Below are 60,659 nucleotides of genomic sequence, written 5' to 3'. Positions count from 1 at the left end.
TTTTCTCCCTCCCTCTCTCTCTCCTTTCTCCCTCCCCGCCCTCCCTCTCTCTTTCTCCTTTCTCCCTCCCCTCCCTCCCTCCCTCTTTCTCCTTTCTCCCTCCCTCTCTCTCTCCTTTCTCCCTCCCCTCCCTCCCTCTCTCTCTCCTTTCTCCCTCCCCTCCCTCCCTCTCTCTCTCCTTTCTCCCTCCCCTCCCTCTCTCTCTCTTTCTCCTTTCTCCCTCCCTCCCTCTCTCTCTCTTTCTCCTTTCTCCCTCCCCTTCCTCCCTCCCTCTCTCTCCTTTCTCCCTCCCCTCCCTCCCTCCCTCTCCTTTCTCCCTCCCCTCCCTCCCTCCCTCTCTCTCTCCTTTCTCCCTCCCCTCCCTCCCTCCCTCTCTCTCTCCTTTCTCCCTCCCCTCCTCCCTCCCTCTCTCTCCCCTTTCTCCCTCCCCTCCCTCCCTCCCTCTCTCCTTTCTCCCTCCCCTCCCTCCCTCTCTCTCTCCTTTCTCCCTCCCCTCCCTCCCTCTCTCTCTCCTTTCTCCCTCCCCTCCCTCCCTCTCTCTCTCCTTTCTCCCTCCCCTCCCTCCCTCTCTCTCTCCTTTCTCCCTCCCTCCCTCCCTCTCTCTCTCCTTTCTCCCTCCCCTCCCTCCCTCTCTCTCTCCTTTCTCCCTCCCCTCCCTCCCTCTCTCTCTCCTTTCTGCACCCCCCCCACCACAGGAACAAGCCTACGAGAACAGCCAGAAATACAAGGAGGGCAAGTTCATTATTGAAGTTTCACACATGATCAAGGATAACGGATGGGATTGAAGTCGGTAACTGCACCTCCCACTCCCCGGAGGATCCGCTGAGGGAGAGCCGAGGAGCCTGGGCGAGGGGAGGAGAGTGTCGGAGGTGGGACGACCCACTGCACCCATCCCCATGACCTCTCCCTCCCTCCCTCGGTTGTTCCTTCGAGGACATCGCCTCCAATCCATATTGACTGTTTCTGTGCTTTATTTTTTCGGGGGAATGCCCGGTGGCTCCCTACCTGTGAGTATGTTCGAGTGGAGAATTTCCACTTGCCTCCGTTGCCTCCTCCTTCCTTGCCTTGGGCAGTGTCGCGGGGGGGGGGGGGGGGTGGGGCGAAATCCCTCGCACACGGGTAGCTCGGATTTGTGGGGGGGGGTCGGGGCAACGTTCCGGGCTGATTTTTCCCCCAGTGTTTTTGTGTGGAGGGAAGGTGGAGGGGGTGCGGATTTAAGCCTGCCCGTGTTTTAACGGGCGCGTGGGAGCGTCCTCGAACCTCGCCCACACTCGCTGGCGAGTGACTGCCTCCCGCCCACTGCCCCCCTCCATTTCTCCGTGCCAAAGATTTTAAGCTTGCGTGTTTTTTGACACGGGTTTTCGCCAACGCAAGCCCTCTCTCAGACCCTCACTCCCTCAGGTTTGCTGAACCGATAAAACGCCAGCCCCCATCACCCCTCGGGTCGAAGGTCGCTCCCAGGCAGCTCCCTCGGCCTCCCTCCCTCCCTCCCTCCCTCCCCTCCTGCACTCTCTTGTACTTTGTTGGTGGTGTAAATATTGCTGTATATTTGTGTACTTCCTGTTGTCGGAGATTCCTTATCTTTATGCACTTTGGACTGTTTGATGTCTCCAGCCCAATGTCTGTTCCAGTGTGGGTTTTTTGTGTGTGTGTTTTTTTCAAGAAACACTTGTTGGGTTTCATCAACTCCTGGGGGAAGGGACCTCTCCCCCCCCTCTTCCTCTCCCCCCCCTCTTCCTCTCCCCCCCCTCTTCCTCTCCCCCCCCCCTCTTCCTCTCCCCCCCCCTCTCCTCTCCCCCCCCCTCTTCCTCTCCCCCCCCCTCTTCCTCTCCCCCCCCCTCTTCCTCTTCCCCCCCCCTCTTCCTCTTCCCCCCCCCTCTTCCTCTCCCCCCCCCCTCTCCCTCTCCCTCTCCCTCTCCCTCTCCCTCTCCCTCTCCCTCTCCCTCTCCCTCTCCCTCTCCCCCTCCCTCTCCCCCCCCCTCTCCCCCCCCTCCCTCTTCCCCCCCCTCTCCCCCCCCCTCCTCTTCCTCTTCCTCTTCCTCTTCCCCCTCCCCCTCCCCCTCCCCCTCCCCCTCCCCCTCCCCCTCCCCCTCCCCCTCCCCCTCCCCCTCCCCCTCCCCCTCCCCCTCCCCCTCCCCCTCCCCCCCCTCCCCCTCCCCCTCCCCCTCCCCCTCCCCCTCCCTCTCCCCCCCCCCCTCTCCACCCCCTCTCCCCCCCCCTCCCCCCTCCCCCTCCCTCCCTCTTCCTCTTCCCCCCCCTCCCTCTTCCTCTCCCCCCCCTCCCTCTTCCTCTCCCCCCCCTCCCTCTTCCTCTCCCCCCCCCCTCTTCCTCTCCCCCCCCCTCCCTCTTCCTCTCCCCCCCCCCTCCCTCTTCCTCTCCCCCCCCCTCCCTCTTCCTCTCCCCCCCCTCCCTCTTCCTCTCCCCCCCTCCCTCTTCCTCTCCCCCCCCTCCCTCTTCCTCTCCCCCCCCTCCCTCTTCCTCTCCCCCCCCCCTCCCTCTTCCTCTCCCCCCCCTCCCTCTTCCTCTCCCCCCCCCTCCCTCTTCCTCTCCCCCCCCCTCCCTCTTCCTCTCCCCCCCCCTCCCTCTTCCTCTCCCCCCCTCCCTCTTCCTCTCCCCCCCCCCTCTTCCTCTCCCCCCCCCTCCCTCTTCCTCTCCCCCCCCCTCCCTCTTCCTCTCCCCCCCCCTCCCTCTTCCTCTCCCCCCCCTCCCTCTTCCTCTCCCCCCCCCTCCCTCTTCCTCTCCCCCCCCCTCCCTCTTCCTCTCCCCCCCCCTCCCTCTTCCTCTTCCCCCCCCCTCCCTCTTCCTCTTCCCCCCCCCTCCCTCTTCCTCTTCCCCCCCCCCTCCCTCTTCCTCTCCCCCCCCCCTCCCTCTTCCCCCCCCTCCCCCTCCCTCTTCCTCTCCCCCCCCTCCCTCTTCCTCTCCCCCCCCCTCCCTCTTCCTCTCCCCCCCTCCCTCTTCTTCTCCCCCCCCTCCCTCTTCTTCTCCCCCCCCTCCCTCTTCCTCTCCCCCCCCTCCCTCTTCCTCTCCCACCCCCCTCCCTCTTCCTCTCCCCCCCCCTCTTCCTCTCCCCCCCCCTCTTCCTCTCCCCCCCCTCTTCCTCTCCCCCCCCCCCCCTCTTCCTTTCCCCCCCCCCCCCCCCCGCGGTGAGTCTGTGTTATGGACTGACCCTCTCTGTGTTTGAGGTCGGTCTCTCTCTATCTCTGTATATTTGGGATATTGTATAATAAAGTTCTTGTGCAGATACCCGTCTGATTCTCGTGTTTCGTCGCTCTCGAGTTCCGGTTTAGACACCGGCCTCCGACCCTCCACCCCTCCAGTCATGGCTGTGGGATCTTTCACCTCGGCCTGCCAGGGCTGTTGGATGTTCCTGTTCATCGGGGTTATTCCAAGACGAAGACCCATTATTGGGGTCTCGGGGAGTGGGCGGGAGAGCGGAGTTGAAGTTGGGGGATTGCCCATGGAGCAGGCTGGAAGGGGGTTGAGTGGCCTCTTCCTGTGATTCTGATTTTTTTTTTGCTGTCTCTCCTGCCAAAATTCTTCCTGTTTTATTTTGGTTCGAGTTAAATGGAGCCCAACCCAGCTGTTTGGACTGGCTCGGAGCAGAGGTTCAGCTGTCTTGTGTCTTTCTAGGTCCTGGTTAAATATTAATGCAACAAAACAGCAGCTCAAACGCCTGCTACAAACATCCCTATCGGAGAGGGAATCATTGGCAGTGACGGGGAGCGGGGAAACACGGGCTGACTCGCCCCGTCCCCGTCCTCGTCCCCAACCGCAGGAGACCCAGCCCAATCCAAGGCCCCCCCACCCCCGGGGGCTCGGGACTCTCCTGACAACTCGCCGCCCGCCCTAATCTCAGCACCAGCGGGGTGAGCCTGGGATCTCCCTGTGCTCTGTGGGGGCTCACTACCCACGCCGGCTGAGAGCAGCCAACACGGGCCGGGCCTGGAGCCTGGGATCTTCCTGTGCTCTGTGGGGCTCAGTATCCACGCCGGCTGAGAGCGGCCAACACGGGCCGGGCCTGGAGCCTGGGATCTTCCTGTACTCTGCGCGTTGGGGGGGCTCAGTACCGCGCCACACGCACCGCTTGCGCCATCGGCCAACGCAGCACTTGGGTCGCAGGGCGCGTATGAACCCGGGCCCTGGGTGTGGGAAGGAGAAGAAACCTTTATTTACTGATTTTTTTTTGTGTGTGTGGAGAATTCGAGGCCTTTTTTCTGTGCCTTTAATTGGCCCTTTGCCCCTCACAAAGATGGTGCCCACAGCATGCCCCCAACCAAGATGGCGCCACCCGCATCAAAGATGGCGGTCCACCACTGGCCACGATCAAAGATGGCGGTCCGTAACCGCGCATGCGCACGTCCCACCACCTGCCACGCAGCCCCTGCTTGACGGCCATTTTGTGCTGCGGGGCAAAAAAATGTCTCCGGCTAGAAAATGGGGGAATCCACCCAAAAACAGGGAAAAACACCTAGAAAAGGGGAATTCACCCCAAAACAGGGAAAAACACCTAGAAAAGGGCAGATTTACCCCAAAACAGGGGGAAACACCTGGAAAAGGGGAGGATTTACCCCCGAAACAGGGAAAAACACCTCGAAAAGGGAAGATTTACCCCCAAAACAGGGGGAAACACCTGGAAAAGGGGAGGATTTACCCCCAAAACAGGGAAAAACACCTGGAAAAGGGGAGGATTTACCCCCAAAACAGGGAAAACACCTCGAAAAGGGAAGATTTACCCCCAAAACAGGGGGAAACACCTGGAAAAGGGGAGGATTTACCCCCAAAACAGGGAAAAACACCTCGAAAAGGGAAGATTTACCCCCAAAACAGGGGGAAACACCTGGAAAAGGGGAGGATTTACCCCCAAAACAGGGAAAAACACCTGGAAAAGGGGAGGATTTACCCCCAAAACAGGGAAAACACCTCGAAAAGGGAAGATTTACCCCCAAAACAGGGGGAAACACCTGGAAAAGGGGAGGATTTACCCCCAAAACAGGGAAAAACACCTCGAAAAGGGAAGATTTACCCCCAAAACAGGGGGAAACACCTGGAAAAGGGGAGGATTTACCCCCAAAACAGGGAAAAACACCTCGAAAAGGGAAGATTTACCCCCAAAACAGGGGGAAACACCTGGAAAAGGGGAATTCACCCCAAAACAGGGAAAAACACCTAGAAAAGGGAAGATTTACCCCCAAAACAGGGGAAAACACCTGGAAATGGGAGGATTTACCCCCAAAACAGGGAAAAACACCTGGAAAAGGGAAATTCACCCCAAAACAGGGGAAAACACCTGGAAAAGGGGAATTCACCCCAAAACAGGGAAAAACACCTACACGTGTAGTGTCTCCCACCCACCCTCCTCCTCTAACCAAAAAAAAAGGACTCTAGGGTGTTGATAAGGTAAGCTTTTTATTTAAAACTTCAGTCCGTCGGATTGCTAACCTAACAAGTTTTGACTTTTTTTTTTTGGTTTTTCAGTAGATTTATTGGGAATCTAGAATAGTGGGAATGGAGGTTAAGGCAGTTGTATGTTCCTCCTGCAGAATGTGGGAGGTAAGGGTCGCCAAGAGTGTCCCTGCTGACTGCATCTGCGGGAAGTGCACCCAACTCCAGCTCCTCGAGAACCGCATTAGGGAACTGGAGCTGGAGCTGGATGAACTTCGGATCATTCGGGAGGCGGAGGAGGTTATTGAGAGGAGTTATGGGGAGGTAGTCACACCTCAGGTAAAAGAAGTAGGTAGATGTGTTACCGTCAGGGGAAGGAGAGGGAACCAGCAGGCAGTGCAGGGATCCCCTGTGACCGTTTCCCTCAACAACAGGTATACCGTTTTGGATACTGTTGCGGGGGGACGACTTACCAGGGGTAAGCAATGGGGTACAGGTATCTGGCACAGAGTCTGTCCCTGTTGCTCAGAAGGGAAAGGGGAAGAGGAGCAGAGCATTAGTCATTGGGGACTCCATAGTTAGGGGAACAGATAGGAGGTTCTGTGGGAACGAGAGAGACTCACGGTTGGTATGTTGCCTCCCTGGTGCCAGGGTACGTGATGTCTCCGATCGTGTTTTTGGGATCCTTAAGGGGGAGGGGGAGCAGCCCCAAGTCGTGGTCCACATAGGCACCAACGACATAGGTAGGAAGAGAGATGGGGATTTAAGGCAGAAATTCAGGGAGCTAGGGTGGAAGCTTAGAGCGAGAACAAACAGAGTTGTTATCTCTGGGTTGTTGCCCGTGCCACGTGATAGCGAAGCGAGGAATAGGGAGAGAGAGGAGTTGAACACGTGGCTGCAGGGATGGTGCAGGAGGGAGGGTTTTGGTTTCCTGGATAATTCGGGCTCTTTCTGGGGTAGGTGGGACCTCTACAAACAGGATGGTCTTCACCTGAACCAGAGGGGTACCAATATCCTGGGGGGGAGATTTGTTAGTGCTCTTCGGGGGGGTTTAAACTAAATCAGCAGGGGAATGGGAACCTAAATTGCAGTGCCAGTGTACAGGCTGTTGAGAGTAGTGAGGTAGGGGATAAGGTTACAGGGACGCAAGAGGGCACTGGCAAGCAAGAACTTGGTTTAAAGTGTGTCTACTTCAACGCCAGGAGCATCCGGAATAAGGTGGGTGAGCTTGCAGCATGGGTTGGTACCTGGGATCCTGATGTTGTGGCCATTTCGGAGACATGGGTAGAGCAGGGGCAGGAATGGATGTTGCAGGTTCCGGGATTTAGATGTTTCAGAAAGAACAGAGAAGAGGGTAAAAGAGGGGGGGGTGTGGCATTGTTAATCAAGGAAAGTATTACAGCGGCAGAAAGGACGTTTGAGGACTCGTCTACTGAGGTAGTCTGGGCCGAGGTTAGAAACAGGAGAGGAGAGGTCACCCTGTTGGGAGTTTTCTATAGACCTCCGAATAGTTCCAGAGATGTAGAGGAAAGGATAGCGAAGATGATTCTCGACAGGAGCGAGAGTAACAGGGTAGTTGTTATGGGGGACTTTAACTTTCCAAATATTGACTGGAAATACTATAGTTCGAGTACTTTAGATGGGTCAGTTTTTGTCCAGTGTGTGCAGGAGGGTTTTCTGACACAGTATGTGGACAGGCCAACCAGGGGCGATGCCACATTGGATTTGGTACTGGGAAATGAACCCGGCCCGGTGTTAGATTTAGATGTAGGTGAGCACTTTGGTGATAGTGATCACAATTCGGTTAGGTTTACCTTAGCGATGGGCAGGGACAGGTATATACCGCAGGGCAAGAATTATAGCTGGGGGAAAGGAAATTATGACGCGATTAGGCAAGATTTAGGATGTGTAGGATGGGGAAGGAAACTGCAGGGGATGGGCACAAACGAAATGTGGAGCTTATTCAAGGAGCAGCTAATGCGTGTCCTTGATAAGTATGTACCTGTCAGGCAGGGAGGAAGTTGTCGAGCAAGGGAGCCGTGGTTTACTCAAGAAGTTGAAGCGCTTGTCAAGAGGAAGAGGGCGGCTTATGTTAGGATGAGACGTGAAGGCTCAGTTAGGGCGCTTGAGAGTTACAAGCTAGCCAGGAAGGATCTAAAGGGAGGGCTAAGAAGAGCAAGGAGAGGACACGAGAAGTCATTGGCGGATAGGATCAAAGAAAACCCTAAGGCTTTCTATAGGTATATCAGGAATAAACGAATGATAAGAGTTAGAACAGGGCCAATCAAGGATAGTAGTGGGAAGTTGTGTGCGGAATCAGAGGAGATAGGGGAAGCGTTAAATGAATATTTTGCGTCAGTATTTACAGTAGAGAAAGAAAATGTTGTCGAGGAGAATACTGAGATTCAGACTACTAGGCTAGATGGGATTGAGATTCACAAGGAGGAGGTGTTAGCAATTTTGGAAAGAGTGAAAATAGATAAGTCCCCTGGGCCAGATGGGATTTATCCTAGGATTCTCTGGGAAGCCAGGGAGGAGATTGCAGAGCCGTTGTTGTTGATCTTCAAGTCGTCATTGTCGACAGGAATAGTGCCGGAAGACTGGAGGATTGCAAATGTTGTCCCCTTGTTCAAGAAGGGGAGTAGAGACAGCCCTGGTAATTATAGACCTGTGAGCCTTACTTCGGTTGTGGGTAAAATGTTGGAAAAGGTTATAAGAGACAGGATTTATAATCATCTTGAAAAGAATAAGTTCATTTGCGATAGTCAGTATGGTTTTGTGAAAGGTAGGTCGTGCCTCACAAACCTTATTGAGTTTTTCGAGAAGGTGACCAAACAGGTGGATGAGGGTAAAGCAGTGGATGTGGTGTATATGGATTTCAGTAAGGCGTTTGATAAGGTTCCCCACGGTAGGCTATTGCAGAAAATACGGAAGTATGGGGTTGAAGGTGATTTAGTGCTTTGGATCAGAAATTGGCTAGCTGAAAGAAGACAGAGGGTGGTGGTTGATGGCAAATGTTCATCCTGGAGTTTAGTTACTAGTGGTGTACCGCAAGGTTCTGTTTTGGGGCCACTGCTGTTTGTCATTTTTATAAACAACCTGGATGAGGGTGTAGAAGGGTGGGTTAGTAAATTTGCGGATGACACGAAGGTCGGTGGAGTTGTAGATAGTGTCGAAGGGTGTTGTAGGGTACAGAGGGACATAGATAGGCTGCAGAGCTGGGCTGAGAGATGGCAAATGGAGTTTAATGCGGAGAAGTGTGAGGTGATTCACTTTGGAAGGAGTAACAGGAATGCAGAGTACTGGGCTAATGGGAAGATTCTTGGTAGTGTAGATGAGCAGAGAGATCTTGGTGTCCAGGTACATAAATCCCTGAAAGTTGCTACCCAGGTTAATAGGGCTGTTAAGAAGGCATATGGTGTGTTAGCCTTTATTAGTAGGGGGATCGAGTTTCAGAGCCACGGGGTCATGATGCAGCTGTACAAAACTCTGGTGAGGCCGCACCTGGAGTATTGCGTGCAGTTCTGGTCACCGCATTATAGGAAGGATGTCGAAGCTTTGGAAAGGGTGCAGAGGAGATTTACTAGGATGTTGCCTGGTATGGAAGGAAGGTCTTACGAGGAAAGGCTGAGGGACTTGGGGTTGTTTTCGTTAGAGAGAAGGAGGAGGAGAGGTGACTTAATAGAGACATACAAGATAATCAGAGGGTTAGATAGGGTGGATAGTGAGAGTCTTTTTCCTCGGATGAGGATGGCAAACACGAGGGGACATAGCTTTAAGTTGAGGGGTGAAAGATATAGGACAGATGTCAGAGGTAGTTTCTTTACACAGAGAGTAGTAGGGGCGTGGAACGCCCTGCCTGCAACAGTAGTAGACTCGCCAACTTTAAGGGCATTTAAGTGGTCATTGGATAGACATATGGATGTAAATGGAATAGTGTAGGTCAGATGATCGGCGCAACATCGAGGGCCGAAGGGCCTGTACTGCGCTGTAATGTTCTAATTCTAATTCTAAAAAAAAATAAAAAAAAAAGGGAAGATTTACCCCCAAAACAGGGAAAACACCTGGAAAGGTGTGGATTTACCCCCAAAACAGGGGAAAACACCTGGAAATGGGAGGATTTACCCCCAAAACAGGGAAAAACACCTGGAAAAGGGAAATTCACCCCAAAACAGGGGAAACACCTGGAAAAGGGAAATTCACCCCAAAACAGGGGAAACACCTGGAAAAGGGGAATTCACCCCAAAACAGGGAAAAACACCTAGAAAAGGGAAGAGTTACCCCCAAAACAGGGAAAACACCTGGAAATGGGAGGATTTACCCCCAAAACAGGGGGAAACACCTAGAAAAGGGAAGATTTACCCCCAAAACAGGGAAAAACACCTGGAAAAGGGAAATTCACCCCAAAACAGAGGAAAACACCTGGAAAAGGGGAATTCACCCCAAAACAGGGAAAAACACCTAGAAAAGGGAAGATTTACCCCCAAAACAGGGAAAACACCTGGAAAGGTGTGGATTTACCCCCAAAACAGGGGAAAACACCTGGAAATGGGAGGATTTACCCCCAAAACAGGGAAAAACACCTGGAAAAGGGAAATTCACCCCAAAACAGGGGAAAACACCTGGAAAAGGGGAATTCACCCCAAAACAGGGGAAAACACCTGGAAAAGGGAAATTCACCCCAAAACAGGGGAAAACACCTGGAAATGGGGAATTCACCCCAAAACAGGGGAAAACACCTGGAAAAGGGGAATTCACCCCAAAAACAGGGAAAAATACCTGGAAAGGGGGAATCCACCCAAAAACAGGGAAAAACACCTGGAAAAGGAAGGATTCACCCCAAAACAGGGAAAAACACCTGGAAAGGGGAGGATTTACCCCAAAAACAGGGAAAATCACCTGGAAAAGGGAATTCACCCCAAAAACAGGGAAAATCACCTTGAAAAGGGGAATTCACCCCAAAACAGGGGAAAACACCTTGAAAAGGGGAATTCACCCCAAAACAGGGGAAAACACCTGGAAAAGGGGAATTCACCCCAAAAACAGGGGAAAACACCTGGAAAAGGGGAATTCACCCCAAAAACAGGGGAAAACACCTGGAGAAGGGGAATCCTCCCAAAACAGGGAAAAACACCTGGAAAGGGGAGGGTTTACCTCCAAAACAGGGAAATACACCTGGAAAAGGGAGGATTTACCCCCAAAACAAGGGGAAACACCTGGAAAAGTGGGAATTCACCCCAAAACTGTGGAAAACACCTGGAAAAGGGGGGATTCACCCCAAAACAGTGGGAAAAACCTGGAAAAGGGGGGATTCACCCAAAAACTGGGGAAATATCTAGAAAAGGGGGAATTCACCACAAAACAAGGGAAAATTATCTGGAAAAAGGGGAACCTTTGAATAAAATAGGAAGTCACTTGGAAATGGGGAAATGAGGAAATGTCAGAGCTCAGGTTAGGTTTTGACCCCTCACTTAAATTACATTAATGTTTATTATCCCTTGGCAGAGTCACTGGGTCCCGTGGGAGACCCTTACCCCGGGGAGAGTCAGTGCCCGGAGAGGGACCCGTACCCCGGGGAGAGTCGGTGCCCGGAGAGGGACCCGTACCCCGGGGAGAGTCAGTGCCCGGAGAGGGACCCGTACCCCGGGGAGAGTCAGTGCCCGGAGAGGGACCCGTACCCCGGGGAGAGTCAGTGCCCGGAGAGGGACCCGTACCCCGGGGAGAGTCAGTGCCCATGGAGGACCCGTACCCCGGGGAGAGTCGGTGCCCGTGGAGGACCTGTAACCCGGGGGAGAGTCGGTGCCCGGAGGGGGACCCGTACCCCGGGGAGAGTCGGTGCCCGTGGGGGACCCGTACCCCGGGGGAGAGTCGGTGCCTGTGGGGGACCCGTACCCCGGGGAGAGTCGGTGCCCGGAGAGGGACCCGTACCCCGGGGAGAGTCGGTGCCCGGAGAGGGACCCGTACCCCGGGGAGAGTCAGTGCCCAGAGAGGGACCCGTACCCCGGGGAGAGTCAGTGCCCATGGAGGACCCGTACCCCGGGGAGAGTCGGTGCCCGTGGAGGACCTGTAACCCGGGGGAGAGTCGGTGCCCGGAGGGGGACCCGTACCCCGGGGGAGAGTCGGTGCCCGTGGGGGACCCGTACCCCGGGGGAGAGTCGGTGCCCGTGGTGGACCCGTACCCCGGGGGAGAGTCGGTGCCCGTGGAGGACCCGTACTCTGTGGAGAGTCGGTGCCCGCGGGGGACCCGTACCCCGGGGGAGAGTCGGTGCCCGTGGGGGACCCGTGCCCCGGGGGAGAGTCGGTGCCCGTGGGGGACCCGTACCCCGGGGGAGAGTCGGTGCCCGTGGAGGACCCGTACCCCGGGGGAGAGTCGGTGCGTGTGGGGGACCCGTACCCCGGGGGAGAATCAGTGCCCGGGGGAGAGTCGGTGCCCGTGGGGGACCCGTACCCCGGGGGAGAGTCAGTGCCCGTGGGGGACCCGTACCCCGGAGAGAGATGGTGTCCGTGGGGGACCCGTACCCCGGGGGAGAGTCGGTGTCCGTGGGTGAGGTGTGGTTCTTTACCACAGAGTGAGTCGGGTATAACCACCCCCCCCCCCCCACCCCTGTGAGAGTGGGTGCAGGGGCCTGGAGGGGTGGGAGCTGCGAGTTCCAGGAGTACGTGTTTCACAGTGGGGGGAATATTTGAGTGCTGCTGGGTTCAGATCTTTGAGGTTCTGCCATCGTGCATTTGGGAGAAAGATTCCAGAGGCTGTCATTAATGAGAGAATGCCTCAGCTCTTTGCCAAATATAATTGATGGGAGAAAGCCAGCAGGGGTTTCTTGGAGGCTGCAGCTCGATGTGAGAGTTTAGTGAATATTTGCAAGAGGTCAACCTATTCACCAACAACAACTACAATGTGTATTTAACAGCGCCTTCGACAACATGAAACAGCCCAGGGAACTGTACAGAAACATTATCAAACAACATTTAACACCAAGACACGTGAGGGGGTATCAGGGAGAGGCGACCGTAAGTTCGGTCAGGGAGGTCGGGATTTCTGAGTGTCTATAAAAGGAGGAGAGAGAGAGAGAGAGAGAGTGTGTTGTAGAGGCTGGAGGAGGTTACAGAGATAGGGAGGGTTGTAGGGGCTGGAGGAGGTTACAGAGATAGGGAGGGGTGTAGGGGACTGGAGGAGGTTACAGAGATAGGGAGGGTTGTAGGGGCTGGAGGAGGTTACAGAGATAGGGAGGGTTGTAGGGGCTGGAGGAGGTTACAGAGATAGGGAGGGTTGTAGGGACTGGAGGAGGTTACAGAGATAGGGAGGGTTGTAGAGGCTGGAGGAGGTTACAGAGATAGGGAGGGGTGTAGGGGACTGGAGGAGGTTACAGAGATAGGGAGGGTTGTAAGGGCTGGAGGAGGTTACAGAGATAGGGAGGGGTGTAGGGGACTGGAGGAGGTTACAGAGATAGGGAGGGTTGTAGGGGCTGGAGGAGGTTACAGAGATAGGGAGGGTTGTAGGGACTGGAGGAGGTTACAGAGATAGGGAGGGTTGTAGGTGCTGGAGGAGGTTACAGAGATAGGGAGGGTTGTAGGGACTGAAGGAGGTTACAGAGATAGGGAGGGTTGTAGGGGACTGGAGGAGGTTACAGAGATAGGGAGGGTTGTAGGGATTGGATGAGGTTACAGAGATAGGGAGGAGGGAGCGAGGGGCCATGGAGGGATTTGAAAACAAGGATGAGAAGTTTAAAATCGAGGTGTTACCGGACCGGGAGCCGGTGGAGGTCAGCGAGCACAGGGGGTGAAGGGTGAACGGGACTCGGTGCGAGTTCGGACACGGGGGAGGGGGATCAGCAGGAGTTTCGGGATGAGCTGAAGTTTCCGGAGGGTGAAATGTGGGAGAGCAGCCGGGAGAGCCTCGGGAATGGTCGAGTCTGGAGGAGAACGAAGGCACGGGTGAGGGTTTCAGCAGCCGATGAGCCGAGACTGGGGCGGAGTCGGGGCGACGTTCCGGAGGTGGAAATAGGCGGTGTCAGTGACGGTGAGGATATGTGGTCGGAATCTCATCGCGGGGGGTTAAATCTGACACCGAGGTTGTGAACAGTCTGGGTTCAGACTGAGACAGTCACCAGGGAGAGGGACGGAGTTGGTAGCTGGGGAACGGAGTTTGCAGGCGGGGGGGCGGGCGGGGGGCAGCACTGAGGGGGGGTCAAAACATTGCAAAGAAAGGTGGGTGGATTAAATGCCTGGGCCGAGCTGTAATCTGATGCAGTTTAAACAGAGATTGTCCCGTTTCACACCGAGGTAGATCAGTGCGAACAGGTTTAAATAAAATGAAGATTCAGCAGAATGTGCCTCGGGGGCGAAAAAGGGTTAAATTAGGAGGGCAGGTCGTATCGACTTGGGCCTCGAGGACAGGAGATTAAGGGGTGATCTATTTTAATGCTTTAAGATGATTTAAATGTCACGAACAGGGTACGGAAAATAATCGGCCAGGCTAACGGAACGCTGGCCTTTATATCTCGAGGAGTAGAACAAAAGGGCGGGTTGGAAGTCCTGCTTCAGCTGTAAAAAGCCCTGGTTAGACACACCCGGAGTTACTGGGAACAGTTCTGGTCTGGTTAGACACACCCGGAGTTACTGGGAACAGTTCTGGTCTGGTTAGACACACCCGGAGTTACTGGGAACAGTTCTGGTCTGGTTAGACACACCCGCAGTTACTGGGAACAGTTCTGGTCTGGTTCGACACACCCGCAGTTACTGGGAACAGTTCTGGTCTGGTTAGACACACCCGGAGTTACTGGGAACAGTTCTGGTCTGGTTAGACACACCCGCAGTTACTGGGAACAGTTCTGGTCTGGTTAGACACACCCGGAGTTACTGGGAACAGTTCTGGTCTGGTTAGACACACCCGGAGTTACTGGGAACAGTTCTGGTCTGGTTAGACACACCCGCAGTTACTGGGAACAGTTCTGGTCTGGTTAGACACACCCGCAGTTACTGGGAACAGTTCTGGTCTGGTTAGACACACCCGCAGTTACTGGGAACAGTTCTGGTCTGGTTAGACACACCCGCAGTTACTGGGAACAGTTCTGGTCTGGTTAGACACACCCGGAGTTACTGGGAACAGTTCTGGTCTGGTTAGACACACCCGGAGTTACTGGGAACAGTTCTGGTCTGGTTAGACACACCCGCAGTTACTGGGAACAGTTCTGGTCTGGTTAGACACACCCGCAGTTACTGGGAACAGTTCTGGTCTGGTTAGACACACCCGCAGTTACTGGGAACAGTTCTGGTCTGGTTAGACACACCCGGAGTTACTGGGAACAGTTCTGGTCTGGTTAGACACACCCGGAGTTACTGGGAACAGTTCTGGTCTGGTTCGACACACCCGGAGTTACTGGGAACAGTTCTGGTCTGGTTCGACACACCCGGAGTTACTGGGAACAGTTCTGGTCTGGTTAGACACACCCGGAGTTACTGGGAACAGTTCTGGTCTGGTTAGACACACCCGGAGTTACTGGGAACAGTTCTGGTCTGGTTAGACACACCCGCAGTTACTGGGAACAGTTCTGGTCTGGTTAGACACACCCGCAGTTACTGGGAACAGTTCTGGTCTGGTTAGACACACCCGGAGTTACTGGGAACAGTTCTGGTCTGGTTAGACACACCCGCAGTTACTGGGAACAGTTCTGGTCTGGTTCGACACACCCGCAGTTACTGGGAACAGTTCTGGTCTGGTTAGACACACCCGGAGTTACTGGGAACAGTTCTGGTCTGGTTGGACACACCCGCAGTTACTGGGAACAGTTCTGGTCTGGTTAGACACACCCGCAGTTACTGGGAACAGTTCTGGTCTGGTTAGACACACCCGGAGTTACTGGGAACAGTTCTGGTCTGGTTCGACACACCCGGAGTTACTGGGAACAGTTCTGGTCTGGTTCGACACACCCGGAGTTACTGGGAACAGTTCTGGTCTGGTTGGACACACCCGCAGTTACTGGGAACAGTTCTGGTCTGGTTGGACACACCCGCAGTTACTGGGAACAGTTCTGGTCTGGTTGGACACACCCGCAGTTACTGGGAACAGTTCTGGTCTGGTTGGACACACCCGCAGTTACTGGGAACAGTTCTGGTCTGGTTGGACACACCCGCAGTTACTGGGAACAGTTCTGGTCTGGTTGGACACACCCGCAGTTACTGGGAACAGTTCTGGTCTGGTTCGACACACCCGCAGTTACTGGGAACAGTTCTGGTCTGGTTGGACACACCCGCAGTTACTGGGAACAGTTCTGGTCTGGTTGGACACACCCGCAGTTACTGGGAACAGTTCTGGTCTGGTTGGACACACCCGCAGTTACTGGGAACAGTTCTGGTCTGGTTGGACACACCCGCAGTTACTGGGAACAGTTCTGGTCTGGTTAGACACACCCGCAGTTACTGGGAACAGTTCTGGTCTGGTTAGACACACCCGCAGTTACTGGGAACAGTTCTGGTCTGGTTAGACACACCCGCAGTTACTGGGAACAGTTCTGGTCTGGTTCGACACACCCGGAGTTACTGGGAACAGTTCTGGTCTGGTTCGACACACCCGGAGTTACTGGGAACAGTTCTGGTCTGGTTCGACACACCCGGAGTTACTGGGAACAGTTCTGGTCTGGTTCGACACACCCGGAGTTACTGGGAACAGTTCTGGTCTGGTTCGACACACCCGGAGTTACTGGGAACAGTTCTGGTCTGGTTCGACACACCCGGAGTTACTGGGAACAGTTCTGGTCTGGTTAGACACACCCGGAGTTACTGGGAACAGTTCTGGTCTGGTTAGACACACCCGGAGTTACTGGGAACAGTTCTGGTCTGGTTAGACACACCCGGAGTTACTGGGAACAGTTCTGGTCTGGTTAGACACACCCGGAGTTACTGGTAACAGTTCTGGTCTGGTTAGACACACCCGCAGTTACTGGGAACAGTTCTGGTCTGGTTAGACACACCCGCAGTTACTGGGAACAGTTCTGGTCTGGTTAGACACACCCGCAGTTACTGGGAACAGTTCTGGTCTGGTTAGACACACCCGGAGTTACTGGGAACAGTTCTGGTCTGGTTAGACACACCCGGAGTTACTGGGAACAGTTCTGGTCTGGTTAGACACACCCGGAGTTACTGGGAACAGTTCTGGTCTGGTTAGACACACCCGGAGTTACTGGGAACAGTTCTGGTCTGGTTAGACACACCCGGAGTTACTGGGAACAGTTCTGGTCTGGTTAGACACACCCGGAGTTACTGGGAACAGTTCTGGTCTGGTTAGACACACCCGGAGTTACTGGGAACAGTTCTGGTCTGGTTAGACACACCCGGAGTTACTGGGAACAGTTCTGGTCTGGTTCGACACACCCGCAGTTACTGGGAACAGTTCTGGTCTGGTTCGACACACCCGCAGTTACTGGGAACAGTTCTGGTCTGGTTCGACACACCCGCAGTTACTGGGAACAGTTCTGGTCTGGTTCGACACACCCGCAGTTACTGGGAACAGTTCTGGTCTGGTTCGACACACCCGCAGTTACTGGGAACAGTTCTGGTCTGGTTCGACACACCCGGAGTTACTGGGAACAGTTCTGGTCTGGTTCGACACACCCGGAGTTACTGGGAACAGTTCTGGTCTGGTTCGACACACCCGGAGTTACTGGGAACAGTTCTGGTCTGGTTCGACACACCCGGAGTTACTGGGAACAGTTCTGGTCTGGTTCGACACACCCGGAGTTACTGGGAACAGTTCTGGTCTGGTTCGACACACCCGGAGTTACTGGGAACAGTTCTGGTCTGGTTCGACACACCCGGAGTTACTGGGAACAGTTCTGGTCTGGTTCGACACACCCGGAGTTACTGGGAACAGTTCTGGTCTGGTTCGACACACCCGGAGTTACTGGGAACAGTTCTGGTCTGGTTCGACACACCCGGAGTTACTGGGAACAGTTCTGGTCTGGTTCGACACACCCGGAGTTACTGGGAACAGTTCTGGTCTGGTTCGACACACCCGGAGTTACTGGGAACAGTTCTGGTCTGGTTCGACACACCCGGAGTTACTGGGAACAGTTCTGGTCTGGTTCGACACACCCGGAGTTACTGGGAACAGTTCTGGTCTGGTTCGACACACCCGGAGTTACTGGGAACAGTTCTGGTCTGGTTCGACACACCCGGAGTTACTGGGAACAGTTCTGGTCTGGTTCGACACACCCGGAGTTACTGGGAACAGTTCTGGTCTGGTTCGACACACCCGGAGTTACTGGGAACAGTTCTGGTCTGGTTCGACACACCCGGAGTTACTGGGAACAGTTCTGGTCTGGTTCGACACACCCGGAGTTACTGGGAACAGTTCTGGTCTGGTTCGACACACCCGGAGTTACTGGGAACAGTTCTGGTCTGGTTCGACACACCCGCAGTTACTGGGAACAGTTCTGGTCTGGTTAGACACACCCGGAGTTACTGGGAACAGTTCTGGTCTGGTTAGACACACCCGGAGTTACTGGGAACAGTTCTGGTCTGGTTCGACACACCCGCAGTTACTGGGAACAGTTCTGGTCTGGTTCGACACACCCGCAGTTACTGGGAACAGTTCTGGTCTGGTTCGACACACCCGCAGTTACTGGGAACAGTTCTGGTCTGGTTAGACACACCCGCAGTTACTGGGAACAGTTCTGGTCTGGTTAGACACACCCGCAGTTACTGGGAACAGTTCTGGTCTGGTTAGACACACCCGCAGTTACTGGGAACAGTTCTGGTCTGGTTAGACACACCCGCAGTTACTGGGAACAGTTCTGGTCTGGTTAGACACACCCGGAGTTACTGGGAACAGTTCTGGTCTGGTTAGACACACCCGCAGTTACTGGGAACAGTTCTGGTCTGGTTCGACACACCCGGAGTTACTGGGAACAGTTCTGGTCTGGTTCGACACACCCTGAGTTACTGGGAACAGTTCTGGTCTGGTTAGACACACCCGCAGTTACTGGGAACAGTTCTGGTCTGGTTAGACACACCCGGAGTTACTGGGAACAGTTCTGGTCTGGTTCGACACACCCGCAGTTACTGGGAACAGTTCTGGTCTGGTTCGACACACCCTGAGTTACTGGGAACAGTTCTGGTCTGGTTAGACACACCCGCAGTTACTGGGAACAGTTCTGGTCTGGTTCGACACACCCGGAGTTACTGGGAACAGTTCTGGTCCCCACACCTTTGGAAGGAGGTATTGGGAGTGCAGTGTAGATTTACCGTTAGGATACCGGGACGCCAAGGGTTAAATTACCAGGAGAGATCACACAAACCGGGGGGGCGGTATTCCCTGGAAATTAGAAGGTTCGGGGGTGGATTTGATCGAAGTTTTCGGGATATGAAGGGGAACGTATCGGGGTACAGACAGAGAGAGAGAGAGAGAAACTATTTCTCTGGGTTGGGGAGTCTCGGACGAAGGTGGGGTCAGAGACGGAAAATGAGAGCCCGGGGTTTTCCGGAATGAAATTCGGAAAAGCTCCCACGCGCAAAGTGCGGGAGAAGTTTGGAATTCTCTCCCACAGACGCCAATCAATGCTCGATCGGTTGTTCATGTTAATTCTGAGATTGAATGGGTTTTGTCACCCAGGGGTGTTAAGGGACATGGGGTGAGGGACGGGGGGGGGCAAAGGTGAGGATGTGGAGTTAGGGTCACAGATCAGTCACGAGCTCGTGGAATGGAGGAACAGGCTCGAGAGGGGCTGAATGGCCTCCTCCTGTTCCTGTGTAACAGACTCGAGAGGGGCTGAATGGGCCTCCTCCTGTTCCTGTGTAACAGGCTCGAGGAGAGGGCTGAATGGCCTCCTCCTGTTCCTGTGTAACAGACTCGAGAGGGGCTGAATGGGCCTCCTCCTGTTCCTGTGTAACAGACTCGAGGAGAGGGGCTGAATGGGCCTCCTCCTGTTCCTGTGTAACAGACTCGAGGAGGGGCTGAATGGGCCTCCTCCTGTTCCTGTGTAACAGGCTCGAGTTGGGGCTGAATGGGCCTCCTCCTGTTCCTGTGTAACAGGCTCGAGGAGAGGGGCTGAATGGGCCTCCTCCTGTTCCTGTGTAACAGGCTCGAGAGGGGCTGAATGGGCCTCCTCCTGTTCCTGTGTAACAGGCTCGAGTTGGGGCTGAATGGGCCTCCTCCTGTTCCTGTGTAACAGGCTCGAGAGGGGCTGAATGGGCCTCCTCCTGTTCCTGTGTAACAGGCTCGAGTTGGGGCTGAATGGGCCTCCTCCTGTTCCTGTGTAACAGGCTCGAGAGGGGCTGCATGGGCCTCCTCCTGTTCCTGTGTAACAGACTCGAGGAGAGGGGCAGAATGGCCCTCCTCCTGCTCCAGTCACAACCTTTCAGTGCCTATCCTGGCCGAGACCCCAGTCATTTCTGAAGACTGCTCTTTAATTCCAGGGTGTTGGGTTTCGGGAGCTGAGAAGGTTAACGCTGAGCCGTTCCTTTTGGAAAAGGTCAGAGGCAAGCGAGGTGGGGAATGGCCCAGAATAGCCCCGGTGCCTGTCGGCTGCCTTTATATAGCAGCGGGAGCCCGGCCTGAGGTCACTCGCTCGGAGCACACACTGCCCTCAGGACCGGACCCTCGCTCGACACTGCCATCGGCCCCCTCCTCCTCCACCGTCCCAGGTAGGTTCAACCTCGCACCAACAACACCGGGGGGTGGGAGGGGTGGGGGGCGTCCCACAAACAGGGCAGGCGCAGCAGCTAGGAATGTTGCAGACTTGCTCCCCGGCCTGGGGGGGGCTGGAGAGTCTCGAACACGGGGGGGAAGGGGGGATGAGGTGGGGGGGGGGGTTTACAGTCTGAGGAATAACGGCTCGGCCGTATCGGACTGAGATGTGGAGGAATTTCCTCACTCGGAGGGCGGTGAATCTCCGGAATTCCCGATCCCAGAGAGCTGTGGACGGAGATGGGTAGATTTTTTGGGAATACTGAAGGAATTAGGGGATTATGGGGATCATTGACTCACAAAAAGATACAGGGAACGTCCATTCAGCCCATTGAGCCTGTGCTATCTCTTCGAAAGATCGGTCCAGTTAATCCCCCTCTTTCCCCCCCATCCCCCCCCCCCCCGTATCCCTGTAAATTTTTCCCCCTTTCCCGTATTACTCCGATTTCCCCCTTTTGAAAGTCACTATTGAATCTCCTTCCTTTCAGGCAGCTCGTTCCAGATCACAACAACTCACTCCGTTAAAACAATGTTTCCCTCGCGTCACCTCTGGTTCCTTCACCCATCGCCTTCGATATGTTTATTATCATCAATTTATTGCCGTCCCTCATTGCCCCTCGAGGAGGAGGAGGTGGCAAGCTGCCGTCTTGATCCGCCTCAGTCCGGGTGGGGTAGGTACACCCACAGTGCGGTTAGGGAGGGGGTTCCAGGATTGTGACCCAGTGACAGTGAAGGAACAGCCCCCTACAACCCTCCCTATCTCTGTAACCTCCTCCAGCCCCTACAACCCTCCCTATCTCTATAACCTCCTCCAGCCCCTACAACCCTCCCTATCTCCGTAACCTCCTCCAGCCCCTACAACCCTCCCTATCTCTGTAACCTCCTCCAGCCCCTACAACCCTCCCTATCTCTGTAACCTCCTCCAGCCCCTACAACCCCTCCCTATCTCTGTAACCTCCTCCAGCCCCTACAACCCTCCTATCTCTGTAACCTCCTCCAGCCCCTACAACCCTCCCTATCTCTGTAACCTCCTCCAGCCCCTACAACCCTCCCTATCTCTGTAACCTCCTCCAGCCCCTACAACCCTCCCTATCTCTGTAACCTCCTCCAGCCCCCTACAACCCTCCCTATCTCTGTAACCTCCTCCAGCCCCTACAACCCTCCCTATCTCTGTAACCTCCTCCAGCCCCTACAACCCTCCCTATCTCTGTAACCTCTTCCAGCCCCTACAACCCTCCCTATCTCCGTAACCTCCTCCAGCCCCTACAACCTCCCTATCTCTGTAACCTCCTCCAGCCCCTACAACCCTCCCTATCTCTGTAACCTCCTCCAGCCCCTACAACCCTCCCTATCTCCGTAACCTCTCCAGCCCCTACAACCCTCCCTATCTCTGTAACCTCCTCCAGCCCCTACAACCCTCCCTATCTCCGTAACCTCCTCCAGCCCCTACAACCCTCCCTATCTCTGTAACCTCCTCCAGTCCCTACGACCCTCCGAGATCTCTGCGCTCCTCCAATTCCGGCCTCTTGACCATCCCCCGGTTCCCATCTCTCCACCATTGGCGGCCATGCCTTCAGCTGCCTGGGGGCCCCGAGCTCTGAATTCCTCCCTAAACCTCTCCGCCTCTCTCTCTCCCTCTCCTCCTTTAAGACACTCTGAAATCTCAGTCAGAGAGGTCTGGATTAAGGCCTCTGCCTGATATCTCCTCCCATGGCTGGGGGTTTTGTCTGGTTTCGTCTGCTGTGAAGTGCGGAGAGATGTTTTTGTCAATGTGAACCATCTATGAGCCCAGTTTTGTCGAGGCACTGTGAACACAATTGAGGCTGTGTTACTGGAGGGGGTGTGAGTGCAGGATAGTCAGATTGTTCTGAGGGACTGGGTTTATCTGCCAGCCATCTCGCAACTCCCCCCCTTCCCTCCCTCCAGAGTTCTCACATACTGGAGAAGGTGGATGTGAAGGTCATACAGCTCAGTTAGATCCGGGCTCAGAGGATTTGTTTCATTCTCTCTCTCTCTCTCTCTCTCTCTTCTCTGTCTCTCTCTCTCTCTCTCTCTCTGTCTCTCTCTCTCTCTCTCTCTCTCTGTCTCTCTCTGTCTCTCTCTGTCTCTCTCTCTGTCTCTCTCTCTCTCTCTGTCTCTCTCTGTCTCTCTGTCTCTCTCTGTCTGTCTCTCTCTGTCTGTCTCTCTCTCTCTCTCTCTCTCTCTCTGTCTCTCTCTCTCTCTGTCTCTCTCTCTCTCTCTCTCTCTGTCTCTTCTCTCTCTCTGTCTCTCTCTCTGTCTCTCTCTCTCTCTCTCTCTGTCTCTCTCTCTCTCTGTCTCTCTCTCTCTCTGTCTCTCTCTCTCTCTGTCTCTCTGGCTCCGCACACTTGGATCATCCCTGCTTGGTGTCATGTTGCTGTTTGACATTTACTGTGGCTCTCTGCCCTGACACCTGATCCTGCAATCACCGTCTTCTCCTCACAAGCTGCATTCCTGCCAGTTCACTTCAGTCTCAACCAGTCCCGCTGAAGGGCATCAGTATTCAGAATAAATACAGTACAAAGGCACATCCTGACTGGGAGAGAGAGGGGGAGGGGGAGAGGGGAGAGGGGCGGGGGGGAGAGGGGGAGGGAGAGGGAGAGAGGGGGGATAGAGGGAGGGAGAGGAGGTGGAGGGAGAGAAGGGGTGGGGAGAAAGGGGGAGAGGAGAGGGAGAGGGATTGAGAAGGGGGGAAAGAGTTGATGCAGGCAAGATCACTGTCCAGTGAGCCCGGGGAGAGTGGGTGCCCCCCTGGGACCCGTACCCGGGAGAGTGGGTGCCCCCCGTGGGACCCGTTACCCGGGGAGAGTGGGTGCCCCCCGTGGGACCCGTACCTGGGGGAGAGTGGGTGCCCCCCCGTGGGACCCGTACCGGGGGAGAGTGGGTGCCCCCCCGTGGGACCCGTACCGGGGGAGAGTGGGTGCCCCCGTGGACCCGTACCCGGGGAGAGTGGGTGCCCCCGTGGGACCCGTACCCGGGGAGAGTGGGTGCCCCCCGTGGGACCCGTACCTGGGGGAGAGGGGGCAGGAAGGAGTCAGGCGTTTGCAGTGTTAAGGAGTGGGACTGTCTCTTTAAGTGGTGCTCTGATGCTGTGAACGGGCACTGGCGGGGCCCCTGCAGTGTGAGTCAGCTCGTGATGTCACTTGTGTAGCTGAGCTCAGACACGTAGTGAGCAGAGAGAGAGAGAGAGAGAGAGAGTCAGCGAGGATAGAGACTGCACACGTTACATACAGTCCAGGAGCAAGCAGCGAGAGAGAGAGAGGACAATAGACGCAGGGAGCAGCGGAAAACCAGAGGTATGTAACTGGCACAGTACACAGACAGACAGAGGGTACAGACAGACACAACAGGGAGGGTCATCGGAATATATTCTATATAAGGTATGTAACTGCAGTGACTGCTGGCAACCATTTCCTGGCTGTAGGTGAGTGTGCGAGGGGGTGTGTGAGTGTGCGAGGAGGGGGTGGGGAGGTCAAAGTCCTCCTGACCTTCTATTCCACCCTCCCAACACTCTCACCGGCTGTTACTGCTCAGATTAAACACAGGGATTGCCCTGATCCTGAGCACTGGGAGGAAATGAAGGACATGGCTGAGGCGGGGGGAGGGGAGAGGTAGAGAGAGAAAGAGAGGGAGAGGGAGATGGATGGAGTGGTGGAGAGAGGGGGATGATGGATGAATGGAGAGAGGGGTGGAGGGATGGATGGAGACAGCCGCAGTGCGGAGGACGGGAGGTGACTGCGTCTCCCTGCTCTGCTCCCTGCCTGAACGTTGAGGGAGACAATGTGCTGGGGCCAGGCTGGGAGAGGTACTCACCCTCGTGTGGACAAATCATTGTCACTGGCAGCAGTCTCGGGGGCTGGTTAGTGCTGAGAGAATCCCACAAAACACACACACGCCATTGGAACTAGAAACGAATGCTCTCCCTCTCTGCTACAGCACAGGGTGTGATCAATTCTGATTGAATTCATTCAACATGTACCTTCCCCCTCCCCGGGGTACGGGTCCCCCACGGGCACCGACTCTCTCCGGTGTACGGATCCCCCACGGGCACTGACTCTCCCCGGGGTACGGGTCCCCCACGGGCACCGACTCTCTCCGGTGTACGGATCCCCCACGGGCACTGACTCTCCCCGGGGTACGGGTCCCCCACAGGCACCGACTCTCCCCAGGGTACGGGTCCCCCACGGGCACCGACTCTCCCCAGGGAACGGGTCCCCCACGGGCATCGACTCTCCCCAGGGTACGGGTCCCCCACGGGCATCGACTCTCTCCAGTGTACGGGTCCCCCACGGGCACCGACTCTCTCCGGTGTACGGGTCCCCCACGGGCACCGACTCTCTCCGGTGTACGGGTCCCCCACGGGCACCGACTCTCTCCGGTGTACGGGTCCCCCACGGGCACCGACTCTCTCCGGTGTACGGGTCCCCCACGGGCACCGACTCTCCCCGGGGTACGGGTCCCCCACGGGCACCGACTCTCCCCGGGTACGGGTCCCCCACGGACACCGACTCTCCCCGGGGTACGGGTCCCCCCACGGGCACCGGCTCTCCCCGGGGTACGGGTCCCCCACGGACACCGACTCTCCCCGGCGTACGGGTCCCCCACGGACACCAACTCTCCCCGGGGTACGGGTCCCCCACGGGCACCGACTCTCCCCGGCGTACGGGTCCCCCACGGGCACCGACTCTCCCCGGGGTACGGGTCCCCCACGGGCACTTACTCTCCCCGGGGTACGGGTCCCCCCACGGGCACCGACTCTCCCCGGGGTACGGGTCCCCACGGGCACCGGCTCTCCCCGGGGTACGGGTCCCCCACGGGCACCGGCTCTCCCCGGGGTACGGGTCCCCCACGGGCACCGACTCTCCCCGGGGTACGGGTCACCCACCGACACCGACTCTCCCCGGGGTACGGGTCCCCCACCGACACCGACTCTCCCAGGGTACGGGTCCCCCCACGGGCACCGACTCTCCCCAGGGTACGGGTCCCCCCACGGGCACCGGCTCTCCCCGGGGTACAGGAATCGAACCCTTGTGTAATCAGTGTGGTTTTCTCGGGCAGTTTGAAGTAATTTCCACATCTCCGTTTTTGCTGTCTCATTTCCTGCTCCTCGATCTCCTGTTAACTCGGTGTCTGAAAGCAACACGTGATCCCTCAGCCTCTCCTGTCACTCGACCTCGAGGCCGATTCTCATCTCCAGCTCTCAGAACCTACCCTGTGAAGACAGGAGGAGAGAGGGGGAGAGAAGCGGAAGGAGAGAATTCCAGAGTTCAGCAGCTGAAGGGGAGAGTCAGGCATGGAGTGTGTGTTCATCATTGTAAAATACTGATCAAATCTTTTTTTTGCTGTCTCCTCAGATCGGAATCAAAATGCCTCACCAGTACCCAGCACTCACCACGGAGCAGAAAAAAGAGCTCTCCAGTATTGCCCAGCGTATCGTAGCCCCGGGGAAGGGTATCCTGGCTGCTGATGAATCAACAGGTAGTTCCGAACCCCCAACACCCGGGAACAGGGAGTGTCGAGCGGGAGACCAAACTGAGTTCCTTGAAAAATGAGGAAGGGGTCTGATTGGGAGAGGTCACTGAAACGCAGGATGATACAGAGACAGGAGATGACCATTCGGTCCATCCTGCCTGTGCTAGCACTTTGAAAGATCGACCCCACCCCCCCCCCCCCCCCCCCCCCCGACCCCGTCCGGTTACCGACCCTCCCGCCACTGGGAACAGTCTCTCATTATTGACTCCGCCGAACCCCTTCCTGATTTTAACCGCCCCGATTAAATCTCCTCTTAACCTTCTCCGCTCCAAGGAGAACGATCCCAGCCTCTCCCGGTCTCCCCGCGTTGACTGAAGTCCCTCATTCCCTGGGATCACTGGTGTGAGGGGGAGACCAGGACTCGGGGGGGGGGGGGGGGTGGGCATTGGTGGGCATCAATACAAGACAGTCACTAATAAATCCAACTGGGAATTCAGGAGAAACTTCACTCCCAGAGAGTGGGGAGAATGTGGAACTCCCTCCACAGGCAGTGGTTGAGGTGAATAGTATCGATGGATTTAAGGGGGAGGGGGGGGGGGGGGGAAGCTGGATAAACACAGGAGGGAGAAAGGGAACAAGGATAGGGTGATGGGGGGAGATGGAGAGGAGGGAGGCAAGGAGGCTCGAGTGGGGCAGAAACACCGGCATGGAAAGATGGCACTTCCGACAGTGTGACACTCCCTCAGTACTGACCCTCTGACATTGTGACACTCCCTCAGTACTGACCCTCTGACAGTGTGACACTCCCTCAGTACTGACCCTTCAACAGTGTGACACTCCCTCAGTACTGACCCTTCAACAGTGTGACACTCCCTCAGTACTGACCCTCTGACAGTGTGACATTCCCTCAGTACTGACCCTCTAACAGTGTGACACTTCCTCAGTACTGACCCTCTAACAGTGTGACACTCCCTCAGTACTGACCCTTCAACAGTGTGACACTCCCTCAGTACTGACCCTCTAACAGTGTGACACTCCCTCAGTACTGACCCTTCAACAGTGTGACACTCCCTCAGTACTGACCCTTCAACAGTGTGACACTCCCTCAGTACTGACCCTTCAACAGTGTGACACTCCCTCAGTACTGACCCTTCAACAGTGTGACATTCCCTCAGTACTGACCCTCTAACAGTGTGACACTTCCTCAGTACTGACCCTCTAACAGTGTGACACTCCCTCAGTACTGACCCTTCAACAGTGTGACACTCCCTCAGTACTGACCCTTCAACAGTGCAGCACTCCCTCAGTACTGAACCTCCGACAGTGCGGCACACCCTCAGTACTGACCCTTCAACAGTGCGGAGCTCCCTCAGTACTGACCCTTCAACAGTGCAGCACTCCCTCAGTACTGACCCTCCGACAGTGCGGCACTCCCTCAGTACTGACCCTTCAACAGTGTGACACTCCCTCAGTACTGACCCTTCAACAGTGTGACACTCCCTCAGTACTGACCCTTCAACAGTGTGACACTCCCTCAGTACTGACCCTTCAACAGTGCAGCACTCCCTCAGTACTGACCCTCCGACAGTGCAGCACTCCCTCAGTACTGACCCTTCAACAGTGCGGCACTCCCTCAGTACTGACCCTTCAACAGTGCAGCACTCCCTCAGTACTGACCCTTCGACAGTGCGGAGCTCCCTCAGTACTGACCCTCCGACAGTGCGACACTCCCTCAGTACTGACCCTCCGACAGTGCAGCACTCCCTCAGTACTGACCCTCCGACAGTGCGGCACACCCTCAGTACTGACCCTCCGACAGTGCGGCACTCCCTCAGTACTGACCCTTCAACAGTGCGGAGCTCCCTCAGTACTGACCCTTCAACAGTGTGACACTCCCTCAGTACTGACCATTCAACAGTGTGACACTTCCTCAGTACTGACCCTCTAACAGTGTGACACTCCCTCAGTACTGACCCTTCAACAGTGTGACACTCCCTCAGTACTGACCCTTCAACAGTGTGACACTCCCTCAGTACTGACCCTTCAACAGTGCGGAGCTCCCTCAGTACTGACCCTCCGACAGTGCGGAGCTCCCTCAGTACTGACCCTTCAACAGTGCAGCACTCCCTCAGTACTGACCCTCCGACAGTGCGGCACTCCCTCAGTACTGACCCTTCAACAGTGCAGCACTCCCTCAGTACTGACCCTCCGACAGTGCGGTACTCCCTCAGTACTGATCCTCCGACAGTGCGGCACTCCCTCAGTACTGACCCTTCGACAGTGCGGCACTCCCTCAGTACTGAACCTCCGACAGTGCGGCACTCCCTCAGTACTGACCCTTCAACAGTGCGGAGCTCCCTCAGTACTGACCCTTCAACAGTGCAGCACTCCCTCAGTACTGACCCTCCGACAGTGCAGCACTCCCTCAGTACTGACCCTTCAACAGTGTGACTCTCCCTCAGTACTGACCATTCAACAGTGTGACACTTCCTCAGTACTGACCCTCTAACAGTGTGACACTCCCTCAGTACTGACCCTTCAACAGTGTGACACTCCCTCAGTACTGACCCTTCAACAGTGTGACACTCCCTCAGTACTGACCCTTCAACAGTGCAGCACTCCCTCAGTACTGAACCTCCGACAGTGCGGCACACCCTCAGTACTGACCCTTCAACAGTGCGGAGCTCCCTCAGTACTGACCCTCCGACAGTGTGACACTCCCTCAGTACTGACCCTTCAACAGTGTGACACTCCCTCAGTACTGACCCTTCAACAGTGTGACACTCCCTCAGTACTGACCCTTCAACAGTGCAGCACTCCCTCAGTACTGAACCTCCGACAGTGCGGAGCTCCCTCAGTACTGACCCTTCAACAGTGCGGAGCTCCCTCAGTACTGACCCTTCAACAGTGCAGCACTCCCTCAGTACTGACCCTCCGACAGTGCGGCACTCCCTCAGTACTGACCCTTCAACAGTGCAGCACTCCCTCAGTACTGACCCTCCGACTGTGCGGTACTCCCTCAGTACTGATCCTCCGACAGTGCGGCACTCCCTCAGTACTGACCCTTCGACAGTGCGGCACTCCCTCAGTACTGAACCTCCGACAGTGCGGCACTCCCTCAGTACTGAACCTCCGACAGTGCGGCTCTCCCTCAGTACTGACCCTCTGACAGTGCGGCTCTCCCTCAGTACTGAACCTCCGACAGTGCGGCACACCCTCAGTACTGACCCTTCAACAGTGCGGAGCTCCCTCAGTACTGACCCTCCGACAGTGCGGAGCTCCCTCAGTACTGACCCTTCAACAGTGCAGCACTCCCTCAGTACTGACCCTCCGACATTGCGGAGCTCCCTCAGTACTGACACTCCGACAGTGCGGAGCTCCCTCAGTACTGACCCTCCGACAGTGCGGAGCTCCCTCGGTACTGACCCTCCGACAGTGCGGAGCTCCCTCGGTACTGACCCTCCGACAGTGCGGCTCTCCCTCAGTACTGACCCTCCGACATTGTGGAGCTCCCTCAGTACTGACCCTCTGACAGTGCGGAGCTCCCTCAGTACTGACCCTCTGACAGTGCGGCTCTCTCTCAGTACTGACCCTCCGACATTGTGGAGCTCCCTCAGTACTGACCCTCTGACAGTGCGGAGCTCCCTCAGTACTGACCCTCTGACAGTGCGGAGCTCCCTCAGTACTGACCCTCCGACAGTGCGGAGCTCCCTCAGTACTGACCCTCTGACAGTGCGGAGCTCCCTCAGTACTGACCCTCCGACAGTGCGGAGCTCCCTCGGTACTGACCCTCCGACAGTGCGGAGCTCCCTCGGTACTGACCCTCCGACAGTGCGGCTCTCCCTCAGTACTGACCCTCCGACATTGTGGAGCTCCCTCAGTACTGACCCTCTGACAGTGCGGAGCTCCCTCAGTACTGACCCTCTGACAGTGCAGCGCTCCCTCAGTACTGACCCTCCGACAGTGCGGAGCTCCCTCAGTACTGACCCTCCGACAGTGCGGAGCTCCCTCAGTACAGGCCCTCCGACAGTGCGGCGCTCCCTCAGTACAGACCCTCCGACAGTGCGGCGCTCCCTCAGTACTGACCCTCCGACAGTGCGGCTCTCCCTCAGTACTGACCCTCCGACATTGTGGAGCTCCCTCAGTACTGACCCTCTGGCAGTGCGGAGCTCCCTCAGTACTGACCCTCTGACAGTGCAGCGCTCCCTCAGTACTGACCCTCTGACAGTGCGGAGCTCCCTCAGTACTGACCCTCCGACATTGTGGAGCTCCCTCAGTACTGACCCTCTGACAGTGCGGAGCTCCCTCAGTACTGACCCTCCGACAGTGCGGAGCTCCCTCGGTACTGACCCTCCGACAGTGCGGAGCTCCCTCGGTACTGACCCTCCGACAGTGCGGCTCTCCCTCAGTACTGACCCTCTGACAGTGCGGAGCTCCCTCAGTACTGACCCTCTAACAGTGCGGAGCTCCCTCAGTACTGACCCTCTGACAGTGCAGCGCTCCCTCAGTACTGACCCTCCGACAGTGCGGAGCTCCCTCAGTACTGACCCTCCGACAGTGCGGAGCTCCCTCAGTACAGGCCCTCCGACAGTGCGGCGCTCCCTCAGTACTGACCCTCCGACAGTGCGGAGCTCCCTCAGTACTGACCCTTCGACAGTGCGGAGCTCCCTCAGTACTGACCCTCCGACAGTGCGGAGCTCCCTCAGTACTGACCCTCCGACAGTGCGGCTCTCCCTCAGTACTGACCCTTCGACAGTGCGGAGCTCCCTCAGTACTGACCCTCCGACAGTGCGGCTCTCCCTCAGTACATACCCTCCGACAGTGCGGCTCTCCCTCAGTACTGACCCTCTGACAGTGCGGAGCTCCCTCAGTACTGACCCTCTAACAGTGCGGAGCTCCCTCAGTACTGACCCTCTGACAGTGCAGCGCTCCCTCAGTACTGACCCTCCGACAGTGCGGAGCTCCCTCAGTACTGACCCTCCGACAGTGCGGAGCTCCCTCAGTACAGGCCCTCCGACAGTGCGGCGCTCCCTCAGTACTGACCCTCCGACAGTGCGGAGCTCCCTCAGTACTGACCCTTCGACAGTGCGGAGCTCCCTCAGTACTGACCCTCCGACAGTGCGGAGCTCCCTCAGTACTGACCCTCCGACAGTGCGGCTCTCCCTCAGTACATACCCTCCGACAGTGCGGAGCTCCCTCAGTACTGACCCTCCGACAGTGCGGAGCTCCCTCAGTACTGACCCTCCGACAGTGCGGAGCTCCCTCAGTACTGCCCCTGGCCCTGTGTTTAACGCCTCCTCCTCTTTCTCTCTTACCTCAGGGAGCATGGCGAAGAGAATGTCCAGTATTGGTGTGGAGAACACGGAGGAACACCGCCGATATTACCGTCAGATCCTCTTCCAGGGCACCGAGCTTGTCAAGCAGAACATTGGGGGCATCATCTTCTTCCACGAGACCCTGTATCAGAAGACGGACGATGGCACCACTTTCGTGAAGCTCATCAAGGACAAGGGCATCATCCCAGGCATTAAGGTCAGGGCACTCAGTCATACATTGGCTCCTCGTTCCACTTCCCCATCCCTAAAACATAGGCTCGGGGGGTGGGGGGAGGGGGCGGAGGGGGATGGGGTCACTCTCTCCTCCCTGCTAACCTGGCTACCTCACCCGCCAGCGGCAATAGGAGAAACCTGCGCCAGAGACGTTTGGCTATTCGACTGCAGCGGCGTCATCCAGACACACCGATTCTCCAGCAGGGCTGTCATTAGGTGGTGATCCGGAGCTGCAACCCTGGTTGATTCAGACCTGCTGCCCTCCCCTTCCCTAAACCGGGAGTGGGGGGGATCACTGAGCCCCCATTGTAACTCCACCCCCCCCCCCCCCATTGGCTAACTCAGCTCTAGGCCAGGGATGGAGCCTGGAATCTTCCTGCTCATTGACTCAGTCAGGGATGAAGGCCTGATTCAGCATGTCCCTGCGATGGAGGATGGGGGTGGGTCTGATACCAGAGGGTAGGAGGGGGTGATTGCACAAGAAAGTGCCCTGCAGCCTGTTACTGCCTGAAATAATGAGACTCCCTCCCCACTCTCTCTCTCTCTCTCTGTCTCTCCCTCCACAGGTTGATCTGGGCGTTGTCCCCCTCGCAGGAACAAACGGAGAGACAACCACACAAGGTAACCACAGTCCACAGGAACGCGTCGGTTAGATCTGTGTCCCCGACTCTCCCCAGGGTGCGGGTCCCCCGTGGGCGCGATTCTCCCCAAGGTACAGGTCCCAAACAGGCACCGACTCTCCCTGGGGTACAGGTCCCCAAGGGCACCGACTCTCCCTGGGATACGGGTACACCATGGGCACAGACTCTCTCTGGGGTACAGGTACACCATGGGCACAGACTCTCTCTGGGGTACAGGTCCCCACGGCACCGACTCTCCCCGGGGTACGGGTACACCATGGGCGCTGACTCTCTCCGGGGTACGGGTACACCATGGGCACAGACTCTCTCTGGGGTACAGGTCCCCACGGGCACCGACTCTCCCCGGGGTACGGGTACACCATGGGCGCTGACTCTCTCCGGGGTACGGGTACACCATGGGCGCTGACTCTCTCCGGGGTACAGGTCCCCACGGGCACCGACTCTCCCCGGGGTACGGGTACACCATGGGCGCTGACTCTCTCCGGGGTATGGGTCTGACTGGGGTAGGGCTCTCCCCGGGGTATGGGTCTGACTGGGGTAGGGCTCTCCCCGGGGTATGGGTCTGACTGGGGTAGGGCTGTCCCCGGGGTATGGGTCTGACTGGGGTAGGGCTCTCCCCGGGGTATGGGTCTGACTGGGGTAGGGCTCTCCCCGGGGTATGGGTCTGACTGGGGTAGGGCTCTCCCCAGGGTATGGGTCTGACTGGGGTAGGGCTCTCCCCGGGGTATGGGTCTGACTGGGGTAGGGCTCTCCCCGGGGTATGGGTCTGACTGGGGTAAGGCTCTCCCCGGGGTATGGGTCTGACTGGGGTAGGGCACTCCCCGGGTATGGGTCTGACTGGGGTAGGGCTCTCCCGGGGTATGGGTCTGACTGGGGTAGGGCTCTCCCCGGGGTATGGGTCTGACTGGGGTAGGGCTCTCCCCGGGGTATGGGTCTGACTGGGGTAGGGCTCTCCCGGGGTATGGGTCTGACTGGGGTAGGGCTCTCCCCGGGGTATGGGTCTGACTGGGGTAGGGCTCTCCCGGGGTATGGGTCTGACTGGGGTAGGGCTCTCCCCGGGGTATGGGTCTGACTGGGGTATGGGTCTGACTGGGGTATGGGTCTCCCAGGGGTAGGGGTCTCCCCGGGGTAGGGGTCTCCCCGGGGTATGGGTCTCCCGGGGTAGGCTCTCCCCGGGGTATGGGTCTGACTGGGGTAGGGCACTCCCCGGGGTATGGGTCTGACTGGGGTAGGGCTCTCCCCGGGGTATGGGTCTGACTGGGGTAGGGCTCTCCCCGGGGTATGGGTCTGACTGGGGTAGGGCTCTCCCCGGGGTATGGGTCTCTCCGGGGTATGGGTCTCCCCGGGGTATGGGTCTCCCCGGGGTATGGGTCTCCCGGGGTATGAGACTCTCCGGGGTATGGGTCTCCCCGGGGTAGGGGTCTCTCCGGGGTATGGGTCTCTCCGGGGTAGGGGTCTCTCCGGGGTATGGGTCTCTCCGGGGTCTGGGTCTCCCCGGGGTCTGGGTCTCCCCGGGGTCTGGGTCTCCCCGGGGTCTGGGTCTCTCCGGGGTCTGGGTCTCTCCGGGGTCTGGGTCTCTCCGGGGTATGGGTCTCTCCGGGGTAGGGGTCTCTCCGGGGTAGGGGTCTCTCCGGGGTAGGGGTCTCTCCGGGGTATGGGTCTCTCCGGGGTATGGGTCTCCCCGGGGTCTGGGTCTCCCCGGGGTCTGGGTCTCCCCGGGGTCTGGGTCTCCCCGGGGTATGGGTCTCTCCGGGGTATGGGTTTCTCCGGGGTATGGGTCTCTCCGGGGTATGGGTCTCTCCGGGGTAGGGTCTCTCCGGGGTAGGGGTCTCTCCGGGGTAGGGGTCTCTCCGGGGTAGGGGTCTCTCCGGGGTAGGGGTCTCCCCGGGGTCTGGGTCTCTCCGGGGTAGGGGTCTCTCCGGGGCTGGGTCTCTCGGGGCTGGGTCTCTCCGGGGTAGGGGTCTCTCCGGGGTAGGGGTCTCTCCGGGGTAGGGGTCTCTCCGGGGTAGGGGTCTCTCCGGGGTAGGGGTCGCTCCGGGTATGGGTCTCTCCGGGGTAGGGGTCTCTCCGGGGTAGGGGTCTCTCCGGGGCTGGGTCTCTCCGGGGCTGGGTCTCTCCGGGGTAGGGGTCTGACTGGGGTAGGGCTCTCCCCGGGGTATGGGTCTGACTGGGGTAGGGCTCTCCCCGGGGTATGGGTCTGACTGGGGTAGGGCTCTCCCCGGGGTATGGGTCTGACTGGGGTAGGGCTCTCCCCGGGGTATGGGTCTGACTGGGGTAGGGCTCTCCCCGGGGTATGGGTCTGACTGGGGTAGGGCTCTCCCCGGGGTATGGGTCTGACTGGGGTAGGGCTCTCCCGGGGTATGGGTCTGACTGGGTTAGGGGTCTCCCCGGGGTATGGGTCTCCCCGGGTAGGGGTCTCCCCGGGGTAGGGGTCTCTCCGGGGCTGGGTCTCTCCGGGGCTGGGTCTCTCCGGGGCTGGGTCTCTCCGGGGTAGGGGTCTCTCCGGGGTAGGGGTCTCTCCGGGGTATGGGTCTCCCCGGGGTAGGGGTCTCCCCGGGGTAGGGCTCTCCCCGGGGTAGGGCTCTCCCCGGGGTAGGGGTCTCTCTGGGGTAGGGGTCTCTCTGGGGTATGGGTCTCTCCGGGGTATGGGTCTCTCCGGGGTATGGGTCTCCCCGGGGTCTGGGTCTCCCCGGGGTCTGGGTCTCCCCGGGGTCTGGGTCTCTCCGGGGTCTGGGTCTCTCGGGGTCTGGGTCTCTCCGGGGTCTGGGTCTCTCCGGGGTATGGGTCTCTCCGGGTATGGGTCTCTCCGGGGTAGGGGTCTCTCCGGGGTAGGGGTCTCTCCGGGGTAGGGGTCTCTCCGGGGTAGGGGTCTCCCGGGGTATGGGTCTCCCCGGGGTCTGGGTCTCCCGGGGTATGGGTCTCCCCGGGGTATGGGTCTCTCCGGGGTATGGGTCTCTCCGGGGTATGGGTTTCTCCGGGGTATGGGTTTCTCCGGGGTATCGATTTCTCCGGGGTATGGGTCTCTCCGGGGTATGGGTCTCTCCGGGGTAGGGGTCTCTCCGGGGTAGGGGTCTCTCCGGGGTAGGGGTCTCTCCGGGGTAGGGGTCTCCCCGGGGTCTGGGTCTCTCGGGGGTAGGGGTCTCTCCGGGGCTGGGTCTCTCCGGGGCTGGGTCTCTCCGGGGTAGGGGTCTCTCCGGGGTAGGGGTCTCTCGGGGTAGGGGTCTCCCCGGGGTAGGGGTCTCCCCGGGGTAGGGGTCTCTCCGGGTAGGGGTCTCTCCGGGGTAGGGGTCGCTCCGGGGTAGGGGTCTCCCCGGGGTAGGGGTCTCTCTGGGGTATGGGTCTCTCTGGGGTAGGGGTCTCCCCGGGGTAGGGGTCTCCCCGGGGTAGGGGTCTCCCCGGGGTAGGGGTCTCTCTGGGGTATGGGTCTCTCCGGGGTATGGGTCTCTCCGGGGTAGGGGTCTCCCGGGGTATGGGTCTCCCCGGGGTAGGGGTCTCTCTGGGGTAGGGGTCTCCCCGGGGTAGGGGTCTGAACTGTGATGCCCTGTGGACTGGGTCTAACTGTGTTTACTGGGCACAGGTCTGGACGGGTTAAACGAGCGCTGTGCCCAGTATAAAAAGGATGGTGCGGACTTTGCCAAGTGGCGCTGTGTTCTGAAGATCACTGAAACGACCCCATCAGCCCTGGCCATCATGGAGAATGCCAATGTCCTGGCTCGTTATGCCAGTATCTGCCAGCAGGTACTGTCAACAGAGAGAGACAGAACGAGAGAGAGAGTGGGAGTGAGAGAGAGTGGGAGTGAGAGAGAGTGGAGTGAGAGAGAGTGGGAGTGAGAGAGAGTGGGAGTGAGAGAGAGTGGGAGTGAGAGAGAGTGGGAGTGAGAGAGAGAGGGAGTGAGAGAGTGAGAGTGAGAGTGAGAGTGAGAGAGTGGGAGTGAGAGAGTGAGAGAGTGGGAGTGAGAGAGTGAGAGAGTGGGAGTGAGAGAGTGAGAGAGTGGGAGTGAGAGAGTGAGAGAGTGGGAGTGGGAGTGAGAGAGTGGAGTGAGAGAGTGGGAGTGAGAGAGTGGGAGTGAGAGAGTGGGAGTGGGAGTGAGAGAGTGGGAGTGGGAGTGAGAGAGTGGGAGTGGGAGTGAGAGAGTGGGAGTGAGAGAGTGGGAGTGGGAGTGAGAGAGTGGGAGTGAGAGAGTGGGAGTGAGAGAGTGGGAGTGAGAGAGTGGGAGTGAGAGAGTGGGAGTGAGAGAGTGGGAGTGAGAGAGTGGGAGTGAGAGAGTGGGAGTGAGAGAGTGGGAGTGAGAGAGTGGGAGTGAGAGAGTGGGAGTGAGAGAGTGGGAGTGAGAGAGTGGGAGTGAGAGAGTGGGAGTGAGAGAGTGGGAGTGGGAGTGAGAGAGTGGGAGTGGGAGTGAGAGAGTGGGAGTGGGAGTGAGAGAGTGGAGTGGGAGTGAGAGAGTGGGAGTGGGAGTGAGAGAGTGAGAGTGGGAGTGAGAGAGTGAGAGTGGGAGTGAGAGAGTGAGAGTGGGAGTGAGAGAGTGAGAGTGGGAGTGAGAGAGTGAGAGTGGGAGTGAGAGAGTGAGAGTGGGAGTGAGAGAGTGAGAGTGGGAGTGAGAGAGTGAGAGTGGGAGTGAGAGAGTGAGAGTGGGAGTGAGAGAGTGAGAGTGGAGTGAGAGAGTGGGAGTGGGAGTGAGAGAGTGGGAGTGGGAGTGAGAGAGTGGGAGTGGGAGTGAGAGAGTGGGAGTGGGAGTGAGAGAGTGGGAGTGGGAGTGAGAGAGTGGAGTGGGAGTGAGAGAGTGGGAGTGGGAGTGGGAGTGAGAGAGTGGGAGTGAGAGAGTGGGAGTGGGAGAGTGGGAGTGAGAGAGTGGGAGTGAGAGAGTGGGAGTGAGAGAGTGGGAGTGGGAGAGTGGGAGTGGGAGAGTGGGAGTGGAGAGAGTGAGAGACAGGGTGAGTGAGAGAGAGAGACAGACAGAGAGAGAGCGAGAGAGTCAGAGAGAGAGAGACAGAGTGAGAGAGAGAGAGAGAGACAGAGAGAGAGAGACACAGTGAGAGAGAGAGACAGACAGACAGAGAGATAAAGATGGAGGGAGAGACAGCCAGAGGGGGGGGGGGGGAGAGAGGGAGACACACACAAACCAATGAGGAGGGAATGAGAGGGGGGAGTGAGAGAGAGGGGGGAGTGAGAGAGAGGGGGGAGTGAGAGAGAGGGGGGAGTGAGAGAGAGGGGGGAGTGAGAGAGGTGGGGGAGGGAGAGAGGTGGGGAGGGAGAGAGGTGGGGGAGGGAGAGAGGTGGGGGAGGGAGAGAGATGGGGGAGGGAGAGAGATGAGGGAGTGATGGGGAGGGAGAGGGATGAGGAATGGGGAGAGAGAGGGATGGGGAAGGAGAGGGATCAGGAGGGACAGGGATGAGGAAATGGAGATGAGGAGTGGGAGAGATGAGGAGTGGGAGAGGTGGGGAGGGAGAGAGGTGGGGGAGGGAGAGAGGTGGGGGAGGAGAGAGGTGGGGAGGGAGAGAGGTGGGGAGGGGAGAGAGGTGGGGGAGGGAGAGAGGTGGGGGAGGGAGAGAGATGGGGGAGGGAGAGAGATGGGGGAGGGAGAGAGATGGGGAGGGAGAGAGATGGGGGAGGGAGAGAGATGGGGAGGTAGAGAGATGGGAAGTGAGAGAGATGGGAAGTGAGAGAGATGGGGAGGAGAGGGATGGGGATGGGGAGGGAGAGGGATGGGGAGGGAGAGGGATGGGGAGGGAGAGGGATGAGGAGGGAGAGGGATGAGGAGGGAGAGGGATGAGGAGGGAGAGGGATGGGGAGGGAGAGGGATGGGGAGGGAGAGGGATGGGAGGGAGAGGGATGGGGAGGGAGAGGGATGGGGAGGGAGAGGGATGGGGAGGGAGAGGGATGGGGAGGGAGGGAGATGAGGAGGAGGGAGGGAGATGGTGAGGGAGAGGGATGAGACGATGAGGAGGGGAGATGGGGAGGGAGGGAGATGGGGAGGGAGGGAGATGGGGAGGGAGGGAGATGGGAGAGGGGGAGATGGGGAGGGAGGGAGATGGTGAGGGAGAGGGATGAGGAGGGGGTGATGAGGAGGGAGAGAGATGGGGGAGGGAGAGAGATGGGGGAGGAGAGAGATGGGGGAGGGAGAGAGATGGGGGAGGGAGAGAGATGGGGAGGGAGAGGGATGGGGGAGGGAGAGGGATGGGGGAGGGAGAGGGATGGGGGAGGGAGAGGGATGGGGGAGGGAGAGGGATGGGGGAGGGAGAGAGATGGGGGGGGGAGAGGGATGGGGGGGGAGAGGGATGGGGAGGGGAGAGGGAGATGAGGGGAGAGGGAGATGAGGGGAGAGGGAGATGAGGGGAGAGGGAGATGAGGAGGGGGAGATGGTGAGGGAGAGGGATGAGACGATGAGGAGGGGTGATGAGGAAGGGGGAGATGAGGAAGGGGGAGATGAGGAAGGGGGAGATGAGGAGGGAGGGAGATGAGGAGGGAGGGAGATGAGGAGGGGGGGAGATGGGGAGATGGGGAGAGGGGGAGATGTGGGAGATGGGAGAGGGGGGAGATGGGGAGAGGGGGAGATGGGGAGGGGGAGATGGGCAGGGAGGGAGATGGTGAGGGATGAGGAGGGGGTGATGAGGAGGGAGTGAGAGAGATGGGGGAGTGAGAGAGATGGGGGGAGTGAGAGAGATGGGGAGTGAGAGAGATGGGGGAGGGAGAGAGATGGGTGAGGGAGAGAGATGGGGGAGGGAGAGAGATGGGGGAGGGAGAGGGATGAGGAAGGGAGGGAGATCAGGAGGGGGAGATGAGGAGGAGGGAGGGAGATGGTGAGGGAGAGGGATGAGACGATGAGGAGGGGTGATGAGGAAGGGGGGAGATGGGGAGGGAGGGAGATGGTGAGGGAGAGGGGTGAGGAGGGGGTGATGAGGAGGGAGGGAGATGGGAAAGGGAGACAGATGAGGAGGGAGGGAGATGAGGAGGGAGAGAGATGAGAAGGGAGGGAGATGGTGAGGGAGAGGGATGAGACGATGAGGAGGGGTGATGAGGAAGGGGGGTGATGAGGAAGGGGGTGATGAGGAAGGGGGTGATGAGGAAGGGGAGATGAGGAGGAGGGAGATGAGGAGGGAGGGAGATGAGGAGGAGGGAGATGAGGGAGGGAGATGAGGAGGAGGGAGATGAGGAGGGAGGGAGATGAGGAGGGAGGGAGATGAGGAGGGAGGGAGATGGGAGAGGGAGATGGGGAGGGAGGGAGATGGTGAGGGAGGGAGATGGTGAGGGATGAGGAGGGGGTGAGGGATGAGGAGGGAGTGAGAGAGATGGGGGAGTGAGAGAGATGGGGGAGTGAGAGAGATGGGGGAGTGAGAGAGATGGGGAGTGAGAGAGATGGGGGAGTGAGAGCGATGGGGAGTGAGAGAGATGGGGGAGGAGAGAGATGGGGGAGGGAGAGAGATGGGGGAGGGAGAGAGATGGGGGAGGGAGAGAGATGGGGGAGGGAGAGAGATGGGGATGGGAGAGAGATGGGGGAGGGAGAGAGATGGGGGAGGGAGAGAGATGGGGGAGGGAGAGAGATGGGAGGGAGTGAGAGAGATGGGGGAGGGAGAGAGATGGGGAAGAGATGGGAGGGAGCGAGATGGGGGAGTGAGAGAGATGGGGGAGTGAGAGAGATGGGGGAGTGATGAGAGATAGGGGAGTGGACTCATTGGTTTCTTTTTCTCTTCTCATGGGGAGGTCGAGAGGATGGGGGAGTGGAGAGAGATGGGGGAGGGAGAGAGATGGGGGAGGGAGAGAGATGGGGGAGGGAGAGAGATGGGGAGGAGAGAGATGGGGGAGGGAGAGAGATGGGGGAGGAGAGAGATGGGGAGGGAGAGAGATGGGGGGCGAGATGGGCTAGTCGAGATGGGGAGGGAGAGAGATGGGGAGGGAGAGAGATGGGGGAGGGAGAGAGATGAGGAGGGAGAGAGATGGGAGTGATGGTGAGAGAGATGGGGGGTAGAGAGAGATGGGAGGGTGAGAGAGATGGGAGGGAGAGATGGGAGGGAGAGGATGGGGAGGTGAGAGAGATGGGAGGTGAGAGAGATGGGGAGTGGTCGGGCGCGCACTGTTGCTGGCGAGAGATGTGGAGGGAGAGAGATGGGAGGGAGATAGATGGGAGTTTTAGAATGGTGATTGAGAGGGATGAGAGGGGGTGATGAGAGGGAGGGAGATGTGAGGAGAGGATGAGGAGGGGGTGATGAGGAGGTGAGGAGAGGGAGTTGAGGGGTGATGAGAGGAGAGAGGATGAGGACGGGGAGATGAGGAGGGGTGATGGTGAGGGAGAGATGAGAGGGGTGATGAGGGAGGGAGAGGGATGAGGAGGGGAGATGGAGGGTGAGGTGGAGGGAGATGAGGAGGGAGAGATGAGGAGTGGAGGGAGGAGAGTGAGTATGAGGAGGGAGTGGTGATGAGGAGGCGTCGTGCGCAGCGGCGGTTGTGCTCATCTGCTGATCTACCTAAGCCCCACCACCCCAGCATGGCATATGTCCCATTGCCTGACCGAGATCCTCCCTGCCTGCCGGACCCCATGATCTGAGCGACTGTCAGTACGTCCCAGAGCCGGTAGGTTCATGACCCGAGGCCATTCAGCCCTTCCGGCCTGTCCCTGATACTGACAGACTGTCCCATCATCGAATGTTGTCTCGCTCTCTCTCTCCCTCCCCGGTCCTGGCAGCTATGTACAAGGCCCTGAGTGACCATCACATCTACCTTGAAGGGACCTTATTAAAGCCCAACATGGTGACTCCAGGACATTCCTGCACACATAAGTTCAGCTCCGAGGAGATTGCCATGGCAACTGTCACTGCCCTGCGACGCACTGTCCCTCCCGCTGTCCCAGGTAAGGCACCTACCTGCTTCCCAGTCTGTCTCGGTGACACATTGGAGTAGAGGGAGCTCTGTATTGTACCCATCCCCGGGAGTGCTCGATACTGACACTGGGTATAAAGTGGGGGGTTTACACTGTCAGGGTAATGTAGAGGGAGCTCTGTATTGTACCTGTCCCGGGAGTGCTCGATACTGACACTGGGTATAAAGTGGGGGGGTTACACTGTCAGGGTAATGTAGAGGGAGCTCTGTATTGTACCCATCCCCGGGAGTGCTCGATACTGCACTGGGTATAAAGTGGGGGGTTTACACTGTCAGGGTAATGTAGAGGGAGCTCTGTATTGTACCCATCCCCGGGAGTGCTCGATACTGACACTGGGTATAAAGTGGGGGGGTTACACTGTCAGGGTAATGTAGAGGGAGCTCTGTATTGTACCCATCCCCGGGAGTGCTCGATACTGCACTGGGTATAAAGTGGGGGGTTTACACTGTCAGGGTAATGTAGAGGGAGCTCTGTATTGTACCCGTCCCCGGGAGTGCTCGATACTGACACTGGGTATAAAGTGGGGGGTTTACACTGTCAGGGTAATGTAGAGGGAGCTCTGTATTGTACCTGTCCCCGGGAATGCTCGATGCTGACACTGGGTATAAAGTGGGGGGTTTACACTGTCAGGGTAATGTAGAGGGAGCTCTGTCTTGTACCTGTCCCCGGGAGTGCTCGATGCTGACACTGGGTATAAAGTGGGGGGTTTACACTGTCAGGGTAATGTAGAGGGAGCTCTGTCTTGAACCTGTCCCCGGGAGTGCTCGATACTGACACTGGGTATAAAGTGGGGGGTTTACACTGTCAGGGTAATGTAGAGGGAGCTCTGTATTGTACCTGTCCCGGGAGTGCTCGATACTGACACTGGGTATAAAGTGGGGGGTTTACACTGTCAGGGTAATGTAGAGGGAGCTCTGTATTGTACCTGTCCCCGGGAGTGCTCGATGCTGACACTGGGTATAAAGTGGGGGGGTTACACTGTCAGGGTAATGTAGAGGGAGCTCTGTATTGTACCCATCCCCGGGAGTGCTCGATGCTGACACTGGGTATAAAGTGGGGGAGTTACACTGTCAGGGTAATGTAGAGGGAGCTCTGTATTGTACCCATCCCCGGGAGTGCTCGATGCTGACACTGGGTATAAAGTGGGGGGGTTACACTGTCAGGGTAATGTAGAGGGAGCTCTGTATTGTACCTGTCCCCGGGAGTGCTCGATACTGACACTGGGTATAAAGTGGGGGGTTTACACTGTCAGGGTAATGTAGAGGGAGCTCTGTATTGTACCTGTCCCCGGGAGTGCTCGATGCTGACACTGGGTATAAAGTGGGGGGTTTACACTGTCAGGGTAATGTAGAGGGAGCTCTGTATTGTACCTGTGCCCGGGAGTGCTCGATACTGACACTGGGTATAAAGTGGGGGGTTTACACTGTCAGGGTAATGTAGAGGGAGCTCTGTATTGTACCCGTCCCCGGGAGTGCTCGATGCTGACACTGGGTATAAAGTGGGGGGTTTACACTGTCAGGGTAATGTAGAGGGAGCTCTGTATTGTACCTGCCCTGTGCTGGGTTAAAGAGATGTGTTTTGTAAATATTTATTTATTCCTTCTGTGAAAACTTACATCTTGCATTAAATCTTTTGAAGTGCAATTTGCCCGAGCAGTAGTGTTTTGCCAAGCGTCAAAACAATGAGGATTGTACAGTCGAATAGCACCCTACTTCCTTGGGGTAGAAACGTGGAGGGAAATCTCTGAAGATGATTAATATTTATCGAGCTTTGATCCTGAATAGGCATAGGCTGATTTTTTGCAACATAGGAGCAGGAGGAGGGTATTCAGCCTCTCTACCCCGTTACACAGGAACAGGAGGAGGCCATTCAGCCCCTCGAGCTTTTTCCAGCATTGAATTACTTTTTTTTTCCCCATGGGTTGTGGGTGTCGCTGGCCAGGCCAGAATTTATTGCCCATCCCTCATTGCCCTTGAGAAGGTGGTGGTGAGCTGCCTTCTTGAACCGCTGCAGTCCATGTGGGGTAGGTACACCCAGAGTGCGGTGAGGAAGGGAGTTCCAGGATTTTGACCCAGCGACAGTGAAGGAACGGCGATATAGTTCCAAGTCAGGATGGTGTGTGACTTGGAGGGGAACTTGCAGGTGGGGGTGTTCCCATACATCTGCTGCCCTTGTCCTTCTAGTTGGTAGAGGCCGCGGGTTTGGGCGGCGCTGTCGAAGGACCCTTGGCGAGTTGCTGCAGTGCATCTTGTAGATGGTACACACTGCTGTCACTGTGCGTCGGTGGTGGAGGGAGTGAATGTTTGTAGATGGGGTGCCCATCAAGCGGGCTGCTTTGTCCTGGATGGTGTCGAGCTTCCTGAGAGTTGTTGGAGCTGCACCCATCCAGGCAAGTGGAGAGTATTCCATCACACTCCTGACTTGTGCCTTGTCGATGGTGGACAGGCTTTGGGGAGTCAGGAGGTGAGTTACTCACCGCAGGATTCCCAGCCTCTGACCTGCTCTTGTAGCCACGGTATTTATATGGCTGGTCCAGTTCAGTTTCTGGTCAATGGTAACCCCCAGGATGTTGTTAGTGGGGGATTCAGCGATGGTAATGCCATTGAATCTCAAGGGGAGATGGTAAATACCTCTGCTTTATATTCCGGACCTCGCGTTACATCTGACATTTCACCAACCGTGGGCGACGGGACCCTCAATCTCTTGGGGGCTGCAATACTCCCGGCTTTGCACCATTTTCGAAAGGGTGATGTGGCGTCAGCCTATCTCCTGAGATCTCCAGATCCCTCGGTCACCCGCTTTCTCTCTCTCTCTCCCTTTGCCCCTTTCCAGGTATTACATTCCTGTCCGGGGGTCAGAGCGAGGAGGAGGCTTCCATTAACCTGAATGCAATCAACGCCTGCCCCCTGCACAAGCCCTGGGCTCTGTCCTTCTCCTACGGGCGTGCCCTGCAGGCCTCGGCCCTCAAGGCCTGGTCCGGGAAGAAGGAGCACACCAAGGCGGCTGAGGCAGAGTTTGTCAAGAGGGTTCAGGTCAGTGACTCCTTTCTGCTGCTATTCGCTCAGCATTCACCTCTTTCATTCCGACACATTGCATGAGGGGTTAAAACGCCAGTGTCAAAAAAAAATCAGAGAACGGTACAGCGACAGGAGACGTGCATTCGGCCCATTGAGCCTGTGCTGGCTCTTTGAAAGTCACTATTGAATCTCCTTCCTCCTCCCTTTCAGGCAGCTCGTTCCAGATCACAACAACTCACTCCGTTAAAACAATGTTTCCTCACGTCACCTCTGGTTCCTTCACCCATCGCTGTGTCCCCCCCCCCCCCCCCCACCGTTACCGACCCTCCCACCACTGGGGACCCTCCCACCCGGTTACCGACCCTCCCACCACTGGGAACCCTCCCACCCGGTTACCGACCCTCCCACCCACTTGGGAACAGCTTCTCATTATTTACTCCGCCGTAACCCCTTCCGGATTTGAAACGCCCCGATTAAATCTCCTCTGAACCTTCTCTGCAATGTGAGTGGGGGAAACCAGGCTGCTCACTTCGGAAAGAGACATCTCTCCAGCGCCCGGGAACGTCCCAAAGCGCTTTTACAGCCAGGGAAAGCCGTTTTCTTTCCAAGTCCCCAGCCCTGTTCGAATGCAGGAGGTGCGGCAGCTAAACTGTGTACAGCAAGATCCCATAAGCAGAATGTAGTGCAAGAGGCAGCCAGTGATGCCCGTGGGGGACCCGTACCCGGGGGGGGGGGGGGGGGGGGGGGGAGTCGCTGCCCGTGGGGGACCCGTACCCCGGGGAGAGTCGGTGCCCGTGGGGGACCCGTACCCCGGGGAGGGAGAGTGTGAGTGAAATGAATTAACTGCACCTCTCTTCCTCCCACAGGCTAACGGACTGGCAGCCCAAGGGAAATACGTGGCCTCTGATAAGTCTGGAGCTGCAGCCGGTCAGTCCCTCTTCGTCGCTGACCACGCATACTGAGGAGAGTACGCCTGCGGGTCAGACAGGTCGAGGGTCAAAGGTCGAGCGGACCCTCTCTGCTTGCAAACCGCCAACTTCTCAGCGCCTTGCAGCCTTCTTGTGAAAGCCTGTGTTGACATTGCCCCTCCCCTCTCCCCCCACTTGTCTGAAATGTAAAAAAAAAAATACACTCCTGCATCTCCTGTCGAACACGCCTGTGCCCTGCTGGACCACCAGCTGATGGACTGTGGCGGGCAGCACCTGGCCCTGTCTCCCATCCTCCCGAGTTTATGTGAACCCTGAAACGTTGCCAGTTGTGCTGTTGTGTCTCGACTCCACTCCTTGGTGCGCTGGTGCCTCTGTGCGTGCGTGTGTGCACGCGTGGCCAAGCACACCGGTCTTTCCCCAAGCACCGTCTCACCAACCCGTCTTCCCGTGTGTGCTACTGAATGTGGAAACCACTGTGATATCGGCCAGTCCTGCACCATCAGGGCTTTGAACAGAAAGCTGTGTTTCTGTCAGGCCTTAGTCCCTGTAGATGATACAGCCATGAAATAAATGCAGAATATATTTAACACTGGACCGGTGTGTCTGTGTGTGTGCATATGACTCTGTGAAACTTTCCAATCACCACCTCCACACCACTGACAGCAGGACCCCAGTGCCTACTCCGAGGGAGCCTCGCCAATCACCGACTCCAGGAGCGAGGGACACCGCCGTCGAATAGCATCATGTCCTCATCCGATGTTCACAGGGGGAAGGTGGCGTCACCGGGCAGCAACTGGAGTCAGATAGGGTCAGAACAACTCAATACGGAGGCGACGAGACATGGAGAGGGATGGGGGAATCAGTGGTGTACCCCAAATAAACCCCCCCAGGACAGAGGGTCAGTGTGTATACCCCGAATAAACCCCCCAGGACGGAGGGTCAGTGTGTATACCCCGAATAAACCCCCCCAGGACGGAGGGTCAGTGTGTATACCCCAAATAAACCCCCCAGGACAGAGGGTGTGTGCATACCCTGAATAAACCCCCAGGTCCAGAGGGTCAGTGTGTATACCCTGAATAAACCCCCCAGGACAGAGGGTCAGTGTGTATACCCCGAATAAACCCCCCAGGACAGAGGGTCAGTGTGTATACCCCGAATAAACCCCCCCAGGACAGAGGGTCAGTGTGTATACCCCGAATAAACCCCCCCAGGACGGAGGGTCAGTGTGTATACCCCGAATAAACCCCCCCAGGATGGAGGGTCAGTGTGTATACCCCAAATAAACCCCCCAGGATGGAGGGTCAGTGTGTATACCCCGAATAAACCCCCCAGGACAGAGGGTCAGTGTGTATACCCCGAATAAACCCCCCCAGGACGGAGGGTCAGTGTGTATACCCCGAATAAACCCCCCAGGACAGAGGGTCAGTGTGCATACCCCGAATAAACCCCCCAGGACAGAGGGTCAGTGTGTATACCCCGAATAAACCCCCCCAGGACGGAGGGTCAGTGTGTATACCCCAAATAAACCCCCCAGGATGGAGGGTCAGTGTGTATACCCCGAATAAACCCCCCAGGACAGAGGGTCAGTGTGTATACCCCGAATAAACCCCCCCAGGACGGAGGGTCAGTGTGTATACCCCGAATAAACCCCCCAGGACAGAGGGTCAGTGTGCATACCCTGAATAAACCCCCCAGGACAGAGGGTCAGTGTGTATACCCTGAATAAACCCCCCAGGACGGAGGGTCAGTGTGTATACCCCGAATAAACCCCCCCCCAGGACAGAAGGTCAGTGTGTATACCCCGAATAAACCCCCCAGGACAGAGGGTCAGTGTGTATACCCCGAATAAACCCCCCAGGACGGAGGGTCAGTGTGTATACCCTGAAAAAACCCCCCAGGACAGAGGGTCAGTGTGTATACCCCAAATAAACCCCCAAGGACAGAGGGTCAGTGTGTATACCCTGAATAAACCCCCCAGGACAGAGGGTCAGTGTATATACCCCAAATAAACACCCCAGGACAGAGGGTCAGTGTGTATACCCTGAATAAACCTCCCAGAACAGAGGGTCAGTGTGTATACCCCGAATAAACCCCCCAGGACAGAGGGTCAGTGTGTATACCCTGAATAAACCCCCCAGGACAGAGGGTCAGTGTGTATACCCTGAATAAACCCCCCAGGACAGAGGGTCAGTGTGTATACCCCAAATAAACCCCCCAGGACAGAGGGTCAGTGTGTATACCCCAAATAAACCCCCAAGGACAGAGGGTCAGTGTGTATACCCTGAATAAACCCCCCAGGACAGAGGGTCAGTGTGTATACCCCGAATAAACCCCCCAGGACAGAGGGTCAGTGTGTATACCCCGAATAAACCCCCCAGGACAGAGGGTCAGTGTGTATACCCTGAATAAACCTCCCAGGACAGAGGGTCAGTGTGTATACCCTGAATAAACCCCCCAGGACAGAGGGTCAGTGTGTATACCCCAAATAAACCCCCAAGGACAGAGGGTCAGTGTGTATACCCTGAATAAACCCCCCAGGACAGAGGGTCAGTGTGTATACCCCAAATAAACCCCCAAGGACAGAGGGTCAGTGTGTATACCCCAAATAAACCCCCCAGGACAGAGGGTCAGTGTGTATACCCTGAATAAACCCCCCAGGACAGAGGGTCAGTGTGTATACCCCAAATAAACCCCAAGGACAGAGGGTCAGTGTGTATACCCTGAATAAACCCCCCAGGACGGAGGGTCAGTGTGTATACCCCAAATAAACCCCCAAGGACAGAGGGTCAGTGTGTATACCCCAAATAAACCCCCCAGGACAGAGGGTCAGTGTGTATACCCTGAATAAACCCCCCAGGACAGAGGGTCAGTGTGTATACCCCGAATAAACCCCCCAGGACAGAGGGTCAGTGTGTATACCCTGAATAAACCCCCCAGGACAGAGGGTCAGGGTGTATACCCCGAATAAACCCCCCAGGACAGAGGGTCAGTGTGTATACCCCAAATAAACCTCCCAGGACAGAGGGTCAGTGTGTATACCCTGAATAAACCCCCCAGGACAGAGGGTCAGTGTGTATACCCTGAATAAACCCCCCAGGACAGAGGGTCAGTGTGTATACCCCGAATAAACCCCCCCAGGACAGAGGGTCAGTGTGTATACCCCGAATAAACCCCCCAGGACAGAGGGTCAGTGTGTATACCCTGAATAAACCCCCCAGGACAGAGGGTCAGTGTGTATACCCCGAATAAACCCCCCCAGGACAGAGGGTCAGTGTGTATACCCTGAATAAACCCCCCAGGACAGAGGGTCAGTGTGTATAGCCCAAATAAACCCCCCAGGACAGAGGGTCAGTGTGTATACCCTGAATAAACCTCCCAGGACAGAGGGTCAGTGTGTATACCCCAAATAAACCCCCCAGGACAGAGGGTCAGTGTGTATACCCTGAATAAACCCCCCAGGACAGAGGGTCAGTGTGTATACCCCAAATCAACCCCCCAGGACAGAGGGTCAGTGTGTATACACTGAATAAACCCCCCAGGACAGAGGGTCAGTGTGCATACCCCGAATAAACCCCCCAGGACAGAGGGTCAGTGTGTATACCCTGAATAAACCCCCCAGGACAGAGGGTCAGTGTGTATACCCTGAATAAACCTCCCAGGACAGAGGGTCAGTGTATATACCCCAAATAAACCCCCCAGGACAGAGGGTCAGTGTGTATACCCTGAATAAACCCCCCAGGACAGAGGGTCAGTGTGTATACCCCAAATAAACCCCCCAGGACAGAGGGTCAGTGTGTATACACTGAATAAACCCCCCAGGACAGAGGGTCAGTGTGTATACCCCGAATAAACCCCCCAGGACAGAGGGTCAGTGTGTATACCCCAAATAAACCCCCCAGGACAGAGGGTCAGTGTGTATACCCTGAATAAACCTCCCAGGACAGAGGGTCAGTGTGTATACCCCAAATAAACCCCCCAGGACAGAGGGTCAGTGTGTATACCCTGAATAAACCCCCCAGGACAGAGGGTCAGTGTGTATACCCCGAATAAACCCCCCAGGACAGAGGGTCAGTGTGTATACCCCGAATAAACCCCCAGGACAGAGGGTCAGTGTGTATACCCCGAATAAACCCCCCAGGACAGAGGGTCAGTGTGTATACCCCGAATAAACCCCCCAGGACAGAGGGTCAGTGTGTATACCCCGAATAAACCCCCCAGGACAGAGGGTCAGTGTGTATACCCCGAATAAACCCTCCAGGACAGAGGGTCAGTGTGTATACCCCAAATAAACACCCCAGGACAGAGGGTCAGTGTGTATACCCTGAATAAACCTCCCAGGACAGCGGGTCAGTGTGTATACCCTGAATAAACCTCCCAGGACAGAGGGTCAGTGTGTATACCCTGAATAAACCCTCCATGACAGAGGGTCAGTGTGTATACCCCAAATAAACCCCCCAGGACAGAGGGTCAGTGTGTATACCCCAAATAAACCCCCCAGGACAGAGGGTCAGTGTGTATACCCTGAATAAACCCCCCAGGACAGAGGGTCAGTGTGTATACCCCAAATAAACCCCCCAGGACAGAGGGTCAGTGTGTATACCCCAAATAAACCCCCCAGGACAGAGGGTCAGTGTGTATACCCCAAATAAACCCCCCAGGACGGAGGGTCAGTGTGTATACCCTGAATAAACCCCCCAGGACAGAGGGTCAGTGTGTATACCCCAAATAAACCTCCCAGGACAGAGGGTCAGTGTGTATACCCCAAATAAACCCCCCAGGACAGAGGGTCAGTGTGTATGCCCTGAATAAACCCCCCAGGACAGAGGGTCAGTGTGTATACCCCAAATAAACCCCCCAGGACAGAGGGTCAGTGTGTATACCCCAAATAAACCCCCAGGACAGAGGGTCAGTGTGTATACACTGAATAAACCCCCCAGGACAGAGGGTCAGTGTGTATACCCCGAATAAACCCCCCAGGACAGAGGGTCAGTGTGTATACCCCAAATAAACCCCCCAGGACAGAGGGTCAGTGTGTATACCCTGAATAAACCTCCCAGGACAGAGGGTCAGTGTGTATACCCCAAATAAACCCCCCAGGACAGAGGGTCAGTGTGTATACCCTGAATAAACCCCCCAGGACAGAGGGTCAGTGTGTATACCCCGAATAAACCCCCCAGGACAGAGGGTCAGTGTGTATACCCCGAATAAACCCCCAGGACAGAGGGTCAGTGTGTATGCCCCGCATAAACCCCCCAGGACAGAGGGTCAGTGTGTATACCCCGAATAAACCCCCCAGGACAGAGGGTCAGTGTGTATACCCCGAATAAACCCCCCAGGACAGAGGGTCAGTGTGTATACCCCGAATAAACCCTCCAGGACAGAGGGTCAGTGTGTATACACTGAATAAACCCCCCAGGACAGAGGGTCAGTGTGTATACCCCGAATAAACCCCCCAGGACAGAGGGTCAGTGTGTATACCCCGAATAAACCCTCCAGGACAGAGGGTCAGTGTGGAAACCCCGAATAAACCCCCCAGGACAGAGGGTCAGTGTGTATACCCTGAATAAACCCCCCAGGACAGAGGGTCAGTGTGTATACCCTGAATAAACCCCCCAGGACAGAGGGTCAGTGTGTATACCCCAAATAAACCCCCCAGGACAGAGGGTCAGTGCGTATACCCCAAATAAACCCCCCAGGACAGAGGGTCAGTGTGTATACCCCAAATAAACCCCCCAGGACAGAGGGTCAGTGTGTATACCCCAAATAAACCCCCCAGGACAGAGGGTCAGTGTGTGTACCCCAAATAAACCCCAATACAGAGTGTCAGTGTGTGTACCTCAAATAAACCCCAATACAGAGGGTCAGTGTGTATACCCCAAATAAATCCCAATACAGAGGGTCAGTGTGTGTACCTCAAATAAACCCCAATAATGAGGGTCAGTGTGTGTACCTCAAATAAACCCCAATACAGAGGGTCAGTGTCTGTACCCCAAATAAATCCCAATACAGAGGGTCAGTGTGTGTACCTCAAATAAACCCCAATAGAGGGTCAGTGTGTGTACCTCAAATAAACCCCAATACAGAGGGTCAGTGTGTGTACCCCAAATAAACCCCAATACAGAGGGTCAGTGTGTGTACCTCAAATAAACCCCAATACAGAGGGTCAGTGTGTGTACCTCAAATAAACCCCAATACAGAGGGTCAGTGTGTGCACATCAAATAAACCCCAATACAGAGGGTCAGTGTGTGTACCCCAAATAAACCCCAATACAGAGGGTCAGTGTATGTACCCCAAATAAACCCCAATACAGAGGGTCAGTGTGTGTACCTCAAATAAATCCCAATGCAGAGGGTCAGTGTGTGTACCCCAAATAAACCCCAATACAGAGGGTCAGTGTGTGTACCTCAAATAAACCCCAATACAGAGGGTCAGTGTGTGTACCCCAAATAAACCCCAATACAGAGGGTCAGTGTGTGTACCTCAAATAAACCCCAATACAGAGGGTCAGTGTATGTACCCCAAATAAACCCCAATACAGAGGGTCAGTGTGTGTACCTCAAATAAATCCCAATGCAGAGGGTCAGTGTGTGTACCCCAAATAAACCCCAATACAGAGGGTCAGTGTGTGTACCTCAAATAAATCCCAATGCAGAGGGTCAGTGTGTGTACCTCAAATAAACCCCAATACAGAGGGTCAGTGTGTGTACCTCAAATAAACCCCAATACAGAGGGTCAGTGTGTGTACCCCAAATAAACCCAATACAGAGGGTCAGTGTGTGTACCTCAAATAAACCCCAATACAGAGGGTCAGTGTGTGTACCTCAAATAAATCCCAATAGAGGGTCAGTGTGTGTACACCAAATAAACCCCAATACAGAGGGTCAGTGTGTGTACCCCAAATAAACCCCAATTGAGAGGGTCAGTGTGTGTACCCCAAATAAACCACAATACAGAGGGTCAGTGTGTGTACCCCAAATAAACCTCAATACAGAGGGTCAGTGTGTGTACCCCAAATAAACCCCAATACAGAGGGTCAGTGTGTGTACCCCAAATAAACCCCAATACAGAGGGTCAGTGTGTGTACCTCAAATAAACCCCAATACAGAGGGTCAGTGTGTGTACCTCAAATAAACCCCAATACAGAGGGTCAGTGTGTGTACCCCAAATAAACCCCAATACAGAGGGTCAGTGTGTGTACCCCAAATAAACCCCAATACAGAGGGTCAGTGTGTGTACCTCAAATAAACCCCAATACAGAGGGTCAGTGTGTGTACCTCAAATAAACCCCAATAAAGAGGGTCAGTGTGTGTCCCCCAAATAAATCCCAATACAGAGGGTCAGTGTGTGTACCTCAAATAAACCCCAATACAGAGGGTCAGTGTGTGTACCCCAAATAAACCTCAATACAGAGGGTCAGTGTGTGTACATCAAATAAACCCCAATACAGAAGGTCAGTGTGTGTACCCCAAATAAACCCCAATACAGAGGGTCAGTGTGTGTACCCCAAATAAACCCCAATACAGAGGGTCAGTGTGTGTACCCCAAATAAACCCCAATAGAGGGTCAGTGTGTGTACCTCAAATAAATCCCAATACAGAGGGTCAGTGTGTGTACCTCAAATAAATCCCAATACAGAGGGTCAGTGTGTGTACCTCAAATAAATCCCAATACAGAGGGTCAGTGTGTGTACCTCAAATAAACCCCAATCGAGGGTCAGTGTGTATACCCTGAATAAACCCCCCAGGACAGAGGGTCAGTGCGTATACCCCAAATAAACCCCCCAGGACAGAGGGTCAGTGTGTATACCCCAAATAAACCCCCCAGGACAGAGGGTCAGTGTGTATACCCCAAATAAACCCCCCAGGACAGAGGGTCAGTGTGTGTACCCCAAATAAACCCCAATACAGAGGGTCAGTGTGTGTACCTCAAATAAACCCCAATACAGAGGGTCAGTGTGTGTACCCCAAATAAATCCCAATACAGAGGGTCAGTGTGTGTACCTCAAATAAACCCCAATAATGAGGGTCAGTGTGTGTACCTCAAATAAACCCCAATACAGAGGGTCAGTGTGTGTACCCCAAATAAATCCCAATACAGAGGGTCAGTGTGTGGACCTCAAATAAACCCCAATAGAGGGTCAGTGTGTGTACCTCAAATAAACCCCAATACAGAGGGTCAGTGTGTGTACCCCAAATAAACCCCAATACAGAGGGTCAGTGTGTGTACCTCAAATAAACCCCAATACAGAGGGTCAGTGTGTGTACCTCAAATAAACCCCAATACAGAGGGTCAGTGTGTGCACATCAAATAAACCCCAATACAGAGGGTCAGTGTGTGTACCCCAAATAAACCCCAATACAGAGGGTCAGTGTATGTACCCCAAATAAACCCCAATACAGAGGGTCAGTGTGTGTACCTCAAATAAATCCCAATGCAGAGGGTCAGTGTGTGTACCCCAAATAAATCCCAATGCAGAGGGTCAGTGTGTGTACCTCAAATAAACCCCAATACAGAGGGTCAGTGTGTGTACCCCAAATAAACCCCAATACAGAGGGTCAGTGTGTGTACCTCAAACAAAGCCCAATACAGAGGGTCAGTGTATGTACCCCAAATAAACCCCAATACAGAGGGTCAGTGTGTGTACCTCAAATAAATCCCAATGCAGAGGGTCAGTGTGTGTACCCCAAATAAACCCCAATACAGAGGGTCAGTGTGTGTACCTCAAATAAATCCCAATGCAGAGGGTCAGTGTGTGTACCTCAAATAAACCCCAATACAGAGGGTCAGTGTGTGTACCTCAAATAAACCCCAATACAGAGGGTCAGTGTGTGTACCCCAAATAAACCCAATACAGAGGGTCAGTGTGTGTACCTCAAATAAACCCCAATACAGAGGGTCAGTGTGTGTACCTCAAATAAATCCCAATAGAGGGTCAGTGTGTGTACACCAAATAAACCCCAATACAGAGGGTCAGTGTGTGTACCCCAAATAAACCCCAATTGAGAGGGTCAGTGTGTGTACCCCAAATAAACCACAATACAGAGGGTCAGTGTGTGTACCCCAAATAAACCTCAATACAGAGGGTCAGTGTGTGTACCCCAAATAAACCCCAATACAGAGGGTCAGTGTGTGTACCCCAAATAAACCCCAATACAGAGGGTCAGTGTGTGTACCTCAAATAAACCCCAATACAGAGGATCAGTGTGTGTACCTCAAATAAACCCCAATAGAGGGTCAGTGTGTGTACCCCAAATAAACCCCAATACAGAGGGTCAGTGTGTGTACCCCAAATAAACCCCAATACAGAGGGTCAGTGTGTGTACCTCAAATAAACCCCAATACAGAGGGTCAGTGTGTGTACCTCAAATAAACCCCAATAAAGAGGGTCAGTGTGTGTCCCCCAAATAAATCCCAATACAGAGGGTCAGTGTGTGTACCTCAAATAAACCCCAATACAGAGGGTCAGTGTGTGTACCTCAAATAAACCCCAATACAGAGGGTCAGTGTGTGTACCTCAAATAAACCCCAATACAGAGGGTCAGTGTGTGTACCTCAAATAAACCCCAATACAGAGGGTCAGTGTGTGTACCTCAAATAATCCCCAATACAGAGGGTCAGTGTGTGTACCTCAAATAAACCCCAATACAGAGGGTCAGTGTGTGTACCTCAAATACACCCCAATACAGAGGGTCAGTGTGTGTACCCCAAATAAACTCCAATATAGAGGGTCAGTGTGTGTACCCCAAATAAACCATAATACAGAGGGTCAGTGTGTGTACCTCAAATAAACCCCAATACAGAGGGTCAGTGTGTGTACCTCAAATAAACCCCAATACAAGTATTCATAGGGTCAGTGTGTGTACCTCAAATAAACCCCAATACAGAGGGTCAGTGTGTGTACCCCAAATAAACCCCAATACAGAGGGTCAGTGTGTGTACCCCAAATAAACCCCAATACAGAGGGTCAGTGTGTGTACCCCAAATAAACCCCAATACAGAGGGTCAGTGTGTGTACCTCAAATAAACCCCAATACAGAGGGTCAGTGTGTGTACCCCAAATAAACCACAACACAGAGGGTCAGTGTGTGTACCCCAAATAAACCCCAATACAGAGGGTCAGTGTGTGTACCCCAAATAAACCCCAATACAGAGGGTCAGTGTGTGTACCCCAAATAAACCCAATACAGAGGGTCAGTGTGTGTACCTCAAATAAACCCCAATACAGAGGGTCAGTGTGTACCTCAAATAAACCCCAATAGAGAGTGTCAGTGTGTGTACCTCAAATAAACCCCAATACAGAGGGTCAGTGTGTGTACCTCAAATAAACCCCAATACAGAGGGTCAGTGTGTGTACCCCAAATAAACCCCAATACAGAGGGTCAGTGTGTGTACCCCAAATAAATCCCAATACAGAGGGTCAGTGTGTGTACCCCAAATAAACCCCAATACAGAGGGTCAGTGTGTGTACCCCAAATAAACCCCATACAGAGGGTCAGTGTGTGTACCCCAAATAAACCCCAATACAGAGGGTCAGTGTGTGTACCCCAAATAAACCTCAATACAGAGGGTCAGTGTGTGTACCCCAAATAAACCCCAATACAGAGGGTCAGTGTGTGTACCTCAAATAAACCCCAATACAGAGGGTCAGTGTGTGCACCCCAAATAAACCCCAATACAGAGGGTCAGTGTGTGTACCCCAAATAAACTCCAATACAGAGGGTCAGTGTGTGTACCTCAAATAAACCCCAATACAGAGGGTCAGTGTGTGTACCCAAATAAACCCCAATACAGAGGGTCAGTGTGTGTACCTCAAATAAACCCCAATACAGAGGGTCAGTGTGTGTACCCCAAATAAACCCCAATACAGAGGGTCAGTGTGTGTACCTCAAATAAACCCCAATACAGAGTGTCAGTGTGTGTACCTCAAATAAACCCCAATACAGAGGGTCAGTGTGTGTACCTCAAATAAACCCCAATACAGAGGGTCAGTGTGTGTACCCCAAATAAACCCCAATACAGAGGGTCAGTGTGTGTACCCCAAATAAATCCCAATACAGAGGGTCAGTGTGTGTATCCCAAATAAACCCCAATACAGAGGGTCAGTGTGTGTACCCCAAATAAACCCAAATACAGAGGGTCAGTGTGTGTACCCGAAATAAACCTCAATACAGAGGGTCAGTGTGTGTCCCCCAAATAAACCCCAATACAGAGGGTCAGTGTGTGTACCTCAAATAAACCCCAATACAGAGGGTCAGTGTGTGTACCCCAAATAAACCCCAATACAGAGGGTCAGTGTGTGTACCTCAAATAAACCCCAATAGAGGGTCAGTGTGTGTACCTCAAATAAATCCCAATACAGAGGGTCAGTGTGTGTACCTCAAATAAACCCCAATACAGAGGGTCAGTGTGTGTACCCCAAATAAATCCCAATACAGAGGGTCAGTGTGTGTACCCAAATAAACCTCAATTTGAGGGTCAGTGTGTGTACCTCAAATAAACCCCAATAGAGGGTCAGTGTGTGTACCCCAAATAAACCCCAATACAGAGCGTCAGTGTGTGTACCCCAAATAAACCCCAATACAGAGGGTCAGTGTGTGTACCTCAAATAAACCCCAATACAGAGGGTCAGTGTGTGTACCTCAAATAAACCCCAATACAGAGGGTCAGTGTGTGTACCCCAAATAAACCCCAATACAGAGGGTCAGTGTGTGTACCTCAAATAAACCCCAATACAGAGGGTCAGTGTGGGTACCTCAAATAAACCCCAATACAGAGGGTCAGTGTGTGTACCTCAAATAAACCCCAATACAGAGGGTCAGTGTGTGTACCTCAAATAAACCCCAATACAGAGGGTCAGTGTGTGTACCCCAAATAAATCCCAATACAGAGGGTCAGTGTGTGTACCTCAAATAAACCCCAATACAGAGTGTCAGTGTGTGTACCTCAAATAAACCCCAATACAGAGGGTCAGTGTGTGTACCTCAAATAAACCCCAATACAGAGGGTCAGTGTGTGTACCCCAAATAAACCCCAATACAGAGGGTCAGTGTGTGTACCCCAAATAAATCCCAATACAGAGGGTCAGTGTGTGTACCCCAAATAAACCCCAATACAGAGGGTCAGTGTGTGTACCCCAAATAAACCCCAATACAGAGGGTCAGTGTGTGTACCCCAAATAAACCTCAATACAGAGGGTCAGTGTGTGTACCCCAAATAAACCCCAATACAGAGGGTCAGTGTGTGTACCTCAAATAAACCCCAATACAGAGGGTCAGTGTGTGTACCCCAAATAAACCCCAATACAGAGGGTCAGTGTGTGTACCTCAAATAAACCCCAATACAGAGGGTCAGTGTGTGTACCTCAAATAAATCCCAATACAGAGTGTCAGTGTGTGTACCTCAAATAAACCCCAATACAGAGGGTCAGTGTGTGTACCCCAAATAAACCCCAATACAGAGGGTCAGTGTGTGTACCCCAAATAAACCTCAATACAGAGGGTCAGTGTGTACACCTCAAATAAACCCCAATAGAGGGTCAGTGTGTGTACCCCAAATAAACCCCAATACAGAGGGTCAGTGTGTGTACCTCAAATAAACCCCAATACAGAGGGTCAGTGTGTGTACCTCAAATACACCCCAATACAGAGGGTCAGTGTGTGTACCCCAAATAAATCCCAATACAGAGGGTCAGTGTGTGTACCCCAAATAAACCCCAATACAGAGGGTCAGTGTGTGTACCTCAAATACACCCCAATACAGAGGGTCAGTGTGTGTACCCCAAATAAACTCCAATACAGAGGGTCAGTGTGTGTACCTCAAATAAACCCCAATACAGAGGGTCAGTGTGTGTACCCCAAATAAACCCCAATACAGAGGGTCAGTGTGTGTACCTCAAATAAACCCCAATACAGAGGGTCAGTGTGTGTACCCCAAATAAACCCCAATACAGAGGGTCAGTGTGTGTACCTCAAATAAACCCCAATACAGAGTGTCAGTGTGTGTACCTCAAATAAACCCCAATACAGAGGGTCAGTGTGTGTACCCCAAATAAACCCCAATACAGAGGGTCAGTGTGTGTACCCCAAATAAATCCCAATACAGAGGGTCAGTGTGTGTACCCCAAATAAACCCCAATACAGAGGGTCAGTGTGTGTACCCCAAATAAACCCAAATACAGAGGGTCAGTGTGTGTACCCGAAATAAACCTCAATACAGAGGGTCAGTGTGTGTACCCCAAATAAACCCCAATACAGAGGGTCAGTGTGTGTACCTCAAATAAACCCAATACAGAGGGTCAGTGTGTGTACCCCAAATAAACCCCAATACAGAGGGTCAGTGTGTGTACCTCAAATAAACCCCAATAGAGGGTCAGTGTGTGTACCTCAAATAAATCCCAATACAGAGGGTCAGTGTGTGTACCTCAAATAAACCCCAATACAGAGGGTCAGTGTGTGTACCCCAAATAAACCCCAATACAGAGGGTCAGTGTGTGTACCCCAAATAAACCTCAATACAGAGGGTCAGTGTGTGTACCTCAAATAAACCCCATTAGAGGGTCAGTGTGTGTACCCCAAATAAACCCAATACAGAGGGTCAGTGTGTGTACCCCAAATAAACCCCAATACAGAGGGTCAGTGTGTGTACCTCAAATAAACCCCAATACAGAGGGTCAGTGTGTGTACCTCAAATAAACCCCAATACAGAGGGTCAGTGTGTGTACCCCAAATAAACCCCAATACAGAGGGTCAGTGTGTGTACCTCAAATAAATCCCAATGCAGAGGGTCAGTGTGTGTACCCCAAATAAATCCCAATACAGAGGGTCAGTGTGTGTACCCCAAATAAACCCCAATACAGAGGGTCAGTGTGTGTACCTCAAATAAACCCCAATAGAGGGTCAGTGTGTGTACCCCAAATAAACCCCAATACAGAGCGTCAGTGTGTGTACCCCAAATAAACCCCAATACAGAGGGTCAGTGTGTGTACCTCAAATAAACCCCAATACAGAGGGTCAGTGTGTGTACCTCAAATAAACCCCAATACAGAGGGTCAGTGTGTGTACCCCAAATAAACCCCAATACAGAGGGTCAGTGTGTGTACCCCAAATAAACCCCAATACAGAGCGTCAGTGTGTGTACCTCAAATAAACCCCAATACAGAGGGTCAGTGTGTGTACCTCAAATAAACCCCAATACAGAGGGTCAGTGTGTGTACCTCAAATAAACCCCAATACAGAGGGTCAGTGTGTGTACCCCAAATAAACCCCAATACAGAGGGTCAGTGTGTGTACCCCAAATAAACCCCAATACAGAGGGTCAGTGTGTGTACCTCAAATAAACCCCAATACAGAGGGTCAGTGTGTGTACCTCAAATAAACCCCAATACAGAGGGTCAGTGTGTGTACCTCAAATAAACCCCAATACAGAGGGTCAGTGTGTGTTCCTCAAATAAACCCCAATACAGAGGGTCAGTGTGTGTACCTCAAATAAACCCCAATACAGAGGGTCAGTGTGTGTACCTCAAATAAACCCCAATACAGAGGGTCAGTGTGTGTACCCCAAATAAACCCCAATACAGAGGGTCAGTGTGTGTACCTCAAATAAACCCCAATACAGAGGGTCAGTGTGTGTACCTCAAATAAATCCCAATACAGAGGGTCAGTGTGTGTACCTCAAATAAACCTCAATACAGAGGGTCAGTGTGTGTACCCCAAATAAACCCCAATACAGAGGGTCAGTGTGTGTACCTCAAAAAAACTCCCTCAGTGCTGACCCTCCGACAGTGCGGCACTCCCTCCGTACTGACCCTCCGACAGTGCGGCACTCCCTCAGTGCTGACCCTCCGACAGTGCGGCATTCCCTCAGTACTGACCCTCCGACAGCGCAGCCCTCCCTCCTTATTGACCCTCCCAAAGTGCGGCACTCCCTCAGTACTGACCCTCCGACAGGGTGGCACTCCCTCAGTACTGACCCTCCGACAGTGCGGCACTCCCTCCGTACTGACCCTCCGACAGTGCGGCATTCCCTCAGTACTGACCCTCCGACAGTGCAGCCCTCCCTCCGTATTGACCCTCCCAAAGTGCGGCACTCCCTCAGTACTGACCCTCCGACAGGGTGGCACTCCCTCAGGACTGACCCTCCGAAAGTGCGGCGCTGCCTCAGTACTGACCCTCCGACAGTGCGGCACTCCCTCCGTATTGACCCTCCCAAAGTGCGGCACTCCCTCAGTACTGACCCTCCAACAGGGTGGCACTCCCTCAGTACTGACCCTCCGACAGTGAGACGCTCCCTCAGTACTGACCCTCCGACAGAGTGGCACTCCCTCAGTACTGACCCTCCGACAGTGTGACACTCCCTCAGTACTGACCCTCTGACAGTGCGGCGCTCCCTCAGTACTGACCCTCCGACAGTGTGACACTCCCTCAGTACTGACCCTCCGACAGTGTGACACTCCCTCAGTACTGACCCTCCGACAGTGTGACACTCCCTCAGTACTGACCCTCCGACAGTGAGGCGCTCCCTCAGTACTGACCCTCCGACAGTGAGGCGCTCCCTCAGTACTGACCCTCTAACAGTGAGGCGCTCCCTCAGTACTGACCCTCCGACAGTGTGACACTCCCTCAGTTCTGACCCTCCCTCAGATTGTTGATGTATTGTATTGTTTCGGATTAAGGGCTTACCCCCTGTAGTCTGGACCATTCAGCCCATCCTGCCGGTGCTATCCACGGCACCAACTCACATCACCAATTCACTGTTTGCCAGTTTGAACTTGTTTCCTCAGGTCTGAGTCTTGCAATTTACAATTACTCCCGTTTCAGGGCTTTGGTCCTGACAGGGGAACGAAGCTAAGGAGTGTGGAAAGGAGTCTCTCAGAGAACGGAGCTGTCCAGGGGCTGACTTCCTTCCGAAGGATGACCTGTGAAATATAGAAAGGGATGGAATTGAGACTCGAGTCCGTTCTCTTCCTCCTAACTCGCAGGTTGGTTGTGTGGGTGTGAGCAGACATCGCAGGGTTAATGAGGCAGTGCCTGCCCTCTCTCTCTCTCTCTCTCTCTCTCTCTCTCTGTGGGGGGGAGGCCTCTCTCCCTGTCTCTCA

General features: G+C 55.4%; 1 protein-coding gene across 1 annotated transcript; it reads left to right on the top strand.

Moving 5' to 3' along the window:
- Window positions 1-23,224: 23,224 nt before the first annotated feature.
- On the top strand, window positions 23,225-45,157 carry LOC137364727 (fructose-bisphosphate aldolase C-like). Its single transcript, XM_068027757.1, is given in 9 exon segments — window positions 23,225-23,379; window positions 25,438-25,561; window positions 30,876-31,087; window positions 31,671-31,725; window positions 35,323-35,483; window positions 40,226-40,309; window positions 40,412-40,589; window positions 43,452-43,651; window positions 44,503-45,157. Coding segments are annotated over 8 exon segments (1,098 nt in total). The 5' UTR covers window positions 23,225-23,379; window positions 25,438-25,449; the 3' UTR covers window positions 44,599-45,157.
- Window positions 45,158-60,659: the final 15,502 nt, after the last annotated feature.

Source organism: Heterodontus francisci, unplaced genomic scaffold (genome assembly GCF_036365525.1).
Source record: "Heterodontus francisci isolate sHetFra1 unplaced genomic scaffold, sHetFra1.hap1 HAP1_SCAFFOLD_836, whole genome shotgun sequence".
NCBI lineage: Eukaryota > Metazoa > Chordata > Chondrichthyes > Heterodontiformes > Heterodontidae > Heterodontus > Heterodontus francisci.
Note: the sequence above shows the minus strand (reverse complement) of the source record. Positions and strands in the feature narration are given on the sequence as shown.